Here is a 72,089-nt window from a genome sequence, read left to right as displayed (position 1 = left end):
GGCAAACAATGTCTTGATATCCTAAATGTCTTGCTTGTTGCTTCTTTAAAGAAATGAAAACTCAACTTTGCTCCCAAATGACTTGTATAAACATCAAATAACTTTCCCTTTTTATCCACTTACTACATGATGGTGCATGGATTCCAGCCCAGTTCTTCAGATGACCACACACTCTGAGTTAGCCATATGATAATAGGAAATCGATATTTATTTAGTGTCTATTAGGTGCTAAGCATTGTGTTACATATTTTACATAGGTTATTGATATCTATTTAAAAAAACAAAACCTTGGGAAAGTTATCATAAGTCACATTTTACAGAAAAGGAAGTTGAAGCTTAGAAGTTTAAAAAGTTAAGAGATTTTTCAGAGAAATTAAGAAAATTTTCAAGGTCACACAGCTAAAATAAGGAAGCCATATTATGAAGACATCACATAGGACAAAACAGACTACTGTCTAGTTACCTGAAACTTTGGCTTTGCTCAACAACTCTCCAACTCTTGGCACAATACTTACAGAATAAAAAACAAAATGAAAATTCATACCAACTAAGGCTAAAATAGCAGTAGAGTCTCAAAAGAATGAAACATTCAAGGGTATAGAAGTAAAAATAACAAATTAAGAATAATCAAAACAATCTTTGAGAATGTCTCAATAAGAAAATTCAGGAGAATATAATACAAGATATCAAACAATTGATAACATTATGATTAATATGTCTCTTCAAAACTCTCAGTCAGGAAAAACATTGAAGACTTAAATTTGGAACTTAGTTTTATCTACATTTAAGACTCTTGCACTGAGAGGAAAGAATGAGCTAGAGAATCAGTCTGGGTCATTACACAAACAGGCACATAGAGCAGATGTGTGCAAAAATGTATATATTCATCAGTTATACTTTACTTAAATATTTACTTGAAACATCTCAATTTATGGATCAGTGAATAATTTACTTTCAGAATCAATACCATGGAGGACAAATTTACTGTTCACCAAGTAGCCATGTGCTTTCTAAGATTTCTAGTCCTCTAGCAATTATATGGACTCATGACCAGATTTAGCCAATAAGCTATGAGCAGAAAGGATGAGTGTCACTCCTAAGTCAAAGCATGGAAGAGCAGGTGTTAGTTTCCAACATATTCTCTCCTTCTGCCATAGCCACGGTAGAGTTCCAGATGGCAGAATCTCTTCAATCAATCTGGGTTTCCCAGTGGAACCATATGGAACAAAGTCCCTTCCACCAAGCTGCATTAAATATGTAGAATGAGTGAGAAATAAACTTTTTAGTGTTAGGTGATTGACATTCTGGGGTGAATTTGTTATTGCAGCATAACTTAGTGTATTCTGATTCATGCAAGAACTTTCACATTTACAGACCTCAGAGAATCAAGAGCCATCACTGCACTAGAAATATCTTCTTAATTATACCGATGCCAAATAAATTCCCAAAATGTCTGGCTAAAATGTTTAAATGAACTGTGTGCCACAACTAAAGCTTTTCTTTATTGGCAAGTTCTGAATTGCCAAAATCATCTAATAGGTACTTACTATTTGGGAACTTAAGGACAGATAATATTGATTCTGCTTAAGACATGTTGAGTGAGATATAGGACTTCTCTGAAGAGACTCATTTATGCAACAAATACTGATTGAATACCTATGTGGGAAGCACTCATTTCAGTATTATGAATACAATGGTCATCAAAACCAGACATCTCCTCTATCCTCAGTCTAATGGTTGAGATACATAAAATAAATAACACAAACAAGTCTAGAGTCAAAACTGATAAAGGTGGTGGTGGTGAAGGCCATAGTGAAATTAACATGCATGGAATCATTAGAGTTCTCCTGAAGAACTGAGTATTAAGCAGAAATAAGAATATAGTAAAAGACGTACTTCACCAGGGTAGAGCAGTTTATTTAAGTCAGAGGACTCATAACATGTAAAGGATTGAGTTGGGAAGAAGCATGTTTGAGAAACTGAAAGGAAAGGAACCTCGGGCAGAAAGAACTAGAAGACAATTTATGGAAGACAAAAGGCAGGTAGAGGCGTGATCTTACACATCCTTGTAAAACGCTTAAGAATTTTGTTCATTATCTTCAGAGCGATGGAAAAAAAAACTGAAAGGCTTTAACTTGAAGGAGGACACTATCATCAGAAGTGATTTTGTATAATAAAAAATTACTGATTATGGATTGAAAGAGGCAGGAGTAGATACAAAAAGGAGCAGTTGGGACAGGACTGTTTCTGTGGATAAGAGGCAACATTCGCCTTGTATTTAATGTTTTCTTTACTGGTTGCTCTGCATTACCTACCTACCAGCAATGTATAATGGTTGCAGTTTCACCATATCCTTGCCAACACTTATTTTTTGTCTTTCTAATTAAAGCCATTCTAGTGTGCAAAAAAATGATATGTCTTCATAGTTTTGATTTGCATTTCCCTACTGAATAATTATGTTGAATATCTCTTTTTGTGCTTATTGGTCTTTTGCATATTTTCTTTGGTGAAATAACTATTTAAATCTCTTTCCCACTTTTATATGAGGTTGTTTTCTTATTAAGTTGTAAGAGTTTTTGAATTTATTCTGGGTACAAGTTCTTTATCAGATATATGATTTACAAATATTTTCTCCCAATTTATGGCATGGTCTTTTCATTTTCTTGATAGTCTCTGGAAGTATAAAGATTTTTAATTTTGATGAAGTCCAATTTATCAATTTTACCATTCACTACATATGCTTTTGGTATTATATTTAAGAAATCATCCCTTAGCCCAAGTTCATGAAAAGTTACCCCTAAATTTTCTTCTAAGTGTTGACAGTTTTAGTTTTTACATTTTTGTCTGTGATTCGAGTTAGGTCTTTTTGTTTGTCTGGTGTGAATCAGTGGTCCAAATTCATCTTTTACATGCAGATATCTAATTGTCCCAGCACTATTTGTTGACTGTTTGTTTTAAAAAGCCAAATAAACTCCAAGTCCAACTGATTGACACTATCTCATAGTTGCATTCAAAAAGTCAATGCAGCACCCAAAAAAATCTAGTTATCTACTCTTCCCTGGCTGAATGTGAGGCTTAGTGCACAGTAAAGACACACAAAAGTCTGGAATAAAGTGAAAGCCAAAACTAAAGGAATCACATTTAAAGAATTAAAGGAAAATACAACAAAGACAATTATTTCTCCAATAGAAAATATCAATAAAGAGACAGAAATTAAAAAGAACCAAATGTCAGTTCCACAGTTGAAGGTACAATAATTCAAATAAAAAATTTACTAAAGGGGCTGGCTTAACAGAAGATTTAAGCTGGCAAAAAAAGAATCGGAGAATTTTAAGATAGATAAACAGAAATTATCCACTCTGAAGAAGAAAAAGTAAAAAGAATGAAGAGAAATGGACAGAACCCCAGAGACCTATGAATACCACTAAGTATGTGAATATGTGTATGATAGTGGCCTTAAAGAGAAGAAAGAGAAAGAGACAGATAAAATATTCAAAAAATATTTTTATATTTGGTTTAAAACACCAATTTATACATCCAAAGCTTAATGATCCCCAGGGAAGATAAACATAAAAGATGACACCTGGCAAAACCTAGTCAAAGCATTAAAAGTCCCAGATAAAGATAAAATCTGAAAGCAACAAGAGAAAAATAAGTCAGCATAGAGGGAAACCAAAATAGGATTAAAAACTGACTTATCTTTAGAAGCAATGGAGGCTAGTAGGCAGTAGAAAGACAATATACAAAGTGTGTATAAGAACAAAAGCCAAAACCTGTCAACCAAGATATCTCTATTGGCAAAACCACACTTCAAAAATGAAGGTGAAACAGAGAAATTCCCAAAGAAAGAAAGACTGAGGTAATATGTTGCTTTCAGACCTGCCTTTCCAAAAATACTAAAAATTTACTCTGGGCTGAAAGACAATGAGATCAGATGGTTACTTCAGTCCACATAAGGAAACAGAGAGCATCTGAATATGTAATTATATAGGAAGGTAAATGTAAAATACTGCATAGATATACCTTTTTTTCTTTTCTTCTCTTAGTTACTTAAAAGTCAATAGCATTAAAAATTAGAAATCTGTATTTTGGGGCTTATACTGTGTTAAATATAATATGTATGACAACAATATCACAATGAAAGGAGAAGAAATAGAGCTATACTGGATCAAACTTTCTGTGTTTTACTTGATTAAATTAGTTTTCATCACAAGACATTATAAGAAATAAAGATGCATATTATAATTCCTAGGCAAATTATTAAGACACACTTTGGATTCAAATACACAAATAAGTTGAACGTCAAATGATGAAAACATTTATACTATGCAAACAGTAAACACAGATAAATGAAATGGCCACATAAATATCAGAAAAAGTAAACTGAGGCAAAAATATTACTAGAGACAAAGAGGGTCACTTTAGAGTAATGAAAATATTAATGAGGAAGTTATAACAATTATAAATATGTGTACTTAAAATAGTGAACAGAATATATGCACACACAAACACATTCACAAACTGAATTTAAGAGAGAAACAGATAATGCAAAATAATAGTTGAATTCACCATTCCATCTCGGTAATTGAGAGTACTGAAGAAAATCAGCAAGAAAATAGAAGACTTATATCAATCAATTTCACCTAACTGACATTTACAGAACACTACAAGGAGCAATAGCAGAATATACATTCTTTTATGTGCACATGATTTAGTCTCAATCAATTTAAAAGAGATGAAATGCAAAATACTTTAACTTCAGTAGAATTTTTAAAGGTAGAAACTATATGAAGTGTATTCTCAGGCCACAGTCAAATTAAATTAGAAATAAACAAGAAAGTTATTTGGAAAAATTCCTAATATGTGAAAATTCTTCCACACACTTAATAACCAATGGATCCAAGAGCTATCTCAAGAGAATTTATAAAATTGTAAACTGAATGAAAATACAACCTCTCAAAATTTTGGAATACAGCTAAAACATCGATTAGAGGACAATTTATAGCATTGAATGTTTACGTTTGAAAAGAAAAGTATCTCAAACCAATAATCAAAACTTGCGTCGTAGGAATCCAAGAAAAGAATAGCAAACTAAACTCAAAGGTAGGAGAAGGAAGCATATAGAAGACTACTATTAGGTAAGCCTAGAGAAATTAGTTTGGACTTAGATCCTAATAGAAAATGCAAGCTTTGCTTTGAAAACCACAAAATTCTTCCTACTGTTTTCGCCATCTATTTGCTGGGAGTGCCTAGTTGACTATAAAGTATTTTTATCTAGGCACTCATTTTTCCCCAACAGTAACCAGTATTAGCTATCAGAATTAACTACTTTAAAAGAGAGACAATTGGACTGACTTAACACTTGGTGAATTAGCGATGCCACAGGAAGAGCAGGGTTATGATTCTGCACTCAGGGAGAAGAAAATATAATCCTAACACACTATTTGGCTATACCATGAGCAGAATTTATATTGATAGAGCAATGTAAATACTGTTTTGTTTTTTTTTTTAACTTTTACAGCATATAGCCAAAGCACATAAGACACAATTACAGTCACAGATTAAAATGCAAATATTTATCACTTTGATAATGTAGAAGTTGGCAGGTTATATGTGGGACGAGAGGTAGAAGGGGGTAATATACTCATTTTACAATGAGAGGAATGAAGAAGTATCAGAATTTATTCAGCAAGAAGTAGAGTACACTACATGAAAGTATAAATGTGATCATTAAAAAACTAAACAGAAAATGTAGCATCTATCACAATAGGGTGGGTGGAGACTCAGAGTGCTTTAAAGGAGTAAAATTATCCCATTTTATACTGGAGAGTTATTTTTTAAACTAACAAATCCGTGTTTGTATTTTATTTAAAATTATTGAGGTAACCCGAGGAACACACAAAAAAACAGAAGATAGACCATTTACGGGAAATAGACTAGAGACGGGACGGAGCAGGACAGGAATTGTTATATTTCATTCACAGTCCTATTGTTTAATTTTACTTTTATCACGTGCAGCCTGTATTATTTAAATTAAATAACAAATAAAACCAACAAGTATAGACTCCACCAATGGCTCTGAAGCTCACCTCCCGGGTAAGGTATGTCTCACAGCTCAATGGGAGAAAAAATCAACCATTGTGCAGCTGATATGGGTAGATTAAACTATGTTTCATGGGCTACACTTGTGTCATTGTTCCTTAAGAGCTGTGAATCTATTTCTCCCTCTCTCTCGTGTTATACCTAAAGAAACTATAGCCCAGATCAAGCAATGCTAATAGTCACTGAGGACTAGAGCATCCGTCTCCTAACCCCCCAGATTGTCCTCATGCTATGTACAAATACACTTAAATCTCACAAATTCTTACTGTACATATTAAGGAAAGGAACTCTCTTACTGGTGATTGCTTTGGTTTGGGTTTCCCAAAAAGCAGAGCTCGAGAAAAGTAATGTATTTGTGGCTGAGCCCTAAAGCAGAAGGGAAGGAGAAGAGTGCAGAAACGTGGAAAAGCCACCAATAACGTGTGACATTGAGATTGCCTGGTAGGGAATGAGGACTCAGTTTCAGCAGTTCTTCCCAGGAAGTGAACTGACTTTCTGGGATTGTCAGCCCAGGGAAGAGGAGGCTGGAGCATTTGTACCAGCTGACCTCACCAGTGGTTAAGGACGACTGTCACAAGGGCACTAACTTTCTCAAGCTTCCAGGCTGGGCTTACACACTCCTGCAACTATAGAAAAGTCTCTGGGTCAGAATCCAGAAGGTTAGATGTTGAATGCTTAGTAGAACTTTGTTGGGGCACTTAAAACTCCATCATACCTCTTAGCTGAAATCGGAGGCTCAGAAAGGAATGTCACATGACATGGGGCAACAGAGGCATCTGCTAGGATCTCAGTAAATAAAGACTGTTACTTTTGGCATGATTTAGAATGATTTATAGCCAATTCTGCTACATCTCTATTCCAGCATATATTTTACAAAATAAATTGTCAGACATTTAGGCTGTTTTTATATATAAGTACTTCATTACCATGAAGAAGGCATCAGTCTTCTGTTTGTCTACTGGTTATTTGAAATCCTCTTGAGATGTTATTTTTCAATATACATTGTAAACTGAATTTCCCTTGAATGCTCTTTACTGACATATGACTATCCTGAAGACAAGCACAAAAATTTCACAAACCCATATTTCTTTTTTGACACTCTACTCTTCCCACAGGCTATGTTAGTCTAGTAATAAAGCAAATAATGCTTTACTAAATGCTATTTATGCTGATTATACAGTTATTCACTAAGTGGCCTTTGACATACAATTCTCATACATTTTAGATTCATTGCATATAATGTCATATACACACACATGTCACATATTTTATGGGAGAGTTTAATATGCTCACTTAAACATGTTTGCATGGAAGTCAAGCCTCTTTGCAAATAGGTCATATAAAGATATATCATACTTTCATGCAGTACCACATTTTTTAAATCTTTCAGAAATTTTTCATCATGTTTGGGAGTTAATATGCTCTTCTTGGTTAAAAGTTAATTCCTATCAAAGATAATATTATTTTGATAAATATTTCTATTTTAAACGAAGACTGTTTCATGTCCTGGAGGCAGGAGGGAGGCTGGTAATTACTGCACTTTAGAAATTTAGTTAACAAATAATGAAAGCCTGCTCTCGTGTCTATGTGAAGATGCTGGTGCTGTCAGACCATCAATCGTCACAGGCTTTGTCATGTTTTTTTTTTTTCTTCCTCACTAGTGCTGACAGACAGACCCACATTTATCCAAATTCAGCTTTCTTTCCTATGACCAATGGCAAAGCATTGTCAGATGTGTTGAACCCTAAGGTCCTTTCCAGCTCTAACATCCTACCCTTCCATCTTAGATTTATGAGGTGGTTGGCTAGAGTCAGAGGCATAATCTATCCTTACTGAGTAGAGAAAAATTTGTAGACTAGACAGGAACTGCATCCATTGCCTCACTAGTATCATATCCCCAAACACAGAATATTAGTACAAGTTCTCAGTGGCTTTCCTGATTAAAATAACCTACCATGTCCAAAAGAGAAAAAGTGCACAGCGTATTGACAGATGACTTGTTCTGCACAAAGCCAGCAAGACTCTTTATAGCCAATATGTTTGGGGTAAATACAAGTTTCAAGTACAGCAATATCTATGCTCATTTATTCTTCTTTATTATTTCCTCTAGTTTTGACTACAGAATTTTGTCTTAGTTCTATAGTTTAAAATTATAATTTATATTTTTGTAATGAGTGTAGTCTAATTCTAAGTTGCCAAAGATCATGTGTGGACTGATACAAAATTTTAAAACAAAAGAAAGAAGGGGAAAAGGAAGGGAATGGAAGGAAAGGGAAGGGGAAGGGGAAGGGGAGGGAGGGGAGGAAAGAAAAGAAAAGAAATGAGAGGGAAGGAAGGAGAAAGAAAGGACACATCAACAATTCTTACTGCAAATTGCCCTAGTGCTTAGAGAACATTACAATTTCCTATTAATGTCAAGAAAGATAAAGATAGTCAGGGGAAGAGACGGATAAAAACCCAGGGAAGACAGATACCAAGTACAGTTTTTAGAACTATGAAAAGGTAACTCCTGCTCTTGTAGATGGAAATCGTATTCTTTCTCAGAGAATAAGTATAATAAACAAATTGCACTTTAACATCATTACTCTGTAAAGGCAATCACAGATTGACAAGTGTCACCAAAACTGACTTCAAAAATGATGACTTCAAAATTTAATTTCAGCTGTTAGAAGGGGAACAAAGAAGATATAAAAAATAGACGGGTGGAGACTCTTCTTTTCCTTGGGAAATGGTTCCAAGGCCACTACAATCTCCCTAACAACTCAGGAAGGTTTCCTACAACCTGCATTTTGGAAGATCGTCTATCATTTCAGGGAACACACTCCCCACAGCCTGTTCAGCACTCGCCTGGTCACTTGCAACCAGAGCTGCTTGAAGCACAATAAGAGAGCACTGGCCCACCCTCCCCCCACTGCATCATGTCTGGGAGTGTGTGGCTGCAATTACAGGTGTCCACACAGCTGCATACTCTTTTAAAACTACTTTTCTATCTGCTGCCAGTGACTGTAAATTTAATGAGAGCACCTGCTGCCCTCTTACTTAGTTAATTCATAGTGATCTGCCTGAACTAAAGGAAATTTCAGAAAAGCCTCTGTTCTTCAATAACAAATTACCAGTCTCTACTTTGGCCTGAAGGGTCTTTGATTCATGTCATATTACACTTACACTAAGCACTGATGACAGTGGACACATTTAGTTTTTCTAAGTAGTATTGGGGCTAGGGAACAGGAAATGACTACTAAGATTAAATAAAATGAGAAGATCAATTGTCTGCCTGAATATTGACAGCTGGGGAACTAGTCATCCTTGACCTCAGACATGAGGTATTTTTTCGCTGAGGGGTAAAAGCACTAGCTAATAATATTTTGCCATAGTGATTGGCAGAGTGCAATAAAATGTAGTATCATTTACTTTTGAAAATAATTTAAAGCAATACAATAGAACAAAGATAGCCTTTCAACAAATGACTCTGGAACAACTGGACTGTCATATGCAAAAATAAATAAATAAATAAATCTAATGACAAATCTTACACCCTTCAAAAAATTTAACTTAAAATGGATCATACACTGAATGTAAAACACAAAACCACTACAATCCTAGAAGATAACATAGGAGAATATCTAGATGAACTTGGGTTTAACAATGACTTTTTAGGTGTAACATGAAAGGCACAATCCATGAATGAAAGAACTGATAACCTGAACTTCAAAATTAAAATTTTAAATGTCTTCTCTGTGAAAGACTCTCTCAAGAATATGAAAAAACAATCCATAGATGGTGAGAAAGTACTTGCAGAAAATATAGGTGATAAGGCACTGTTATCCAAAATGTACAGAGAACCCTTAAAATTCAACATAAACAGCCCAATTGAATACTGGGCCAAAGATCTTAACAAACACCTCATCAAAGAAGATATACAAGTGGCAAATAAACATGAAAAAATGTGGCACATTATATCTCATCAGGAAGTACAAATTAAAACGGCAACGAGCAACTGCTACAAACCTATTAGAATAGTCAAAATCTAGAACACTGACTTGAGAGATTTGACACTCAAGTAAAATCTACCAAAACCTAAAAATAGAATATTTCCTTGCCCTCAAAACTGGGCAAGGAATTTCCCAGCTAATTTCCCTTAATTTCCCAACTCCCGGCACCTGGTTCCAGGCAACCACTAATCTTCTGTCACTATAGTTTCATTTTCTCTTTCCTAGAATTTTATTGAAATGGAAACATACAATATATATTCTTTTGTGTCTGGCTTCTTTTCCTCAGCCTGTTTTTGAGATTATTCTATGCCATTCCTTATATTATTAGTTTATTGTGTTTCTTCTCAAGGTAGAGTAATATGCTATTGAATAAATATACATTATATTTATCCAGCCACTTGCTGATGGATATTTGGGTTGTTTCCTGTTTTTTGCTATTATGAGTAAAGCTGATATGAATGTTTCTCTTCAGTAAATTCCTAGGAGTGAAAATGTTGACTTGTGTATGTGTGTGTGTGTGTGCGTGTGTGTGTGCGCGTGCGCGTATTTTATTTTTACTTATTAAGAAACTGGTGTTTTTCCAAAGTTATTTTTACCTCCAGCAGTGTATGACAGCTCCTGTTACTACATAAAGTCTCCAACATTTAGTCTTGTCATTTTTTAAAAAACTTTTAGGCATTCTAGTTTATTTATAGCACTGTTTCATTTTGGTTTTAATTTCTATTTGATTACCAATAAAGTTGAACATATATTTGTGTGTTTCTTAGCCATCCTTATATCTACTTTTGTGAATTATCTGCTCAAATCTGTTGCCCATTTTAAAACTTGATTGTTTATCTTCTTATGATATATTGTAATCGTTTTTAAAAATCTATTCTAAATTCAAGTACTTTGTTAGATACATATTTTGAGAACATATTCTCCCATTCTATGGCTTATCTATGTATTTCTTTTATAGCATATTATGAAAAACATTTTGAATTTTCTTGAAGTCCTGCTTATCTACATTTTGTAATGATTTGTGCATCTTGCATCCTTTCTAAGACATCTTTGCCTTCTCTAATGCCACAAAGATTTTATTCTAGATATTCTCAAGAATTTGTATAGTATTGGCTTTTGAGATTAGGTCTATTAATCCATTTTGAGTTTCCTTTTTTTCATATAGGAATCAAGTTGCTCAGCACAATTTGTTGAAAAGACCATCCTTTTTTATTTGAATTACCTTGGCAACTGTATTAAAAATTAATTGACCAGGTGGTGACATCAGCCACATGGTGGAAAACGAAACTCCTGATGCTCCCTCCACATATGGATGCACCAAATAAACATCTAGTTATGGATCAATTCCCTATGAGAGAGTCATAGATCAGTTAAGAGACTAACCACTGGGCAACTGAGAAAACATCCACATCAAACAGGTAGGGAAAGCAGAGGCACACTTGGGCGCAGACCCTGCTCTAGTCATTAACTCATAAAATAGGAAAAAGAATCCCTAATGCCCAGCTTCTCTCTGTGGAGAAGCTTATGTATGTGTGGGTTTGGACCTCACATATAGAGCCCTAATTCTAAGGTTCCCTATGGATTTGTTCTTAAGTTTCTAACTCTGAGAATGGAGGATAGGAGACACATGTGAGTCTTTCTAGACCACAGGGAAAAAGCAGTGGTTTTATGCAGGTACATAAGCACTTCCACAAGCTTTATTCTCTAGTTGCAGTGCAGATAGGAGGTTTAAAAAACATAGTCCACTGTCTCTCCCAGGAAGGGACTTAAGACATACTCTTCCAGTGGCTACTTGGTGGCCTGGCTTCTAATTAAGTTACATTAGGGAGTTAAGGGGGCAAGCAACTATTAGCTTACTGGCAGCCTTAGAAGCAGATCAGCACCTCTCAAGCCTTCAACATCCCCTCTGCCCAACCCTCGCCTGGCTCACTTCAAGGGATCATTCCAGGCCTGAAAGGAGATTGGCCATACTTTAAGTGCCCCAGCTTTCACAGCTTTCACAGCTTTCACCTGAAGAACTGCCTCCTAAACCTCCTAGCTCTGGAAGCAGAGGGGACTGGGCATATGCATGTCTCTCTAGAATACAGGGGGAAAAAGGTGATGCTTATGCATGGACACAAAGGCGCTTCCAAGGCTTTATATCCTGGGAACAGTGCAGAGAAGGGGCTTTAAAATTGCAACTCCCTGTTTCTTCCCAGAAAGGGTATATGATAGACTCTTCCAGTGGCTACTTGGTGGCCAAGCTTCTAACTCGCCTCAGCGACTTAAAGGGGCAGACAAGTATTAGCCCACTGACAGCCTGAAAAGCAGATTGGTACTTGCCAAGCCTTTTCATTGGCTCACCTAGTGATAACTCCAGGTTTATTAATCCTCCTGAAAGACATTTGTCTATACATCAACACCCCAACTTTTTATATGTTTACTAGAAGGACTGCCTGCCAAACCTCCTAGCTCTAGGAGCAGAGAAGACTAAGTATATGTGAGACTCTCTAGACCATCAAAAGAGTGACAGTTTCATATAGGCAAGCGAGCACTTGCAGGGAATTTATCTCTCAGGAGCAGCATAGAGAAGAAGCTTTGAAAACACAGCTCTCAGTTTCTCACTGGAAGGGGATTATACCATGTATTGAGCACCCCAACTCTTATAGCTACCTACCAAAGGATTCCATACCAAATCTCTTAGCCCTAGAGCAGAATGAACTAGGCATATGCAAGCCTCTCAGATCACAAAACAAAGAAGTGGTTTCAAACAGGTATGCAAATACTTTCAGGGGCTATACCCCCTTGGAATAGTGCAGAAAGGGGACAGGAACAGGCATTTCCCATTTTCTCTCCAGAGGGACTTATAGCACATACTTCCAGTGGCTACTTGATAACCTGGCTTCTAACAAATTTGCATCAAGGAGCTAACAGTGCAAACAAACAACAGCTCTCTGGCAGCCTGAGCTAGAGCTTGGCACAAAATGAGCCTTTCTCCTGACTCACCCCAGTGATAAATCGAAGTCTACTCGATCTTACTGAAAGAGTTTTGGTCATACACTGAGTGTTACAACTTTCACAGCTCACACTCAAGGGACTGTCACCGTAATGACCTAGCTTTGGGATTGATGGGGCTTTGCATTTCTAATTGGCGTAGACCACAGAAAATAAAGAGGCCCACTTTCGGCATCTGTCTCCCCAAGATCAGAGGGTGCAGCCTGAATGTGAGTATAGGCATTTACCACAAATTCTTTCTCTGGCTTAGTGCAGAGAGAGTGGGAGATAGCACCTGTTCTCAGCCTCATCATGAAGATAGGAGAAACTGGAACACACATTCAACACACCAACACACCAGTTGTAGGCTAGACAGTCTGGCTCCTGCCTTACTGGTTTTGGGATACTGACAGTATGTGGCACATCCTAACCTTCAGGGGGCCATCAAAAACAGCAGTCTAGACAAATGCAAAGATTCAAGAGGCACCTTAAAATCTTTGGCTGGACAGATTAGCGAGCTCTTTCTTCTATACGAGTCTAGTTTGACAAGACTGGAAGAGGTAGTTGTCATACCTAATATGCAAAAGCCAACACAGAGAGTCAGGATAAATGAAGAAATGGGGATATATTTCAGATAAAAGAAGAAGATAAGTTTTCAATAAACAACCCAAGTAAAGTGGGGATATGTGGTTTACCTTACAGAGAACTCAAAATAATAATCGTGAAGATGCTCACCATGGTCAAGAGAGCAAAGAAAGAACAAGTCGAGAAATTTAACAAAGAACAGAAATTATATAGCTGAAAAATACAAAATAAACTAAATAATTCAATAGAGGGATTTATTTGCAGGCTAGATCAAGGAGAAGAAAGGATTACTAAACTCAAAACAGTTAACTGGAAATCATAAGGTCTGAAAAGCCAAAAGAAAAAAAGAATGAAAAGAAGTGAGCATAGTTTAAGAGACTTATGGAACATCATCAAGCATAACAATGTACACATTATTGGTGTCTCAGAAGAAGGGAGAGACAGAGACAGATAATGTATTCAAAGAGATTGGCCAGGTGTGGTGGCTCATGCCTGTAATTTTAGCACTTTGGGAGGCCAAGGCAGGTGGATCACTTGAGGTCAGGAGTTCAAAACCATCCTGGCCAATATAATGAAACCCTATCTCTACTAGAAATACAAAAATTAGCTGGGCATGGTGGCATATGCCTGTAATCCCAGCTACTCAGGAGGCTGAGGCAGGAGAATAGCTTGAACCCAGGAGACAGAGGTTGCAGTGAGCCAAGATTGTGCCAATGCACTCCAGCCTGGGTGACAGAGAAAGACCCCATCTTAAAAAAAAAAAAAAAAAAGAAAAAAGAAATAATGGCAGAACATTTTCTAAGCTTGAGGAAGACAATAGAAATACAAATCCAGAAAGCCCAAAGTACACCAAACAAGATGAATTTGAGGAGACTTACATTCAGACACATCATAATCAAATTGTCAAAATTAAAGATAAAGACAGTTGTGAAAGCAGCAAAGGAAAAGAAAATCATTACATACAAAAGAACCCCCATAAAATTATGACTGGAGTTTTCTGCAGAAATCTTGTAAAACAGAAGGGAATGAGATGATATATTCACAATTCTACAAGAAAATATTTTCAGCCAAGAATACTATATCCAGCCACTCAGTCTTTCAAAAATAAAAGCATGATAAAAACTCGTGCAGAGAAAGAAAAGGTGAGAGAGTTTGTCACTGCCAAGTCTGCCTTAGAAATGCTATAGGGAGACAGAATGAGATTCCATCTCAAAAAAAAAAAAAAAAAAAAAAAAAGAGATGCTATATGGGGGTTCTTCAAACTAAAAGAAGATATTAATCAGTAACATGAAAGCATATGAAAATATAAAGCTCACTCATTGTTAAAACAAAACACACTAATACTATAATGGAGGTAGGTAAATCAATTATATCTGTAGTATAAAAGTAAAAGGGCAAAACTATTAAAAACAACTAAAGCTACAATAATTTATTAAGGGATACAATATTTTTAAACAATGTAAATTGTGACATTAAAACCATAAAACATGGGAGGAAGGGGTGTAAAACTGTAGTTTGTATATTGATCAAAATAAGTTGTTACAGCATATAATAGCCAGTTATACTTAAGATATTTTATGTAAGCCATGGGGTAACCAACAAACAAATGCCTATAATGGATACATAAAAGATAAAAAGAAAAGATCTAACGCATACCACTACAGAAAGCCATTAAACCACAAAGGAAGAAAACAATGGAAGAAGAAAGGAAAACAAAATGACCAGAAAACTACTAACCAAATGGCACCAGTAAGTACTTACCTAACAATAATTACTTGGAATGTGAATGGATTAAATTCTTAGATCAAAAGGCAAGGAGTGGCTGAATGGATTAAAAAAAAAAAAAAAAAAAAGACCCAATTACATTCTTTTTATAAGAGAATAAATTCACCTAAAGGACAGTCAAAGACTGAAAGTGAGGGAATGGAAAAAGATATTCTATGCAAATGGCAACCAAATGAGAGCAGGGACAGCTATATCCATGTCAGACAAAATAGACATTAGATCAAAAGCTTTAAAAGAGACAAAGAAGATAATTATTAACTTCACCAAGAAGATACAGGCAGCAGATGGTGGATAGGAGACAGGACTGCCATGCAGCTCCCACTTGAACTGACAGAACAGCATGTGGAGACACACCACTCCTACAGGAACCACCTGAAGTGTACCAGAAAAACCAAATGAAAGAAGAATCCTTTGAAAGAAGTGGCAGGCCACCGCAGATTCTGTGAAACAGGTGAAAAACTCTGATCACAAAAGACATAAACCCTTGAGAGCTTTATAACCCTGCCCATTGCCTATGAAACCCAAATACTTATCCTGGCCAACTTAAGGCAAGCTTATATTCACCTTCTATTATGGAGTCTGGTGCTGTCTTGAAAGCACCACCTCCTGGCTTGAGGGCAGCCAATTTAGGACACTACAGCAACTCAGGACAGAACAACTCAGCTCCAAGGAAGCAGAAAACAACAGCTAATTCCACTATCTGCAACATCCTGGCTAACCAGTGGTCTTGAATCTATCCACATGACAATTTCATTGCTAGTATGACCAGCATTCGAGAAAACCAGCACTCAAAATATATCTACAACTAAGGAATCTCAGAGAGTCTACTTCCCTCCCCTGCCATCTCCTCCAGAGCAGGTGCTGGGAGACCTGAAGATGGATAACACCACAGAACTCTTCAGACATTCCCTAGCACCAGCTCAGAGCCTGGTAGCCGCACTGAGTGACTAAACCCAGAAGAGCAATAACAATCACTGCAGTCTGGCTCACAGGAAGCCCCATCCCCAGGGGAAGAGGGAGTGCACCACATCAAGTGATCACCCCATGGGACAAAAGAATCTGAACAACAGCGCTTGAGTTCCGGATTTTTCCACTAAAATAGTCTATCCAAATAAGAAGAAATCAGAAAAGCAATTCTGGTAATATGATGAAACAAGGTTCTATAACACCCCCAGAAGACATTAGCTCTCTAGCAATGGATCCAAACCAAGAAGAAACCTCTGAATTGCCAGAAAAGAAATTCAGAAGGTTACTAAGCTACTCAAAGAAATACCAGAGAAAAGTGAAAACCAACTTAAAGAATTTTTAAAAAAATACAGGATATGAATGAAAATGCTCCACAGAAATTGATTTCATAAAGAAAAGACAATCACAATTTCTGGAAACGAAAGACACACTTGGAGGAAAACAAAATGCACTAGAAAGCCTCAGTAATAGAATCAAACAAGTAGAATAAAGAAATTCAGGGAATGAAGACAAGGTTTTCTAATTAACACAATCAGACAAAGACAAAAAAATGTAAAAACTGAACAAAACCTCCAATAAATTTGAGATTATGTTAAATACCTAAACCTAAAAAAAATTGGTGTTCCTGAGGAGGAAGAGAAATCTAAAAGTTTGGAAAACATATTTGAGGGAATAATCCAGGAAAACATCCCCGGCCTCACTAGAGTTCTAAACATCCAGATACAAGAAGCTCAGAGAACACCTGGGAAATAAATCTCAAAAAAGTCATCATCCAGGCACACAGTAATCATGCTATCTAAAGTCAAAACAAAGGAAATAATCTTAAGAGCTGTAAGGCAAAAGCATTGATAACCTATAAAGGAAAACTTATCAGATTAACAGATTTCTCAGCAGAAACCCTATAAGCCAGAAGGGATTGGGGTCCTATCTTTAGCCTCCTCAAATAAAATAACTGTCAGCCAAGAATTTTGTATCCAGAAAATAAGCTTCATATATAGAGAGAAAAAATATTTTCAGACAAATGCTGAGAGAATTGCCACTTCCAAGTCAGCACTACAAGAAATGCTAAAAGTTCAAAATATTGAAACAAAACCTTGAAATATGACAAAATAGAACGTCCTTGAAGCATAAATCTCACAGGACCAATAAAATATAGGTATTCAAGAAACAAGTAGCATGAATAAAACAGTACCTCGTAACTCAATACTAACATTGAATATAAATGGCCTAAATGCTCCACTTCAAAGATACAGAATGGCAGAACGAATTAGAATTGACTAAGCAAGTACTTGCTGTTTTCAGGAGACTCACCTAACACATAAGGACTCACATGAATTCAAGGTAAAAGGGTGAAAAAAGATATTCCATACAAATGAACACCAAAAGCAAGCAGGAGTAGCTATTCTTATATCAGACAAAACGAACTTTAAAACAACATCAGTTAAAAAAGACAAAGAGGGATGTTATATAATGATAAAAGGATCAGTCCAATAGGAAAATATCACAGTTCTAAATATATGTGTACCTAATGTGGGAGCTCCCAAATTTATAAAACAACTACTACTAGAAACAAAAAATGAGACAGATGGCAACACAATAATAGTGGGGGACTTTAACACTCCGCTGACAGCACTAGACAGGCCATCAAGACAGAAAGTCTAAAAAGAAACAACGAATTTAAACTATACCCTAGAACAAATGGACTTAATGTGTATTTTCATAACATTCTACCCAACAACTGCAGAATATACATTCTTTTCATCAGCACATGGAACATCCTCCAAGATAGACCATATGATAGGCCACAAAACAAGTCTCAATAAATTTAAGAAAACTGAAATTATATCAAACACCCTCTGAGACCACAGTGGAATAAAATTGAAAATTCCAAAAGGAACACTACACTCAAAACTATACAAATACATAGAAATTAAATAATCTGTTCTTGAATGACCACTGGGTCAACAATGAAATCAAGAAGGGAATTTAAAAATTCTTTGAACGGAGCAATATTGATACAACTTATCAAAACCTCTGGGATACAGCAAAAACAGTACCAAGAAGAAAGTTCATAGTATTAAATGCCTACATCAAAAAGTCTGAACGAGCATAAATAGACAATCTAAGGTCACATCTCAAGGAACTAGAGAAATAAGAACAAACTAAACCTACACCCAACAGAAGAAAAGAAATAACAAAGATCAGAGCAAAACTAAATTAAATTGAACCAAAAATACCTGCAAAAGATAAATGAAACAAAAAGCTGGTTCTTTGAAGAGATAAAAAAAACTTGATAGACAATTGGTGAGATCAACCAAGAAAATGAGAGAGAAAATCCAAACAAACTCAATTAGAAACAAAATGGCAGAGATACCACAGAAAGACAAAAGATCATTCAAGGCTATTATGAATGATCCATTACACACACATACATACTAGAAAATCTAGAGGAGACGAATAAATTTCTGGAAATATACAACCCTCCTAGATTAAATCAGGAGAAAATAGACACTCTGAACACATCAATAACAAGCAGCAAGATTGAAACAGTAATAAAAATATTGCCAAAAAAAAAAAAAAGTCCAGGACCAGATGGATACACAACTAAATTCTGTCAGGTATTGTAAGAAGAATTGGTACCAATCTTACTAAATCCTCCCTAAATCATTATATGAAGCCAATATCATCTAATACCAAAACCAGGGAAGGACATAACAAAAAGAGAAAATTACAGACCAATATCCCTGATGACCATAGCTGCAAAAATTCTCAACAAAATACTAGCTAGCTGAATCAACAGTATATAAAAAAGATAATGCACCATAATCAACTGGTTTATCATACGAGGGATGCAGGGATGGTTTAACATATGCAAGTGAATAGATGTGACACATCACATAAAGAGAATTAAAAACAAAAATCATATGATCATCTCAATAGACACAGGAAAAGCGTTTGACAAAATCCAGCATCTCTTTATGATTAAAATTATCAACAAAATCAACATAGAAGGGACATATCTCAAGGTAAGAAAAGCCATTTATGACAAACTCACAGCCAATATTATGCTGCATGAGGAAAAGTTGAAAGCATTCCCTCTGAATACTGGAACACTACAAGGATGCCCACTTTCATCACTTCTATTCAACATAGTACTGGAAGTCCTAGCCAGAGTAATAAGACAGCAGAAAGAAATAAAGAGCATCCAACCTGGTAAAGAGGAAGTCAAACTGTCACTGTTTGCCAAGATTGTGATCATATACCTAAAAATCCCTAAAACCTGATCCAAAAAGCTTCTGGATCTGATCAATGATCAGGATACAAACTCAATGTACAAAATCAGTAGCACTGCTGTACACCACCAACAACCGAGTGGAGGATCAAATCAAAATGTAACCCCTTTTACCACAGCCACAAACAAACAAAACAAAACAAAACAAAACTTAGGAATATACCTAATTAAAGAGGTGAAAAATCTCTGCAAGGAAAACTACAAAACACTGCTGAAAGAAATCATAGACAACAAACACAAACAAACGGGAATGCTCATGAATAGGTAGAATCAATATTGTGAAAATGACCATACTGCCAAAAACAATGTATAAATTCAATGCAGTTCCCATCACACCACAACGTATTCTTCACAGAACTAGACAAAACAATCCTAAAATTCATATAGAACCAAAAAAGAGCCCACATAGCCAAAGTAAGACTAACCAAAAAGAAAAAATTTGGAGGTATAACATTGCCCAATTTCAAACTATAATACAAGGCTATAGTTACCAAAACAGCATGATACTGGTATAAAAATTGGCACATAGACCAATGGAACAGAATACAGAACCCAGAAATGAAGCCAAATATTTACAGCCAACTGATCTTGAACAAAGCAAACAAAAACGAAATGGAAAAGAACATGCTGCTCAACAAATAATGGTAGGATAAGTGGCAACCACATGCAGAAGAATGAAGCTGAATCCTCATCTCTCCCCTTATACATAAAATCAACTCAAGATGGATGAAAGACTTAAATCTATGACCTGCAACTTAAAAATTATAAAAGACAACACCAGAAAAATCTTTCTAGACTTTGCTTAGGCAAAGACTTCATGACCAAGAACCCAAAAACAAATGCAACAAATACAAAGATAAATAGATGGGACTTAATTAAACGAAAATGCTTCTGCACAACAAAAGAAATGGCAGAGTAAACAGACAACACAAGAGTGGGAGAAAATCTTTGCAAACTGTGCATTTGACCAAGGGCTAATATCCAAAATCTACAAGCAACTCAAACAAATCAGCAAGAAAGAAAAACCAAAAACAAGCAATCCCATCAAAAAGTAAGCAAAGGACATGAATAGCTAATTCTCAAAAGAAGATACACAAATGGCCAACAAACATATGAAAAAAAAATACTCAAAATCGAATGCAAATCAAAACCACAATGAGATACCACCTTACTCCTGCAAAAATGGCCATAATTTAAAAAATCAAGAAATGATAGATGTTGGTGAGGATGTAGTGAAAAGGGAACACTTTTACACTGTTGGTGGGAATGTAAACTTGTACAACCACTATGGAAAACAGTGTGGAGATTCCTTAAAGTACAAAAAGTAAAACTGGTGTTTGATCCAGCAATCCCACTATGGGTATCTACTCAGAGAAAAAAAGTCATTATATGAAAAAGACACTTGCGCATTCATGTTTACAGCAGCACAATTCACAACTGTGAAAAAATGAGGCCAACTTAAATGCCTGTCAACCAATGAGTTGATAAAGAAAATGAAATGCTATTCAGCCTTAAAAAGGAATGAAATTATGACATTCACAGCAACCTGGAGTTGGAGACCATTATTCTAAGTGAAGAAACTTAGGAATGGAAAACCAAACATCATATCTTCTCACTTATAAGCATGAGGATGCTAAGGCATAAGAATGATACAATGGACTTTGGGAACTTGGGAAGAATAATGGGAAGGGGGTGAGAGAGAAAACACTATAGAATGGGTGCAGGGTACACTGCTTGGGTGGGGTGATAGGTGTACCAAAATCTCAGAAATCATCACTAAAGAACTTTCCCATACAACCAAACACTGCCTGTTTTCCCAAAACTATTGAAATTTTTGTTAAAAAACGAGAATGCAGAAATTGTAAGTATATATGTACCCAACATTGGAGCACCTAAATATATAAAGCATACATTAAAATATCTGAAGAGAGACATGGATGGCAACACCTTAATAGGAGATGATTTCAATATTCCATTTTCAACACAAGATATTCAGACAGAAAAGCAATGAGGAAACATTGGACTAATCTACACTCTAGACTAAATGGACCCAACAGATATATAAGAACATTCCACCCAACAGCAACAGGATACACTTTCTTCTCAGGGCACACAGAATATTCTTCAGGATAGATCATATGTTAAGCCACAAAACAAGTCTTAACAAATTTAAGACAACTGAAATCATAGCAAGTGTCTTTTCTCAACACAATGGTATTAAACCAGAAATCAGTAACAGGAGGAATCATGGAAAATTAATAAATATGCATAAATTAATATGCTCCTGAACAACTATTGAATCAAAAAGTTAAAGGAGGATTTAAAATATATATCTTGAGACAGACAAAAGCGGAAACACAGAATACCAAAACTTATGGGATACAGCAGAAGCAGTTCTAAGAGGAAAGTTTATAACAATAACTATCTAATCAAAAAAGAAGAAAGATCTCTGAAAAACAACCTAATGTTAAACCTAAAGGAACTAAAACAAATAGAATGAACTAAGCTCAAAGTTAGCAAAAGGAAAAATGTAGCGAAGATCAGAGCAGAAAAAAATGAAATAGAGACTAGAAAAATTATAGGATTAACAGAGCTAAGAGTTATTTTTTAAAAGATAAACAAAATGACAAATCCTTAGCTAGAACAATTGAGAAAAAAGGGAAGACTCGAGTAAACTAGACATGAAAGGAGAGTCATTACAATTGATAGCAGAAATACAAAAGATCATAAAAGACTACTATGAACAATTATACTCCAACAAATTGGACAATCTAGAAGAAAATGGATAAATGGATAACCTATCAAAACTGAATCACGAAGAAATTGAAAATCTGAAAAGACCAATAATAAGTAAAAAGACTAAACCAGTAATTTGAAGTTTTCCATCAAAGAGAAGCCTATGGCCGAATGGCTTTATGGCTGAATTCTACTAAACATGTAAAGAACACCTACTACCAATCCTTCTTAAATTTTTCCAAAAAACTGAGGGGAAGGGAATACTTTCAATGTCATTTTGTGAGACTGGAAATGCCCTAATACCAAAGCCAGACCAAGACACTACAAAAACAGAAAACCACAGGTCAGTATCACTAATACACATAGATGCAAACATTTTCAACAAAATACTAGCAATTCTGTTCAACATAGTACTAGAAGTCTTAGAGAAAATAGGCAAGAGAAAGGAACAAAATGTATCTAAGTAAGAAAAAAAATTGACATTGTCTTTGCTGATAATATGATCTCACATATAGAAAACCCTAAAGATTTCACCAATAAACATTTATAGCTGAAGAACAAATTCAGCAAAGTTTCAGATACAAAATCAACTTACAAAAGTGAGTAATCTTTCAGTATACCAACAAAGAAATTAAGAAAAAATTCTACTTATAGTATCATACAGGGCTGGGCGCGGTGGCTCACATCTGTAATCCCAGCATTTTGGGAGGCCAAGGAGGGTGAATCACCAGGCCAAGAGATTAAGACCATCCTGACCAACATGGTGACACCTCGTCTCTACTAAAAATACAAAAATTAGCTGGGCATGGTGGTGTGTGCCTGTAGTCCCAGCTACTCAGGAGGCTGAGGCAAGAGAAGAGCTTGAACCCAGAAGGCGGAGGTTACAGTAAACCAAGATGGTGCCACTGAACTCCAGCCGACAGAGCAAGACTCCATCTCAAAAAAACAAAACAAAAAAAAACATACAAAATATAAAATACTTGGGAATAAATTTAACTACGAAAGTGAAACCTATGTCTACTGAAAAGTTATATAAAACACAAATGAAAGAAGACACAAATAAATGGAAATATATCTTGTGTTCACAGATTGGAGGGATTAACATTTTTTAAATGTCTACACAGCCCAAAGTGAGATACAGATTTAATGCAATCCCTGTCAAAATTTGCATTATATTCTTCATAGAAATAGCAAAAGCATTACTCAAATTCTTATGGAACCCCAAAAGAAGCCAAATAGCCAAAGCAATCTTGAGCAAAAAGAACCTTGAGCAAAAGAACAAGCTGAAAGCATCATACTACCAGATTTCAAGATATACTATTTTGTATAGTATAACAACAGCATGATACTGTCATTAAAAGCAAATATATCAACTATTGGAATAGGATAGCCCGGAAATAAACCCACACAGCTACAGTCAATTGATTTTCAATGAAAGTGCCAGGAACTCACAATGGGGAAAGAACAATCTACCTAACAAATGAGAGCTTGGAAAAGTGGATATCCATATGCCCAAGAGCAAAAATGGACACTTACCTTATCCTTTACACAAGTTTCAACTCGAAATGGATAAAAGACTTAAATGTAAAACCTGAGACTGTAAAACTAATAAAAGAAAACAGAGGAAAAGCTGCATGGCATTGGTCTGCACAGTGATTTCTTGGATATGACCTCAAAATCACAGACAACAAAAACAAAAATAGACAATGGGATTGTATCAAACTACAAAGCTTCTGCATGGCAAAGGAAGCAATTACTATAAAGAGACAACCTACAGGCTGAGAGAAAATACTTGTAAATTATACATTAGATAAGGGGCTACTATCCAAAATATACCAGAAACTCAAACTATTGAACAATAAAGATCAAATAACCCTATTTTAAAATGGACAAAACTTGAATAGATATTTCTCAAAAAAAGACATACAAATGGGCAACAGATATATTTTAAAAATACTCAGATTCTGTAATCAGAGAAATGCAAATAAAAGTAACAAGGAGATATCACATCACAACTGTTAGATTGGATATTATCAAAAGGATGAAAGATTACAAATGTTGGCAAGGATGTGGAGAAAGGGAATCCTTGTACACTGTTGTGGTATTGTAAATTAGTTCAGTCATTTTGAAAAACATTATGGAGGTTCCTAAGAAACTAAAAATACAACTACCAAATGATCCAGCAATCCCACTTCTGTGTGTAAACCTAGAGAAACTGAAGTTAGTATGTCAAAGAGATGTCTGCACTGTCATGTTTATTGAAGCATTATTCACAATAGCTAAGATATGGAAATAACCAAGATGTTCATCAGTAGATGAATGGATTTTTAAAACTCTAATATATATACAAATGGAATAATATTCAATCTTAAGAAAAGAAAACCTGGAAATTCTGTCATTTGTGACAACATGGATGAAACTAGAGGACATTATGTTAAGAGAAATACTGCAGACACAGAAAGATAAATACTGAACAATCTCACTTATATGTGGAATCTATAAAAGTAAACTCAGAAGTAGTGAATAGAATGGTGCTTGCCAGAGGCTGGGAGTTCAAGGTGGATAGGGAAAGAGAAGATGACATTGGTCAATGGGTACATAGTTTCAGTTAGGCAGGATAAAAAAGTTCTGGAATTCTATTGTATACCACGATGACTATAGTTCATAATGATGTATTATATATTTCAAAATAGCTAAAAAGATTTTAAAGTTCTTACCACAAGGAAATAAGTAGTTTAGGTGATAGAATTATACTAATTATCCTGATTTGATCATTTCATAATGTAAACAGGTATTGAAAAGTAACATACAGTGTATATATGTAATTATTGTCAATTAATTTTTAAAAATGTAAAAACATTAAAATTGCTATAAACTTTCAGAAAATTAACTGACCATATTGTTGTGGTGAATTTCTTATACAGTTGAGAATTCATTTTTATACCCAGTCAGATTATCTCTGCCTTTTACAGTGTTTACACTCCTGTGATTTTGATGTATTTAAATGTTCAAACTCATGTGATTTTAATGTGATTTTAATGTAATTAATATGCTTCTGTTTGAATTAACCATTTTGCTATTTGTAAAGAATATTTTTCCTACTAGTTCTTTATTTTATTCCTTTTTTACATTTTATTTTGGAAGGTCTGTGTACTTCTTTTTTATTGCATCTACGCTATTTGTCTGTATGATATATCTCCATGCTTCATCTACTAAGTGCTTGTTCTATAGTTCATAACATGCATCATTAACTTAGCATAGTATACTTTTCATTAATAGTATACTAATTCCAGTATCATCTAAGAATATTTTTCTTTCCTTTGTACTATGCAGTCATGCAATTAGCATATGCAGATGTAAGTCAACAACATTTTGCTCACAGAGATTTAGAATCTCTCAAAATAGTCATTGTATCCATCAGTATAAATTAGCCTTTGTCTCGAAAAGTTAAGAAACGGAATAAAAATATGAAAGGGTACATTAGTTAAGACTACATATGACTATCATGTATCTAATTTATATTGAAAAAATAATTCTTATTTACATTTCTGATCAATAACTTATTTTTTAGTTTATGTATATTAAATATGACCAAAATATGATGGAAAATACAGGATAAATTAAATATAAACCCTGTCTCCAAATAATTTTTATTCTTTTATGAGCAGGAAAATATGACTTTTAGGAGGCTATCCTGCACTGTAGCATTTATAATAATGTACTCAGAGAGAGGTGCAAATGCTGTGGTAATTCAAGTCGAAAAGGACAACTAGGAGATAAGTTTAGAAGGAACCATTGAGTTGCTTTTAGGGAAACCACTAATAATTTTAATTACATAAGTGGTATGATTAGAGTTTTGTTTAAAATCTAAAACTGATAAATGCATCAGATGACTTGGAGAGATAAATTAGGGGACTTTAGTAGTCCACAGGAGAGTCAATGAAAAGTCAAACTGAGACGGCAAAGAAAACAGGACAAAACATTTAGGTAAGTAAACAACTGCTTTGGTGAGGAAAATAAGAACAAAAATTCTGCACGATGCTAGTATCTTAATATGAATTAAACTAATAAGAAAGAATAAAATTTTCCTATATGGTGACAGTGGGAATTATGGAAATTATGAGTTTAAAGTGTCACTGAGGCATTCATATGAACATTACTTAGAAGTCAGGTGAACATACAAGACTGAATTTGGGGGAAAGTAGGGATTTTCTACATAATTTTACCTAGAGATTTGTACCGGCATGCCAACTGAAGATGTTGGATGGGTGAGATATTTAACAGAGAGAATGCAGCAAGAGAGCAAAAGTGGACCAAGACAAAATTCAGAAATAACAACTTTAGGACACAATAACAGAAAGAGCAGCTTAAGAAGAAAACATGTAAGAATTAGTAACGATATGAGATGATATCCCAGGTAGTGATTTTAAGGGGATCAAAAATTGAGGTGAAAGAATGAAAGGTCACCAGCAGTAACTGACATTGAATTAAATGAATGAGAATTAAAAGAAATCCTTATTTAGAGACTTTAGAGGTCATTTGTGACATATGAGAGAGAAACTTCAGTTAGACTATTTGACAAAGTCAAATTTCACAATGTTAGAAAAATGAAACCATCTACAAACATAGAATGATCTTTTAAGTTTAGTAAGTAAAAAAATAAACAAAAAGATAAGACTGTAAACATAGTCTGAATATATAATTAGACAAAGAAAAAGAGATTGATAAGTGAAGGACAGGGTTAATTGATAGCCAAGGTGTCCAAAGGAACAGAATAGAACCAGAAGACGGAGTTTCAGAAAGGAAGCATATCATTTATTCTGAATAGGAGGGGAGAAAATAAGGATGAATAAAGACAAAAGACCATTAAGTGTGAAGAGAGTGAAAACTCAAGGAGTTCTTGTCTGTTGTTCCTTGTCTATTCTGTGAAGCAGGAATGTGAAGAGTAGGCATGAAATAAATGACTCAAGAGTGGGAAAGAGTGGCTTTCACAGCTGTGAGGACAGGAACCCGCAAGTGTCAAGCAGCAATGAGAACACCTGAGGTCAGACAGCATAAAAAAATCAAAGGAATTCCATTCGGAGTTAAAGATTGTTTAGATATTTTCTGCGTATTTATCTACCTGTTTGAAATTTTGCCAAATATGATGCTAATTCATGCCATGAAAATAAAGATTCTTGAAAATTCTTTACCAGAGAAATCTGGATGCCAAAGTGCTCATTTTGCTGAAATAATTTCCAAATTTGCTCTCTTATCCAAAATGTTTAAATCCCTACCTCATTCAAAATATACATTTTCTTGTATTTTAAATATAATTTTCCTTCATGCAAATAATCTTGAATATAAAATAAATTGCTACAATGAAAAGTTGAATTTATGTAGATTATTTTTTCTGTTTGTAAGAAAATCTTAATTTCATGGATCATACAAAATCTCTGTTCTATAAAATCTTAAAATTTACTTTTTAGTAAAATGTATATTTTACAAGAAATAAAAAATATATATATGTGTTAAGCCTCCTGAAAGAATGCTTACCAGAAATAGTTAACCTACTGAACCTGTGAATAAACATTTCTTTGGTAGCACATGGTCGTATTCACACAACAATTGGATTCCAAAATATGTTTTTCCAATGTTATATAAAAACATTCAGTTTGTGTAATGAACAACAATAGTGCCAGTAATCAAAGAAATCACGATTGTCAACAATGAGAAAAAATGTCTCCTAGCAACCAAGTTTCAATTACTCTTTGTTTGCTAACAAGTGCTTAGATATTTCATGCTGGTAGCTTTATTCCAGAGAGTAATGCATTATCAAGACCATGAGAAAGAGCTCCTGTTTTAACTGGCTTTGGTTTCCAGTCAAACATCTTTGCAATTAATTTTATTAGTGTTTTAGACCTAATTTACTTTGAATAAGCCATAATTATGATTTGTTATTGTCATGTTCTAAAAGGAATTGTAATGTGGAATAATTATTTGTTTAAATAATGGAATCATGGGCATACAGATGATACTCCAACAAAGTAAAAATTTATTATCATTAATAATAAGATTAAACAAAATCATATCCCAGAATAGATCTCAGGAGGACCCTTTAGCTATGTTAGTTGAACTAGAAATAATACTGCTAATTAAGATATAACACTGACTGTCATAGCAGTAGTCACAAAGACCATTTACTAGTGCCTAATAAAAACTCTCTACTGACAATAAGGATACAATGTAAAAGTACACTCTTAGTTGAAATCTATCCAAATTATGAATATTATATATCAAAGTTTGGGAACATTCTCATTCAAAGCATAAGTACTAATTACTTTTTACCATTTAAATTGGGTTAATGATTGTTGAAACTACACTATTTGAGCTGAACTTCTTCTGCATGTAGTGGGTGGAGCCTATACCTCTTACTTCTTTTTTATATAAAGATAATCCAGAGGATTGAATTTACCAGGAGCTCAGTGTTTGAGTAGAACCACCCTGGCAGTTGTTGATACAACAATTATTTCTCTCACTATTGGATTTTAGCAATCCATCTCATCTGGACCTACTAAAGAGAAAAGGTTCATGGAAAATAGCCACAAAAAGATATTCAATAATATTGCAGCATTATTTTTATGTAATCACACACACATACATACACACATACACACAAACAGAGGTCAGCATGATAAATAGCTGAAGGCTATACCAAAGTAGCCAAAGCTATAGTTGTGTAGCCACTCAAAACATGTTTTCAAACTGGTCATTTGGACATAGATTTCTGTTTAATAGATATTTCATTTTTTACTTAACGATATTGGCATTATGTAGAAACTGACATTCCATGTTCCAGTTAGATTCCACAGAAATTTAGAGGTATTAAAATTGGCATCTATATATTCTTAGATAATCTATTATTTGTATTATTCTTAGCTAAAGGTGAAAGATGGATGATCTGATTTAAATTTACTTCAATCGAATAAAATTATCAAACTAAATGAAATAATCTAAGATGTTTCTTCACTTTCTTATAATTACCTAATTAACATATTAAAAACCTTCAAGACTTTTTGATACCTTCAGTAGCTAAAATGTCGAAATCTCTACTTTGTATGTAGAATTGTGACTATAAGCATATTTATCCACATTTTAACAATGTCTCTGGTTTTTTGGCTCTTTCATATTACTCCTCAAAGAGAAGGAATAAATTACAGACCTTATGATGGTATTTAAACCTACTTTTAGCATTAAGTTGTGTATTTTACCTTTCCAGGACAGACTCATTGCTTATAAGTTATATAAGCACAGAAATAAGTGGTGTCAAATACAGAAAATGATAAAATTGTCTAAGTACTAGGAATCACTTTTTTTTTTAAAAATTATTATGAAATATAATAGTACAATATAAAATATATGATTTAAAACAGACATTTTCTCAAAACAATTTTTTTTTATCTTCAAGAAAGAAGAGTTAATTGAAAACAAGGATTTCAGTAAAGTGCTATTTTCAGAAGAAATAATTTTACCATGTTTGCAAAATGCTGTTGTTACAGGGCATACTGGAAAAAGATTAGCTACAGTCTGCTTTTGAGCAATGAGTTAGAGTGAGATTCTGAGCATGCAAATGTATTTTTTAGGGGCAATTCCATAACCACCATTTTTACAGTTTTAATATGAAGCTTTGCACTACAAAGTGTTCTGCCTTCCCATCCTCAAGACAGTAGACAAAAGTGAAAAGAAATTTTAAAAAACACTAACACAACACAGAGAAACACTAGTCAAAGAACAAGACTCAAGAGACTTATCTTCTAAACTCAGTAGAACTGGCTCTCTGCCAAATTATGTAAGTTCTTTGAGTCTTATTTTTCACATCAGTAAAGTGCATGTGTCTATTCTGATTTAAAAGATATTCTTTGAAAACTAATCTATTTCCTCAAAAACATGGAAACATTCTGTGAGTACAGGAAGGGATGGGGGGCAACATTGTGACAGTGAATTCTGTGTATCCCATTGGCAGAACTAGGATTTTTATAAATGTTTCAGCCGGGAGACAGAAATGCCATCATTGTCAATCTCTTCTTTCCACTGGGAATTCTGGTAAATCTGGACATCAATGATACAGGTACTTTGTTGGTCTGAATTTTTTTTAACTCATTTATCTATGAAAAAATAAATAAAGGCAAATTAACACATTCCAGGACAAACAAAAACTGAGAGAATTTGGTGCTAACAGACATATATTACAGGGAATGTCTGTAAGCTTTTTAAGGCTGAGATTAAGTGATCCTGACAGATAATTTGAATTAACATAAAAGTTTCTAGTTTCACTTGCTTATACGTACGTGTGTGCATAGGTCAGAGGATAAAATGCATTGCTGCTGGGGAACAACTCATATAGTGGAGGCTTGAGCACACTCTGCTTATTTCCAGAATTCTACTGCTCTGCTTTTGAACCATTACCATGCCTTTCAGCAGCACTGTCAACAGAGCTCAGAGAAGGTCTTGAACTCCAGAGAATGAATGAGATATGCCAAATGAAGCATAATTACTTTATTGACGTCATTCAGCTTTCAACTCACATTTAATGGGAAAGCTTCTACTGCTTGAACAGTGGGCCGTTTGTAGCATATTATGCAAATGATAAGACTAATCTTTTGCATTATACATAAGAGCTGCTTATTGTGCATTAACTAATTTATCTGACTAGGAAGGGGCTATGAATGCTGATTTTTATTAAGCTCTTCATTAAGTGAAAATGTAGGCATGGCAAGTGCATATATTAGCATGTGCCTGTCTTGCATGGATGAATAAATACATATACACATCTAGTTACCAAGTGACATTCTTTTGGTGGTAGAAATCATCAACTTTAATTTTTTTTTTTTAGTCACATCAGTAAGATAAGAAAGTGAAAATTCAACAATCAATGGAAAAGACTCCTGTATCATTAAAAATCACCACACTTATTTTTTTATCATGGTCCTAAAAGTGTTTTTTAAAAGAACAGAATGTGTAGCCCAAAGTCAATAGTTTAAATCTTATGTAAATATCCTTCAGTATCCAGTGACTATTTTTTTATGGTCATAAAAAGTCAACAATGAATAATTGAACACCAAGTCAAATTAATCACCTCAATTTTTATGCATGCTGAGTGGAAGAAAATAATATTATATTAAATATACAATAATGAATTTGGTCTAAATCTAGGCAGAGGAATGTCTAGATGAACATGTGAATAATGTAATCCTCACTTAATTGGCACATTTCATTAAGGCACACATTTGAAACCAACCCAGCCTCTACATAGACAGGCTCATCTCAGCAAGTTGTGTAAAATTTGACCAACTTTCACAAGAGAAGAAATACCAAAAATATCACACTTTATTTGCTTGATGAAATTGATATAAATCTATCTTAGCCAATGTATATTGGGAACTCTCTATATGCAAATTGTTGAGTATTTTAAGCTTGTTACTTAAAAAAAATATATATTTTAACAATCCTGTTAACAGCTCCCCAATAGGAGATAAGTGATTACTTCTGTAACTGGTTTTCAAGGTGAAAAGGCTAAAGGAAATGAAATTAGCTTATTTCTTTGAAGATACTATATAGTAGCAATGACTAGGCAACAGATGGGGGAGGGGCAGAGATGCCAAATGTACCTTCTGACTGCAAATATGAGTTCTCAGTTGTAGTTCATTAAAATTAATGACCAGTCACTACGTGTCGTGCATGAGGAACAGCTCATTCCTTTATCAGTCAGGTAAACTAAAACACACACTACTTTACATGACACAAAACCAGCCCTGGGATTTGGCCATGGGCCCAACTTAACTGCAGAATGTTTATAAAATTATTAAAATGTATGGGTTGATAGCACTCTCAAGCAATTTATTATAGCTGTAAACCATTTTTAACTTTTGAAAACACAATAAAGTTGATTTAATAATCCCCCTAATCTTATACACAACTTCCTCCAGAATTTTCTTCAATTACGCCTCATAAATTACAATTTATTATATATTAGAGAAACACTAAAAATCAAATACTTCATGAGAATTTCATCAGATTCATTTATTCTGAAACATTTGCCAGAGAGCATAACAAACTCACATGTGACCCCTGTACTCTGAAGAGCTGAAGTTCAAACCAAAGCCACAGTGGAGAGTTCCTTTGCCAAGGATAATAACTAAAATCTTCCCTTTACTTGAGCCAGGACCTCAGCTTTAATGAATGTCGGGTCAAGAAGTCATGAAGAAAGAGGGAGGCAGTTCTAGGGAAATTCTGTCTATTCAAAAAACAGCTTGAATTGCAAAGCACAGATAGTCACCATCACCTCTTTGTAAGACTTTGTTAGAGAACAAGCAACTGGAAAGAGGGATCACAAAGAGGCAGTAATTGTAAACATACACTGTGTTTTCCTGAGGAGCAGCAAGTCATCAGTATAAACACATTTACTTAGATTTAACAACTTTTAAGCAAAAATTTCCTACTTTTAAAAAATAGAATTTACGTTTAGGATCCAGAACCCTGCTTGAAGTATAATCCCCAATTGTGAATAATCTGCCTTGATTAAAGTAGAATTATTTCCTGGACCCAGTGGGTCTTGTGACTTACAGAACTTTATTTTCACAATTGAAATAGAAGGTTTTGAAAGTATGAGAAATTCATCGAATGTAACAAAAAGAAAATATATTTATAATAGATATGTTTCCTGGTTCAATGGGGAAGGAAGGATGGACATATTTCCTGAGGAATGTCTATGTGCAGTCAGAGGAAATATTGTATTGACATTCCTTAAATATTTCAGGTTTGTGCCTTCATGCTCCCTTTAGGAGGCTGGAGGCTAAAAGCCCTAGTCAAGCAAATTTACCACTGACTTTACTATGCTAAAATTGCAACTGGTGATTTCCTGGGCTTGCAGAACCAGACTTTAGAGTGAAGCTGGTTCTGGGAGAAGCTTTCAGGAGCAGAGAATTCCTTCAAAAATGAGATTTGTTTTTACTTGGGATATCCATAGGATCTGTCTTCTTAACATGAGCAAGATCTCCTCATGATATTCAAGAGTAATCAGAAAACAGGAGATGACGTTATCATGGACTTAGTCATGCCAAAGATGCTTTAACAGTCCTAAGACCATAGTGGGCCTAGTGGTGTCAGTTTAAAGTCAGAACCCCATAGAAAACTTACCTGGGCTCTTGTTTCTTTCTTTTCTCCTTGTTTACTCTGCCCCTAGTGCTTGTTGCCCTAAATGCTTGACTATGATACATGCTATTCAAAGAACAGGTCTATGTGCTCCCCTTTCCTTGTTCATGTGGTTGGCTGTCTATATCTGTACCAATGATTCTTCTACCATCTTGGCCACCGTAGTATCAAGTAAACACCTGGCCTAAGTTGGGCCAAACAAATTCCTCTCCCTGAAATACTGAGCTAATTAAATGTATAAAGCTGAGGTAAAAGATCCTGAAGACCAAGTATTGAGGGCACTATTTTGTGGTGACCATGAAGACTATGAGCAGAAGAGACCCATCTACAGAGGAAAAAGCATAGAAAGCAGTAATAGAGAGAAATGGGAATAAGTGAATATGAGACCATAGGGAGAGCTAGAGAAAATAGTTGTCCTCTCTTTTCCCTATGATTTATCAGTTCCTGTGAGGTCTACATGTATTTCTAACTCTTGGATCCTTTATATTCTACTGTTCTATAAAGCCCATTTTAATTTGCTCTAGTATGCCTACACTTCAGTAAATAAGCCATTTTATATACAAGCCATCTTATATACAAGCCGTCTTATATACAAGAAATGAAAGTATTTTGAACTATATTAAAATGAAAACTTCATTATTTTGTTTTGAATTTTTTTTATAATTTCTACTTTTATTTTAAATTCAGGGGGTTCATGTGTGAGTATGTTACATGGGTATATTGCATAATGCTGAGGTTTGAGCTATGGATCCCATTACACAGGTAGTCAGCATAGTACTCAATAGGTGGTTTTTCAACCCATTCCCCTCTTTCTCCCTCCCTGTTCTCATAGTCTGCACTGTCTATTGTTTGCATCTTTATGTCTATGTACACTCAAAGTTTAGCTCCCACTTATAAGGGAGATCATGTGGTATTTGTTTTTCTGTTCCTGCATTAATTTGCTTAGGATTATGGCCTCCAGTTGGATCCATGTTACTGCAAAGGATATGACTTTTTTAATGACTGCATAGTATTCCACGGGATATATACACCAGAACTTCTTTATCTAGTCCACCATTGATGGGCACCCAGGTTGATTCCATGTCTTTGCTTTTGTGAATAGTGTTGCAAGAAACATACAAGTGCATTTGTCTTTTCGGTAGAATAATTTTTTTTTTCTTTTGGGAATATACCCAATAATGGGATCGTTGGGTTGAATGGTAGTTTTAAGTTATTTGAGAAATCTCCAAACTGCTTTCCACAGTGGTGGAAGTAATTTACATCCTCACCAACAGTGTATTAGGATTCCTTTTTCTCTGTAGCCTTGCAAACATCTGTTATTTTTTGAATTTTTAATAATAGCTATTCTGACTGGTGTGAGGTGTGACAGTGTATCTCATTGGGGTTTTTATTTGCCTTTCTCTGATTATTAGTGATGCTGAATATTTTTTCAAATGTTCATTGGTTATTTGTATATCTTCTTTTGAGAAGTATGTTTGTTCATGTCCCTTGCCCAGATTTTAATGAAGTTGTTTTTTGCTTGCTGATTTAAGTTCCTTATAGATTCTGGACATTAAACCTTCGTTGGATCATAGTTTGCAAATATTTTCTCCCATTCAGTAGATTGTCTGTTTATTCTGTTGCTGGTGTCTTTTGCTGTACAGAAGCTCTTTAGTTTAATGAAGTCCTCTTTGTTAATTTTTGTTTTTATTGCAGTTGCTTTTGGTATCTTTGTCATGAAATCTATGTCAGGTGCTATGTCCAGAATGGCATTTCCTGGGTTATCTTTCAAAGGTTTTATAGTTATAGGTTTTACAGCTAAGTCTTTAATCCACCTTGAGTTGATTTTTGTATACAGTATAAAGAAGGGGTCCAGTTTCGATTTTCTGCATATGGCTAGCCAGCTATCCCAGCACCATTTATTGAATAAGGAGTTCTTTGCCTATTGCTTTTGTCAGCTTTGTCAAAGATCAGATGATTGTAGGTGTGCAGCTTTATTTCTGGGTTCTCTCTTCTGTTCCATTGGTCTATGTGCCTGTGTTTGTACCATTACCGTGCCATTTGATTACTGTAGTCTTAAAATATTGTTTGAAGTCAGGTAATGTGATGCCTCCAGCCTTGTTCTTTTTGCTTAGGATTGTTTTGACTATTTGGGCTTCTTTTATTCCATGTGAATTTAGAATAGTTTTTTCAAATTCTGTGTAAAATTACCTTTCATTTTCATTTTCTGATTACCTTAGGTTACATAACCCATTCCTTCAACCCTTCTCTATATATTGTCTACATCTTTGCTTATGTCCTTTTATCCACACACCCATAACAGAGCCAACACAGAATATCAGTTTTCAAAGCCTGTACCAGGCTGATGCATTAATGCTGCTAGAGTAAAACTACAACTGTGGTGACTACTCTCAATATGTCCTGTAAAATTGCCCAGCAATTTGTTTTTGTTTGTAACAACTAATTCTGCTTGTTGGGAGGATGTGCCCAAAGGCGAGGCAAGGGAGCAGCCTCTACAACTCTTCTAGGTGGGAAAGAGTGGGTATCATCATGATATCCCTCAATGATGGCATATCCTGCTTGGAAAGGAGGGATTTTTTTTTGATGCACTGCCATCTATAAACCAATCTGGGGCTCCATTTATGTGAGTGGAAGGTGGTGAAACATGGTGAGAGAACTTTCAGTGAGATCAGCATGAGTGTTGGTTGGGGTTCAAAACTGGTGTTGAAGGTAAAAGAGTGATGGGATTATGAGAGGAGTATCTATGAAGAGAGACAGAGTGTTGAAGGAGAGTTGAATGTAGGGCTTGCATGCAAGACGAGGAGATGGAGGTGAGTGCCTTATAGCTGAGCATATCTTGTAGACTGTGGGAAGAAAATACCTGAAGGGGTTCATAGAATGTGAGTTTTTGTGCCTCAGGGATAGTTAGAGAGGTTGTGGCCAAAATTTTTGAAGCAAAGGGGCCAGGTTTTGTAAATGGGATCTAGTTGTTTTGAAAAATATGCCATTGGTTGGAGAGAATCTCCCATGGGTTAGGTTAGTATCCCAAGGGCTTGATTATGAGAATTGTGTAAATATACATAAAAAGATCTTAGGGGGTTTGGAAGGCCTACAGTGGGGGCCTGTAATAAAGCATGTTTTAGGTGAGAGAAAGCATGATAAACATCTGGGGTGGGAGTGAGTGTTTGGTCAATATTTCCTTTTGTGTGTTTATAAAGGAGTTTACTGAAAATGGAAAAATTTGTTATCCATAATCAGAAATATCCCACTAATCCAAGGAAAGTAAGTCCCTTTTTGTTTTAGGAAATGGGATGTGTTGAATGCCTTGATTTCATGCAGGTGGAATTTCTTGAGTATTTGGAGTTATGATTAATTCTAGGCATAAAGCTTTTGGAGATGTTAATTGGGCTTTTTTTTGATAACTGGCACTCATATTCAGTGAAAATTTTTAAAAGCCTGGTGGCATGTTAAATACAATGTTTTAGAGTGGGGCTGAAAAGAAGTAAGTCATCCACATATTGAAGCAAAATGCTAGGTTGTAGAGGTAGATGGAAAAAGTCCAACTGAAGTGCATGAACAAAATATTGAGGGCTGTCTCTGAACCCCTGGGGGAGGACAGTCCAGGTGAGTTGTTGTGCCAGGGTTGTGGCAAGTGAACCCAAAATGTTTTGAGAGGAAGGATATAGAGAGATAGTAAAAAGGGCACCTTTGAGGTCAAATACAAAGAAATAGCTAGCGTTGGAAAGAATTCATGATAGGAGGTTGCAGAGGTTTTGATGTAGGGGTTTCGGACAACAGGACAAATAAACAGGAACCATAACAGAGTTGATTTGTCGCAAATTCTGAACCAGTCTATAGGATTTTTCTGATTTTTTAATCAGGAGAATAGGAGTATTATGGGGAGAATGGGTGGGGATTAAAATATTGACAGCTGGAAGCTGGGAGATGAGCTTGAGTCTCTGTAATTCATTAGAGTTGAGGGGAAATCATGGGCCCACCATAGAGCGCATAGGATCCTTCAGTGAAATTTGAATCTGAATGGTGGGTAGCTATTATGGGGGAGTCAGTGTTCCATACTACAGGATTTGTATGGCTGAAGAATTTGGAATTTAAGCCTATTTGATGTGGAGTGTCTGAGGAGGGGCTCTGTTCTCAACATAACAATAAATATGGGGTTTCTTGTATGCCCTTCATACTAACAACAGAAACAGATGAATGTTCTAATGGGACTTGATATTCAGTTAATACCTATAGGCTCTCCCCAGTATCCGAAAGAAAGGAAATAATCTTACTGGATACGGTCCCAATTATCCTGGGTTCCTCACTAGATATGGGGGCAAAGGATCCCAGCCATCCTCAGTCTTCCATTGTCAGTGCCAGCAGTGAAGAGATTTCCTCCTGTGATGGTCAGGGGCCTTCATTATGAGCAACACCCTAACAGGCAAGGTGTCCCCATTGGGGGCAGTCTATTTTCCAGTATCCCCAAAGACCACAAGTTGGGCATGGTTTGATGGGGGCTGAGGGGTTAAGACAAGTCTTTGCCCAGTGTCCAGGGTTGCCACATTGGAAACAGACTCCTGGAGAGGTAGAGGAGTTTCCTTTTGGGTTATTGACTTTTGGACAGCAGAGGCAAACATCTGGTATTTTAAATGGAGATATTTGTCTTTTTGAATTTTTTGTTCATCTTTGTTGTTAAAGACACAGAATGCTACATTTAGGAGGTCCTGCCAAGATGTCTGGAAACCCTCCTCTAATTTTCATATTTTTTTCTGGATGTCTGAGACAGATTGAGAACTTAGAGGTGAAGAAAAGTCTAGATTCTGGGTCCAAATTGGCATATTTTAGCGTAACTTCAGTGAGGCATGATAAGAAAAGGGCAGGATTTTCCTGGGGCTCTTTTGTAATTTCTGTAAGTTTTTCATAATTAACTGCCTTATGGGCATTTTTGTCCATGCCCACAGGGAGACAGGTAATCATGTGGTCTCTTCACCTGATGCTACAGTCTCCCTGTTGGTAAGTCCAATCTGGGTCTCTATGAGGGACTGCATCATTGGCCACTGAATTTTGTATAGGGGCTTGATTGTGGAGTTCATCTGCCTGTGTTTCTGCTGAACCCCAGATGTGTTCTTTTTCATCAGGAGTGAGGGAGGAGGTTAGAATTATATAAATGTCATGCCAAGTTAAATTAACGGATTGGGTTATGTGGAGGAATTCCCTGTGATAATGAGAGGGATTCTCAGAGAAAGATCCCAGATGCTGTTTGATCTGTGACAAATCAGACATGGAGGAAGATACATGAACGTGAGCAATGCCTTCAACCCCAGTTACTTCCCTGAGAGGGAGAATGGCAGAGGTGGTCTGACTGGCTGGAGGAGTTTTTAAATGGGTAATGGGTGGAGAAGGAAGAGGGGTGGGGTTTAGGGTTAAAAGCTTGAGGGCAGGAGGGGCCAATGGAGCAGAGGGTTTGGATGGGTGAGGAGCAGATGCAGGGGTTTGAGAATATGGAGGGGGTTCACTTTGAGGGTCAAAAGAGGTTTCAGAGGAAGAAGAAACCCAGGGAGGGTTTTCATTAAGAAGGATTTCATGAAGCATGCAAACTTGACATAGGGAGGGTTGGGATTTAAGGTAGAAGAAAGCTTGAATATAGGGAACCTTTTGCCATTTGCCATTGCTGGTTATAAAGTTGGCAAGGTCCCTGAGAATTTGAAAGTCAAAGGTGCCAGTTTTGAGCCATCAGCTGTCATTATCTAATTTGTAATAGGGCCAGGCTGTGTTGCAATAAAAAATGAAATGCTTTGACTTCAGGCTCCCCCATAAGCCAAGTTTGGTGAGGTTGTGAAGAAGACAGCCCAGTGGGGAATATGTAGGAATGTGGGATTGTTTGGCACCCACGTGGACTAGTAAGAAAAGACCAAGGGTATCTGGTTTTGTTCTTTCTAGGCATCCCCAGAATAAAAGACTCAGAATCCTCTTTCTGAAGAGGATGGTTAAGCTGAGAAGAAACTGGATTTTTACTAGCTTAGCCCCATTGGTCCTCCGAGGACCAATACAGCTGATCCAACTTTCCCGAGTACTGCTAGAAAACCAGGGGAAGGCAAATCTTACCAACGTGTTGGATTAGGGTCCAGTGTTGGATTTTCTTGTTGGAATCAGCAAAGGGCCTCCCGAACTGGAGCCATGCAAGGTAGAGAGAGAAAGAAAGAGAGGAGGGAAGAGGGGACAAGAGATAGAGTGAAATGCCCATTGTGGGTGGTCGGTGGTGGATTCCTGAGACCTGAGGGTTTTGAGAGCCCACTGAAGAGCAGCCCCAGCCCAAGTCTCACAGTTCACTTCAGATTAATTGTCCTCCTCATGCAAATCACTCAAAAAGTGAAATGAGAGAAAAGATGGGGCAGGTGGCCAGAGACTCAGGATCCAGGAGTTAACCCAGGATGAGCTGCCACTGCCCACCACTTCCTGGGTTGCAAGAGATCCTTTACCTTCCACACCTGTCCTGGGTTTTCACACCAAATGCAAGAGTTGAAGAAAGAAGACAGAAACACAAAAAACAGCTCAACAGTCAAAGACAGACTTACTTTGGAGAATAAACCTGAGAGCAGCTTGTGGCCAATTTTGATTAGGAGCATTCTCTTTTACAGACTAAGGGTATTTAAAGGTTTAGGGAAGAAGAGCTTATTGTAGGCTCAGGATGTTCTGTGTGGGGGAGCATTTTATTGTGGGGTCTCTGGTTGGAGGGGAGGTTATCTTGGGGCTGGCATGACTTTGGTCATAGGGGTGTTTATCTCAGGGTTGGAATGTTTCTGGTTGGAGATGTTATTTGTGGTTTATGGTCATGCTGACATTAGCCATTAGGCTGATGTTTCTTTGGATTGCATTTAGGCAGTTTTTAATGAAAGGGAACTTAAAATGAGGGTGTTTGTTCAAGATGGTGATGCTCCTGCTCTGTCAATGTCAAAAGCTTGAAATTGGCCATTGTGAGAGTATTGACACTACAAAAATGAGCAAATGTTACAGATCAGAGCTTATTTTCCTCTCAAAGAGCTGGTTTTAATTCTTAACAAGCACACTGCCTTCCTCCAGTGACACCTAGAGAACATGGTCAGGAGAGGTGAAAATTGTGGAAGGAAAATGAATGGGACAGTAACTTTGTATTTTACTCTGGTGATTACAGAATGACCCCCTGCAAAGAAAGGGACGATGCTTAGTAAACATTTGGTTTGTACATATAAGATGGGAAAATTTGTTTTGAACTGAAAGCTGTAGTCCAAGTATATATTGTTGCTAGATTACATAGTGCATGCTTCATTTATACAATCTCTTAATTGATTTTACATCAACAAATGGGAGGCATATGACATTACAGATATTTTAATTACATAACTACAGATATTTTACTTATATAAATACATCTTGATCTGTAGCAAGCACATGCAGTAATTAGATCCAGTTAGATTTTTTCTTTCCCATCTTATTGCCTGAGATAAATGACCCGTTGTTAATTTTGAGGCTTTAATATAAATAGCAACACTTTTTAAAAGTTTTTGAGTATCTGGGTCTGCAGAAATTTTAAAAGTACATTAATTATATTATTGAAAAAGATTTTAATAATCACAAGATCTATTTGTGTACCTTGGAAAGGAATCAAAATTTTAAAAATGGGTATTAAATATGTCACTCCATCAGTTACTAACATTGATAAAAGTAGCCTACCTATTTATATTTTCTAATCCTCATTTTCCTCATCTGTAAAATGGGGTTAATTATGGTACCTCCCTTTTGATTGTTGTAGGGATTAAATGAAATGACCTCTGATAAAAAGTACTATATAGTGCCTGGCACTTAATAAATGTTTGCAATTTATATATTTTGCTGTCAGAATATAAATAGGTAATCATAATATTTACTGTGGGAACTCCTGGCAGATTTCGTTTCAGAAGTGCATGCCATCTTTATTCCATAAGATTCATTATATTAGTTTTCCCTGTGTAATTCCTTTGCATGTCTTATGCATGTAGGCAGTATATTCAGACACAAGACCCTTGCATAACAACGGGGTTATTTGCACTTTAAGGCTTTCTGAAAGAAATCTGTCCCATGAGGTTCATTTCCTCAAACACTGTAAAATTGCAAAGGAAGCAGCTCTTCCTCTCACAGTGCTCACGTCCTGAAGCAGTACTGCCTTTTATCTTTAAGTCCTCAGAACTCTTGGGGGATAATCGCAACGTAATGCTTTACAGCTGCTTGCTAGGTCATTTACTCAGCTGCCACCACCTGGGGAGATTAGCAGGAATTTCCCCTCCTGACATTGGGCCCCTAGAATTTAGTTTTTTCCCTTTGTCTTCTGTGGTGGTATCGCTCCTCTCCCTCAGGGTTCACTAGGGAGTCAGCCATTTTAAAGTACACAAGTCATTTGCCTGCTTGAGGAAATATCAGGGAACAAATCCTAGGCAGGCTAGGTAGGCTTCAGGGCATAGTCTCTCATGGGTTAGCCAACCCAGCTAAACCTGAAGCATTATCAGGTTCCCTTGTGTCCATGTGGCCTTAAAGCAAGGCTCTTAACCTTTTCGTATGCGTGGACCCATTTGGAAGTGTTACAGGCCGAACTGTGTTTCCAATAAAAAGATAGACTGAAGTCCTAACACCACCACCCCCTTACATTAGAATGTGATCTTATAAACTCTTCACAGAGGTAAGCAAGTTAAGACAAGGTCATTAGGGTGTGCCCTAATCCAGTGTAACTAGCATTCTTATTTAAAAGGAGGAAATTTGAATGTCAAATGAACATAAAGGCAGATATCTGAGTACCTGCAAGCCAAGGAATGCTAAAGATTGCCAGCAGAACATTGTAAACCATTGTAAACCGGGAAAGAGGCATGGAACAGATTCTCCCTAAAAGCCCTCAGATGAAACCAACCCTGTCAACAACTTAATCTCACACTTCTAGTGTCCAGAAGTGTGGGACAATGAATTTCCCTTCCTTAAGCTATGCAGTTTATAATACTTGGTTATGACAGCCCTGGATAACTAATAGAGGAAATGTGTGAAGCCTCTGAATCCCTTCTCAAAACAATTATTTTTAAATGCATGAAATAACATGCATAAGATAACAAGAGAAGTCAAATATATTAAATTATTATCTTTTTTTCAAAAACAACATTTTGATTCAGTCATATATGTACTCCTATATTAGTATATTAAATAACAAGATCTAGTGGTGGGTCAAAGAATGTATTAGTCTGTTCTCATTCTGCTAATAAAGACATACCTGAGACTGGGTAATTTATAAAGAAAAGAGGTTTCATGGACTCACAGTTTCACATGGCTGGGGAGGCCTCACAATCATGGCAGAAGATGAAAGAAGAGCAAAGGGACTTCTTACATGGTGGGAGGCAAGAGAACTCGTTCAGGGGAACTCTCCTTTATAAAACCATCAGATCTCGTGAAACTTATTCACTACCGCAGGAACAGTGTGGGGGAAACCACCTCTTGATTCAAGTATCTCCACCTGGCCCTGCCCTTGACATGTGGGGATTATTACAATTCAAGGTGAGATTTGGGTGGGGACATAGCCAAACGATATAAAATAAGTACCTTAATTTCAAAATATGGAGGAGTATAAAGGAGATTTTGAGATCTGCAGCAACTTCAGTGTCATATGGAAATAGCCATGACTTCTATTTGTCATGGGTACTGCTATTATTACTATTGCTGTTGCCAATACTCATAATTGAAGGAAATTCTAAGTTCCAGTTAGAGATTAGTGGAAATTAGGGTGTAACTTATTTCTCATGCAAATTCATTGACTACCTAAGTTCCCTTCACAGGCATCTTGGGGGTCTATAGAGTCTAGGCTAAGAAACTCAGCTTTCAAGTCTTCAGTTCACAGAATCTTCTCTACTAAAACCTCTGATCACTTTGTTTATTCATACATACACATTTATAACTTGATCTCCAGTCCCAGACTGTATCTTTCAGCATATTTTAGTGGTAAGATTCTTTTCTCTTTGATTTGTAGCTTATTCCTCAACACCACCAAGAGGTTATTTTCCTGGGCCTGACATTGACCTGGAAATTAGTTTTGGAGATTCCTAGAATTTAATATTTCCTTTGTTGTGGATTTAGAGCTTCCCACTGAAATTTGCCAAACTAAGCCTCTGCTTCTCCTCTTTGTTTCCAAATCTCCCCTTCTCACCTGGAAACTGTCATAAATGCTGGAATGCTTGAAGTTCAGTTGTTACTGGTACATGTTAGGCTTAGAAATATTCATGTTCACTCATTACATCCCACTTGTAAAAATCTGTTCTTTTCTCCGTTCTTCCCATTCCCACATCCTTTCATGTAAACTCAATCCACTGCTCTCACCAGTATGAAACGAGTCTCCTATGCCTTGGCAAACGCCTACTCCAGCAAGCACTATAATATGAAGTCTCCAAGCTGAAGCAGATCTTGGTTTCACTATCAAGGTCTCTGGGAACACCTTGACTAGGTCCTTGACATATGTCTACCCAGTAATACAACTTCACTGCTTTCACTTCCTGGGTATGTTCCACTTATTTACCGGCCTTTGTCCACATTTTTTTGATGTTCTCCTCTCAGCACCCTCCTACAGCCTGCATGCTGGCCTTGCTGGCTTAACACATTGGCTTGCCTTAAATTTCACTGTTTCAGAGAATCCTCTGATTCTCGACTGTGTCTCCAACATAACACTCAGATACTATATGGTAATTTGTTTAAGATAATGTCCTTGGCTGTATCTCAGGATTTGCTGAATTACTAATTTCAGGATACTTTTGTTTCTATATCTACTGTCTCAGATTCTATTTATTCCTTCTAGTTGCGCCTCAGGCTCTTTGAGCCCAGGTACTGCCTAAGTAATTCATGTACAACATGTACATAATAAAAACCTCACCTTTGTATTCTATCCACACTCATATCACTAATGGATTAAAAAGTTTTAAAACCTTACTTATACATAGTCTTAGTCTGTTTTATGATACAATAGCAGAATACCTGAGACTGGGTACTTTATAAAGAACAGAAATTTATTTCTCACAGTTCTGGAACTGGAAGTCCAAGACCAAGGCACCAGCATTTGGTCAGCTGAGGGCCATCTTATTGATCCTCACATGGCAGAAGAGCAAGATAGCATGCTAGCCAAATACTGCGTGAAGCCGCTTTTACAAGGGCCTTAATCTTCCTAATAAGGGAGCAACCCTCATGGCCAATAACCTCTTAAATGCCATCTCATTGGCAACACCTGAGTTTTGAATGGGCACAATCTACAGTGCATATGATATATACATGTAAAGAAAAGCAATTTGATGTCAGCATTTGCAAACATTGTGTGTGAGATTTACTATTCATTTTGATTTATATTTTCTCCTGTGCTATCCAGAATCCTTAAGTACTTTTTAGTCATTCCCTAAAGAGTATGTTTTAAGTTTCCTGGTTTTGAACGTTTTATGTTTTTTCCTGCCCGTATTTTTTTCATGAGAATCAGGAGAATATAATTTTGATCTGTCATCTGTGTCACAGTAGGGGCGCTCTTACTTAAGTGTGCCCAATATACTAGATCCATGGCTGCACTGGAACCTTTCATTTTCTTTCTGCCAGGTTTCATGCAGTCTTCTTTTCATTTTCATTTTCTGATTACCTTAGATTACATAATCTATTCCTTCAATCCTTCTCTATATATTGTTTACATCTTTGTTTTTGTCCTTTTATCCACATAGCCATAAAAGAGCCAGCACAGAATATTTGTTTTCAAAGCCTATACCAGCCTGATGCATTAATGTTGCTAGAGTAAAACTACAACTGTGGTGACTACTCTCAATTTGTCCTGTAAAATTGCCCAGCAATTCCAGTTTATTTCTATTACTTTGGCAGCTCTTTATCTTCTTTTTAGCAACTTTAAAAAATAGTCCAATCTCCTAAAATCTTAGACATTCTAACTTCTCATGTCCTGAGCATATTACATGAACACCTATTTCAAAGAGAAATTGGAAACATCAGCTGATAACCTGACAACAAACCTATAAATTTATTTGCCTCTGCATCAGGACTGTCCTACTCAACTTTTGTAAACAGTGAAATAAATGAATATCCCATTCATTATTCAAAGATAATCCACATATCCGTGTTTTGAAAGACATTTCTCTTAACTCTTCAGGATTCTTGCTTCACTGATACTTGCATGTGGAGCACACACTGTCAGAATCCTATGCATATCCCACTGCCATTACTATTCCCACATAAGTCAGTAAAATCTCACTGCAAGCACCTGGGATTCTCTGCCTAATTACTTTATCTGGTTGCAAAAATATGCTCAACCTGCCTGTGAAATAGGTAGGCAATGGACAATTCTGGGGAGTTGTTCTTAACCCAACAATAGCCCTTACCAATGACGATATAAATTAGTGCATAAATACCCCATGCTTCTCACCCTTAGGGTAAGATAACTTTAAGACATGTTCTACACTGGACCCTACAAACTGCAGTGTAATTGAGTCTCACTTGCCCACAGTGACAGCACACTTGTATTAGTCCATTTTCATACTGCTATAAAGAACTGCCTGAGACTGGGTAATTTGTAAAGGAAAGAGGTTTAATTTATTCACAGTTCAGCATGGCTGGGAAGACTTCGGGAAATTTATAATCATGGCAGAAAGGGAAGGGGAAGCAAGAGAGCTTCTTAACAAGGTGGCAGGAAGGAGAAGTGCTGAGCAAAGTGGGGAAGAGCCCCTCATAAAACCTTCAGATCTCGTGAGTACTCTCTCACTATCACAAGAACAGCATGGGAAAAGCGCTCCTATTATTCAACTACCTCCACCTGCTCTCTCCCTTGACACGTGGGGATTATGGGGATTAAAACTCAAGATGAGATTTGGGTAGAGACACAAAGCCTAACTATATCAATGGTTAATAGCACTCTAACTAGCTTTGTTTCCTTACTTGTCTCACTTTTCTATTCCCCCAGTGGCGGGTTCCCAGATAAACTACTTTCACTCAGCTCCTTGGCTCAGGTTCTGTCTCTGGGGGAACCCAACCTAAGAGAGTTGGCTCTAGAAATTCATCCCTAAGTAGCCTTTCTGGAATTGGATTAATTGTAAGCCAAATCATTGCTAGTAATAAATAGTATTGTGAGACATCATGCCATTCTATAGCATTATAAGCTCTAAGATTCTCACCTGTGGCTGTGTGGGATCGATCATAAGGGGTAGGGGGTACACTGATTTATGCGGTAGCTCTAGGTTCTGATCCCTGGCAATATGGAGTTAGTTGGTTATCACTGGTGGAAGAAAATAACGGACATAGATCAGCCAACTAAAAACTCAGGTAACAGTATAAAAAATTAAAGTCATTGTGGCAGTGTTTAAAGAGGCCCTCATCCACTATAGCTGGAGGGAAGGTTCTGCTGAAAAAAAGGAACCAGATTTGATTGAGAATTCCGAAATTTAAAAACATGCTGATATCACAGCCTGGAAAATATCTGTGTAAAGTTAGGACCCTGATAAGAAAGGATTAAGACCCCAAGACTCTAATTGGAGACATCTAAGTGCAAAACATGGGAACTCCAGGTTTCCTCAAACCCTCCGTACTGGTAAAACTGGTCCCTGTTTCCCTTGATAAAAGAGAGCTGTTGCTCATTGCCTAGAGATTTTGCAAAGTTTTCACCTAAATCAAGATCACCTTCTTAAGATCTATCTCCATCTTTTATCTTTACTTTTAGAGCAATAAGAACAGTCATGTCTTGACATTTTTCAAGCAATGTTGCAAATACAGATTGAACATCTCTTATCCAAAATGCCTGGGACCAGAAGTGTTTTGTATTACAGTTTTTTTACATATTTTTGAATATGTGCAGATAAACTATGGTTGAGCATCTTTAGTCTGAAAATCTGAAACCCAAAATACTCCATTGAGCATTTCTTTTGAGTATCATGTAGGTGCTCAAATAGTTTTGGATTTTGAAGCATTTAGGATTTACGATTTTTGTATTAAGGATGCTCAACTTATACTCAATGAAAGCAATTACTCACCATGAGACAGCTATAGTACCTGCATAATATGTAAGGGCAGAACCAGCCAAAAGTGCCTGAGGAGAATCTTGAGGGGTCTGGGGTAGGGAAGGTGGAATACAAGACTGGATGGGATAGCTTATTGATATAGCAACATTATTTTGATCTAAAACTATAACAAGTGTTATTGGAGTTAGTCCTAATATAATGCTGGAGGACTCTTTGAAGGTTAAAATCCTGAGAGCCTACAGTAGATGGGGCAGAATTGCTAGAACCTCTTGGCATAGTATTAAGAAAGAGCCTAAAATGATGAGAGAGCTGGGCATATAAGATTGGGCTTACTACATAAGTTCAGTGACTTGCCAGAAAACACTACTTTCCATAAATTGATAAAGAATTGACTGGTAAATAGGCACCAGACTGATTGAGAAGCTCAGTGGTTACTGGCTAGTTGATTGTAGGAGATGCTGTTATGAAAGGAGCTTCCCTAATGTCAATATGAAAGGATGCTGGAATAGCAGAGGCCAACTAATGGTATTTAATCAGTAGAGGCAAGTTGTACGCAATTACCATAATAGACAGCAAGGCCAAAATGGCTACTAGAAGGCTTTGACCTGCAAGAGATCCACAGCAGTGGGTAATGAACCATCATGTTTCTAGAGTGGAGATCAATGAGCATCAACAAGAGTGTGGCTTGACTTTGGTGCCCCGAAAACATCAAGAAAGGGTGAGAAGAAGGCTGACAGTGGCTATAATGAAAAAATTACATTAAGCCAGCTCTTGAACACAGAACCCACCAATTGGATGGGAAACCAGGTACTTTTAAGGAAGAAGCCTAGAATGCAATTGCAAGCATGTATAGTGCCCATATCACCGTCCTTCTAAGTAGGGACTGTGGGCATTTGCTAGAACAAATGTACATTGGTAAAAAAGGAATATCTAGATTTTGAGGGGGCTATTAGATACATCTTGACATTCCACAAAACACTATGGTGGCCCACTATTTTAATATCATGGAAACCAGATCTGATGATCAGAAGTATCAAGTACACACAGTCCCTGAAGAAATTGAAGGAAAAAAGCCTTACAAGAATTTACAGTCCTGTTATGCATGAAGTTTTGAGTAATCTGTTACTGTGATACCTCCTCTAGAGTAAAGGTAAGTCACTACAACTTGCACCTGCTACTAGTCTATGCTAAGTAAGAGGCATAGACCTTGTTAGGCTTTTTGGCTTTTACAATTAGGACTTATACTTGAAGCTACTACTCACATCCATTTATCAGGTGACTCAAGGTTTCCACTTTGAGTGAAGTCAAGACCAAGGGAGGGATTAGCAGCAGGTTCAGGCTGTACTATGTGTCCCTATTGTTTGATGCACAGAACCTAGCAGATCCACTAATGTTAGAGATAACTGGTAGATAAGGATAGTGTGTGATGTTCCTGACAAGCCCTGATATGAGAACCCTGAAGTAAAAAATCATAGTGCAGATACCTAGGTTTCAAAAACAAGGCCATGTTGCCCAAAACAGAGAAATCTTGACCATCCCCAAACAGCTCCTAGCATGTTTTCTTGGGCCTGGTAGAGGGTATGGTTTCAGCCATGGCATTCTAGGGGAGGCAAAAATCTTTTTTCTCTACTCATCTCAAATTTTTCAGCCACGGCCCTGTAAATTACTGTCAAAAGACAGGTTAACAGGAGAAAATCATACAAATTTTATTTAGTAAATTTTACATGTGCATGGGAGTCTTCACAAGAAAAATGACAACACTAAGAAGCAGTTAGGGCTAAAAGTTTACATACTAGTTTGGATAATGTGTAGTAAATTGTGAACATATGACATTACAAAGGGGTTTGTGATAGGAGAAAGTATAGAAAGATAAGTTTAAGCTAACCCAGTTTAACAAGCTTTGTTTGTACAGATTTTTCTTGGCTTCAACTACTCACGTCTGGTGATAAGAATGTCTTCCTTCTGGTATACGAAGAATACCTTTCACATGGGCGTTTATTTTCTGCTTTCAGAAAGACAAAAAGAAGCTCAGATTACCCTTCTTTCATCTGCTGCTTTTTAAGTGTGTTTAACTTAAAATAATCCTATGCTAAAGTGGCATATTTTAGGGTTGCATATTCTGTTACCCTACAGTATCAATGTCAGAAACACCAAACCAAGACGGTGAGTGGGTATAACAGCAGCCCAACATATATGATGGAAATTGGTACCAGGCAGGTCCAGAGGGGTACAGGTAAGGTAAATGAACAGTTAGCCCATACCCCCATGAAATCTACCCCTGTTATATAAATACCTCTGCCTCAACTCTTATTATGGCCTAATAAGGGATTGGTCTGGGTTATGCATTGATCAGCTAGATTTGTTTATGCAGCCTGAAACTGCACAGTTGCCACACAACCAGAGCAGTTTCTGAAAGAAGAGGAGAGGAAATCTTCACAATAGACAGAGCTTTGAGCAATATACCTGTTCATTAACTTGGTGTGGAGTGGAAATGGTCTGTGGTAAATATATCCAGATTCATAGGCAATGGCAAATGACTCGGTTAGGGTCCTACAAGGAATGAGAATTGAAAGTTAAAGACAAGGATTATGGGAAAGAAGCAAGCAGGAGGATCCATGAGAGTGGGAGCTAAGTTTGTTGATACTTGGGTGTCATGTCAATTCCCATCAGAGATCCAAAAGAAGGCTCTGTACTACAGATGACTCATCCAATAGATACCAGCTAGCCTCTGACTTTGGTCACTCCAGTATTTGCATAAGGAAGCCTTGGCAGGGAAGGGGGTATCCCCATGCCCAGAATCATGTGCCCTCTTTACCGATGCTGATCTAGCTGCTGCCACAGCTGAATATCCTGCATATTTACAGTGGAGACCAACACTGAGCCCTGCTTATGGGTGGATCTTGAGGAAGAACGACTAGCCACTTAGTGGCAAGTTGTTTGACACAAACAAACACCCTCCACCAGGAAGAGGCAAAGAAATAATATGTGTTCCAGGTATAGATTTTTCTTCCTAACCCACAGTGCCTCAGCCAGCAGCTCTATTCGAGAGCTCACAGAGTTTATTAAGTGTATAAGTCAGGGTTCTCTAGAGCGACAGAACTAATATATATATGTACATATACATACACATACACATATACATATACATATACACATACATATACATATACATGGAGTATATTAAGTACTAACTGAAATGATCACGAGGTCCCACAATAGGTTGTCTGCAAGCCTGAGGAGCAAGGAGAGTCAGTCTGAGACTCAAAACTGAAGAACTTGGGGTCCAAGATTTGAAGGCAGGAAGCATCCAGCATGGGAGAAAGGGGTAGGATGGGAGACTAGGCCTGTCTCTCCTTTTCACGTTTTGCTGCCTGCTTTATATTCGCTGGCAGCTGATCAGTTGGTACCCACCCAATTAAGGGTGGGTCTGCCTTTCCCAGCCCACTGACTCAAATGTTAATCTCTTTTGGCAACACCCTCACAGACACACCCAAGACCAATATTTGGTATCCTTCAATCCAATCAAGTTGACACTCAGTATTAACCATCACACAGAGTATCTCATTTAACTATATAGGATCCCATCTAAAATTAACTCGGACCTCCCAGATTATAGACAGTAAGAAAGGGATCAGGTCTATCGTGGACACGTTGTACCTTCTGTGCCTTTCAGAATTCCAGGCCCTACGTAGGTACAAAATTGATATTTGTTAAAAGAAAAAGGAAGGAATTTTAAAAACAAACATATTAAGGGCATTTAGAATTGTATTTCATGCCCTTCTCTATGAACATTGCCTCTAGTGACAAACCCACCAAATCTATTAGATGCTGTTTTTCAAGAATAAAAAAGATGAGGCCGGGTGTGGTGGCTCCCGCCTGTAATCCCAGCACTTTGGGAGGATGAGGCAGGCGAATCATGAGGTCAGGGGTTCAAGACCAGCCTAGCCAACATAGTGAAACCCCATCTCTACTAAAAATATAAAAAATTACCCGGGCATGGTGGTGGGCATCTGTAATCCCAGCTACTCAGGAGCCTGAGGCAGGAGAATCACTTTAGCCCGGGAGGCGGAGGTTGCAATGAGCCGAGATCATGCCATTGCACTCCAGCCCTGGTGACAGTGTGAGACTCCGTATAAAAAAATAATAATAATAATTTTAGTGAATTTACTTAAATAATAATATACAAGTTATAGTAATAAGATTTTAATACAATGGAGAAATAAAAATATGACTGTGAAATTATTTATTTCTGAAAAGAGAAAACAAAATGGTCTTTAATTTTACCATCTTGATTATACTATTCTCAGCCAGATAATTCACAGAAGTATGATTTGATTCTAAGTTTGAGCAAGAAGTCAAGCTTAGGTATGTCATAATGGATCATATTGTGAGGTCTGTTAGTTTTAATTTTAGAAAAGTCATCAAGGAGTCTTTGGATAAAATACCTCACAGGAATTGTATTCCATTGAAGCAAAATATGTGTAACCTGAAATCATTTTGCTACACATAGATACTCAAAAAGTTCATGAGACACAGAATATTATAAACTATCTTTAATCAGAAAAAAAGTTCAGTTATGGCAATTTTTAAAGACAATGCTTGCCAATGGCCCTCAAAGAAATTTATGAAAATCTGGTCATATAAATTTATTAGAGCAATATAATCTCCATTCTTTAAAAATCTATAATAAAATGAATTAGCTTTCGTGGTATGGCTGTAACAAGCATTTTTCTTGTACATCTGACAATCTTTAATGGTCATATTTTTTACTCACCTCCACAGATCTGTATATTTGCATGTTGTGGTTTAATAGCTGGAAATGCAAACATATGCAGACAAAAGGGCAACAGAAATACTGACTTGTAAATTGGTAAGCTGATTAATTGCAATTTGGTATGGATATCTCTAAAAGAACAGCTTTATGAATATAGACAAGTGTGTAAATTATAATACATAAAAAGAATACTAAAAGCATTGCCAGAGATATGAGTACAACTAGATATGGTTATAAAACTGCCAGCTGGTTAGTGCACTAATTTCTCTAAATCTGTAAGTTCCTGCCTATCAGTCTTCTCTTCCTTCTTATCTAGCTTGGACCCCACAGACCATCAGTTCTTAGCTCCCTGTTCCTTGGCTGCACCCATCTAACAAAATAGCTACGTGGATGAATCCTTCTGGCTATATTCTCTGTTTCTACACCAAGGTTGCTGAATGTTGCTGGGAAAAAGATTTCAAGATCAGGAAGATTTGCTGATTACAATTTCATGTCCTTAACATGACATAAGGCCTTAAGGCTACCTGATTTCCTCCACTGTTTTAGCACACAGCTCTCTTTCTCTCTTCATAGTTACTCTGTTAAGTAATTTCTATTTTCCTTAAGTACATATACCTAATCCTTAATCCTCACTCTGAACAGGAAGATTTGTCTCCTACTTCACAGAGAAATTAGAAAATATAGTGAAAGGGGTGAGGGCAAGAGGGGAAATGAACAGGATAGTCGCTCAGCTTTCTTTGCCCACTCTGGAAAGCCAGCTCTTCATTTACAATCTCCTTTTATTTCTATCCATCTAATCAGTGGAAGAAATTCTCCCCACCTACTTGCCGACAATAGGAGTATGGATTAGTGCTATTTAGCAATGTGTTCTTTGGCCCAGCCATTATATTTTTGGCAATATTCCAAAAAATATTTTAAGAAAAAAAGATCAAAATATAAGTATAGCTATTCTGTTGGATTTTTTATGAAAAAAATTGAAAGCTTTCTACATGTTCATAAATAAGCAATTGGCAATTAGATAGGCAGAATAAGTTTTAGTGTTCTGGACTACTGTAGGATGACTAGAGTTAACAACAGTATGTCACACAGTTTCAGATAGCTAAAGGAGGATATGAAATGTTCCCAACACAGATAAATGATAGATGTTTGAGATAATGGATATGCTAATTACCCTGATCTGATCACTATACATTATTTATCAAAACATCCCTATGTACCCCATAAACATGTACAATTATCATATTTCAATTAAAAAATAAAATTTAAAAATGGAATTCATTAAATATATTCTACAATGGAATACTATGAAGACATTAAGAGCTTGAAATTGCTTTATATTAACATAGAAATATATCTATTCATGATATATTGTTTAAAGGTGAAAAATCTGCTTATATAACAATGTCTATATTATAATTCCATTTTATTAGTATATATTTGTTTACAGATTCATTTTTTAAAGTTTGAAAGACTAAACAATTTTCAAAAGCAGCCATCTTGAGATATGATTGAAATTACAGGGGTACATTCAGATTCTAATTTATATGTTTTGGTATTTAAAATTTCTAAAGAAGGCAGAATTATATTTATAATGAGAAAAATGAATATATTTTCAATTTTAAAAGTCTAAGGATGAAACTATTCCAAAGCTATGCTGGCTTCCCTCAACATTAGCTTACAAATACACTTTTTCTTTGTAAATTCACTGTCAGTTATTTACTCTTTCCAGTTAGCATCTAGACATACTCCAGTCTTCTCAGGTTATCTCTCCACCATACACTGTATCTAACAAGTGCCCTTCACCTCACCCTGCTTTCACAGCCTGACATCTTGAATTACTTGTTTCTATGTCCTAACTGCTCTTTCATTTAACAGCCCACAGTGAGGGCTTCAGTCTCCAGCACTCTGCAGACTTCACTTTCACCAAAGTCAGCAAAGACCACTTTGTGAATGAATACAATAGACAATTTTCTGTTCTCTTATTTAACCTTCTTGTGGTGTTTGCCACTGTTAACTCTTCCCTCCTTGAATTTCTCTTTTCTATTAAATTCCACAATACCACATTCTTTCAGTTTTTCTCTGCTAATATCACTGCTCCGTATCACAAACATCCAAGGATTCCATCTGCCTGCTCCTTAAATGAATTCCATTTTCAACCTACCTGCTTTTAGTTTTGAGAAGAGCAAAGTAGGAGGAGAATATATTCTAGAGTTGGGAAAAACCTAGGTTTGATTCTTGGCTCTATCACATGCTTATCAGTGAACACATGGAAAGCAACCTAATCCCTCAGCCCCTGGTTTTCCCTTTACTAAGGCAGAAAAGAGTTTTTGTATAAGGTGATTGTTGGTAACAAGTACTCACAACTATGAATGTCACATAATAAATAGTTAATAACTAGTAGTTATTATTACTCTGATTTTATAATCTCTCTTGAGAAATTTCTACTCTTCAACTATGACATATAAACTAATGGCCACTCTCTCTTTTATCTCCAGCCCCAATTCTTTCCTGAACTTCTAATCCAAAGAGACTATCAAACATTTCTACTAGATATCCTGTGGTTATCAAAATTAATGTCTAAATTTAATCTCAGTGCGTTGTCTGCCACTCCTCTCAAAAATGTTTCTCCTTCAGAATGGATGGCGTCACTGCACTCAGTTGTCCCCAAATCAAAACCTAGTAGTCACCTTCAGCATTCCTTTTTCATCTCTTTACATACCTATTTGCTAAATTGTTGTTTTCCCCCAACGTATTTGTAGAACTTATCTACTTTTGCCTTTTCATACTGTCATTATCACCTGGTTTTTGACAGAATTATCTTATACCTTGGTCACAGAAAATGGCTCTTAGTTCATCTCTCTCCTTCCATGTTTGTCTTTTTCTTTCTTCTCTTGTTTTCTATCACCTATTTATATACTGCAGCTAATAATCATTCTTATTTGCGTAAAATCTTTCCACTACTCTCTCACATTTTACCCTTATCTGTTACCATCACCATCATTACAGCCTCCTCACTATCACTCCAATCTGTGCTTCATCCACATTAAGCATCACTAAATTCCCCAGAGGAATTGTATATTTCAGGCCTGTACCATACTGTTCCCTCTCCTCAATCTACTCCCAGGACTTTTTCCATGGCCAAGTTGTACTTACCCTTCAGATGTTACCTTCTGAGATAATATTCTTCCCCACACATGTCCATTTCTCCTCTAAAGAAATCTTCTCAAACAATTACATAATGGAATCATCTAAGATGCTTGTTAATTATCCGTATTGCAGGGCCTCACTTCTAGTTAAATACTGTAAAGGGATCACACGTGTGTATATTTTCTTCTCCCACAAAACCCAATAAAAGGGAAATGTAATAATAAATGGCATTATTACATTATTGCCCCACAAGGAAAGAAGGACAACAGAGAAGACAAAGGGAGATACATTTATTTCAACCAAGTTTTGAAAGATGGGAAGCAAATAGTGGAGTGGTAGCTAGCTTAGCACAGTGGAAGAACTTAACATTTTAGTGCCAGAAAAAGGGGAAAAATCAACAATAAATGAATCAATTTGTTTTGAAGAACCGCCTGAGAAGCTCAGCACTGTGAACATTAGGCTGAGCTGAAAGTAAAGAGTATTTGCAAAGCTATGTACAAAGCAATGAATAACCCAGCCTTTCCACCACTCCATTTACACCCTGATAGACTAAATCTTTCTCTTCACTGTATATGCTTCTTTTGGATAAGATATTTCCATTGAAGGAATTGAAAACAAGAGGTCAAGAGTCAGGAACACAATGTACCTTTCCAAGAGGCTTTGAAATGTGGCTAAAAATAGGTATTAAATAAATGCATACGTACTATTTTAAAGAGAGGATTCTGAGAAGATGATGGAGTAGGAAGCACAAGGAATCTGTCTCCCTACCTAGGTAATCATTTCACTGGAAGAACCTATCTGATGTAACTATTTTTGAAAATCTGGAGCCTGTTGAAGCCTTACGACTTTAAAGGAAAGACTCAGTAAATTAGAGTTACTTTTGCTCAATTTTAGGTCTTAGCTCAACAGTAACTACCCATCTTCAAGCCTCCAGACCTGTGGCAGGGCAACTGTGTATGCATTCTTGGAATATCTTACACAGAGCTTTGGTATCCAGAGTGAGCAATAAGGACGCTGTTCTTCACATATTATAAGTCTATGTTTTGATGACTGAGTGCTGCTTTTGATCACAGAGGTGCTGCATTTCCGGTTTCCCCATTGTTGCAAGCCCCTCCCCCACAGATTGAAGCAAGTTCCACAGGATTTAAAGGGCTGGCACTATTTTACCCCCATCTCTTCATTTTGCTCTGTTCCCCTTTTGGGAACCAGGGTTTAAAGATTAAGACATTATAGAACATCTGTGTATATATAGGGAAAATTAGAAAGTCACTGTACGTGGACAAAGAAAAGCAGAGGCTCAGAAAAGACCTGAAAAGACCTTAAGTTTATACTTCAGACTGATCCTGGATATAAAACAGCCTACAACAATTAAAACAAAACAAAACAAAATCAGCACACTCTGGTGAAGAGGGAAGAATCTGATTACTAGAGTAATCACATTATTTAGTACAGAGTTTTAGTTAACAACAACAAACAAAATCACAAGGCATACAAATAAATGGGAAAATGTGGTTCATTCAAATAAAAATCAAACAAACAGAAACTCCCTAAAGAAGACCAAATGTCAGACCTACTAGACAATCATTTTAAAACAACTGTCTAAAAGATGTTCAAAGAACGAAATGAAGATTTGGAGAAAGTAATGACAATGATGGATGAATAAAATGGAAATATCAACAGAGAAAAAAATTCTGTAACAGAAAGGTACAATAACTGAAATGAAAAAGTCCCTAGAGGGATTCAAAGGCAAAAATGAACAAGCAGAGGGCAAAATCAGTGAACCTGAAGATGGAACAATTGAAATCATTTATTCTGAGAAATAGGGAACAAAAAGATTCAAGAAAAATGAATAGAGCTTAAGACACCTGAGCAGACCAATATGCTCATTATGGGAGCCTCACAAGGAGCAAAGAGAGAGAAATGGGGAAATATATCATTTGAAGAAATAATGATCAAAAACTTCCCAGGTTTGATGAAAGACATGAATGTAAACATCTAAAAGCTTAGGAAACTTCAAGGAGGATGAAATCAAAGAGATCCACACCAACATATGTTATAAGCAAACTGTCAAAAACCAAAGACAGAGAGAATCTGGAAAGCAGCAAGAAAGAAACAACTCATCACATACATATAAGAGCACCTCAGTGAGATTATTAGCAGATATCTCGTGATAAATTTTTGAAGCCAGGAGGCAGTGGGCTTGTGTAGTCAAGAGTTGACAGAGAAAAATTGTCAACCAACAATTCTATATCATGCAAAATCGTCCTTCAAAAGTGAGGGAAAAATCAAGGCATTCCCAGATAAACAAAAGTTGAGTGAGGAAGTTTATTATCACTACATTTTCTACACAACATAAACTAAAGAGAGTCCTGAAATTTTAAATAAAAGGATATTCTACTGTAACTTGAAGCTGTATGAGGAAATACAGATCTCATTTAAGGTAAAAATACCTGGGCAATTTAAAAAGCTAGCGTTATTTGTAACAATGATTTGGAACTCAAACTTCTTTTCTATATAATTTAAGAGATAACATATTAAAAATTATTAATGTATGCTTTTGAACACACCTGTATAAAGATTTAATTTTGTGACACTGGAACTGAAGGTAAGGAGCTGGAGCTACAAAAATACAGAGTTTTTGTATGTTATTCAAGATAAACTGGTATAAATCCAAATTAGAAGACTGTAACTGTACAATGTTAAAAAGTAATTCCCCTGGTAAGAGCAAAGAAAACAGTTACAGAATATGTACAAAAGGAAATGAGCAGGAAATTAAAATGTTTCACTACAAAAAAATCAACTAAACATAAAGGAAGATAATAATTCAGAAAATGAGGGACCAAAAGAAGTTATAGATCATATAGAAAAGAGATAGCAAAAGGACATAATTGTTTATCTTTTTGGTACAGTCATTCCTCATTGTCTATAAGAAGTTGGTTCCAGGACCCTTGGCAGATACCAAAATCCTCAAATGCTCAAGTCCCTTATATAAAATAGCATAGTATTTGCTTATAATCTATGCATATCCTGCTGTATATTTTAATCTCTAGATTACTCATAGTACTTAATACAATGCCTGTATAACACTACATTTGCATGGATTCAATATAGTATTTGGTCCAACAGCAACTTCTAGTTTGGCTTTTTGGAAAATTTTTGGACTTTTTTCTGAATATTTTTTATTTACAGTTGGTTGAATTCATGGATGTGGAACACATGGATATGGAAGACTCACTATGATTACTATAAATGTAAATGCATTAAACTTTCCAATCAAGATAGAGATCGGCAAAATGGATTAAAAAACATGACCCACTATATTCTGTCTACAAGAGACTCTCGTTAGATCTAAAGACACAAACAGGTTTAAGGTGAATAAATGAAAAAATGTCTCATGTGAACAGTAATCAAAAGAGGGGAGGGATGGCTATACTAACATTAGACAAAATAGACTGTAAGTCAAAAAAGGTCATGAGATAAGAACATTATATATTAATAAAAGTTTCAATACATCAAGAAGATATAACAATTATAAACATTTATGTACATAATAACAGACTATCAAAATATTTAAAATAAAAACTGACAGTTTAAGAGAGAAATAGTTCTACAATAATAGTTGGAGCTTCAATATCCCCTTCTCAACAATGGATAGAACAACCAGACATAAGTAAGAAAACAGATATCTAAACAATGGAATAAACCACTAAATCTAAAAGACATATACATATTATATTATAAAACCCTTGACCAGTTTCTATCACTGTGTTCTGAGAATATCTGATTCAAGGCATTTATCAGCTGCCTGCCTTTATCTCTTTCAAATCAGGGTATTGGAATATTTTTTTCCTGAGAAATAATTGAAAGGCCTCCTTTTCTTTCTGATACTTGAGTTACCACACACAAAAAGGATTGCTGCTTGATCACATTGGGAAGTTCACCAGTCAGTAGTTCCATCTGTAGCCCCAAAGTCTTCCATTTCTTTCTGGAGTATAAATAGAATGCCAAGGATCTACAAACAATATAAGTAAGACTTCAACAGAGCATGGAAAACACAGTAAGCAGGAGCAGGGAACACAGAGAACACAGAGACAATGCAGGGAAGAGGAGAAAACTTTAAGAAAAAAAAAAACCCTGTAATTAATATTCTTAGAGAGATAGAAGAAAAATTCATGTATAAAACAATAACAGCAAAAAATATAAAATACAAAGGAATGGGAATCATATTTTCAATGTTATCACAGAAGCTAGAAGGTAGTAGAACTGTGCTTTCCAAACTATGAGAAAAAGAATTTTTTCATCCTAGAATTCTATACCAAATCAAACTTTCAATCAAGTGTGAAGTCAGAATAAAGATGCATTTGTACAAACAAGGAATTCTTTCTCAGGAAGTCTGTGAAAAATATGCTTCAGTAAAGTAATTTTATAAACCAAGAAAGAGAAAATCCAGCCAACCAAGTGTCAGAGTATGATACAGGGATGTCTGAGAAAACATTCCATTCGACAACCCTATGTGCAGAATGGAGCAAAAAAACGAAGTGCTTGTGGGTAACAGCACCCCATGATAAACGATGAGATTGCTAATTTTTCTGAGAATTTGAAGTTATTTCCAGTATTTGATTAATTTGAAAGAGAATTTTAAAATGTGAGTGAGAACATGGAAGCTAAGCAAATTGAAGGAAAACACAAATTATTAACTACACAAAAATTATTGTACAAAAAGAAAACATACACATAATACACCACTTTGCTCAATATTTATGTAAGCATAAAATGTAAACAGTTATTTACTTAACTATAACTTCTTATATATTAACATTAGAAGTTGAGGAGAACAAATGAGACTATGGTGGTATAAAAGAGATTAAATTTTAACCCTTTAGGAGCAAACCAACAGATACTATCTAAGCCTGATAGATTAAGAAATAGTAGTATATAATATTTATTTAAGAATCTGAAGGCAAAATAAAAAATGAAAACAACAAAGGAGATGAAACTAACTAGTCCCAAGCACCAACAATGAAGGTTAGGGGAGGATGAGGCAGAGAATTGCTGTTATCCAACAGAGTAACATAGGTAAGATTTGATATTTTAAGTATATATATATATTTTAAATTAAAGATAAAAATTAACACATTATGGGTAACACATTATGGGTGTGGGTGTGAAAGTGATACACATATTTCAATCACATATATGATCAAAATATATATTTTTGATATATACCTATAAGACATGTATATATATCTCTCATTTTATTTTTTTAGAGACAGTGTTTCACTTGGTCACCCAGACTGGAGTACAGCAGTATAGTCATAGCTCACTGTATCCTCAAATTCCTAGGCTCAAGGGATCCTCCTGCCTCAGCCTCCTGAGAAGCTAGGACTACCAGCATGTGCCACCACACCTGGCTGATTTTTGTATATTTTTGTAGAAATAGGGTCTTCCTATGTTGCCCAGGTTGGTTTAAAATCTCCAGCCTGAAGCAATCCTCCTGTCTCAGCTTCCCAAAATGCCAGGATTACAGGTATGAGCCACTGTATCCTTCCTAGATTATATATTTTGAGGGTAAGGACTATGAATTTTCCTCTCTGTTGATATGGTTTGGCTGTGTCCCCATCAAAATCTCATCTTGAATTATAGTTCCCATAATCCCCAGTGTATCATGGGAGGGACCCAGTGTAAAATAATTGAATCATGGGAACAGGTTTTTCCCATGCTGTTCTCATGATAGTCAATAAGTCTCATGAGATCTGATGGTTACATAAAGGGCAGTTCCCCTGCACATGCTCTCTTCCCTGCCACTATGTAAGATGTACTTTTCCTCCTCCTTCACCTTCTGCCATGTGTACGAGGCCTCCCCAGCCATGCAGAACTGTGAGTCAATTAAATCTCTTTCTTTTATAAAGTACCCAGTGATGAGATTTGGCTGTGGCCCCACCTAAATCTTATCTTGAATTGTAACTCCCACAATTCCGAAGGGTTGTGAGAGGGACCTAGTGAGAGGTGGTTGATTATGGGGGCGGGTCTTTCCCATGTTGTTCTCGTGGTGGTGAGTGGGTCTCATGAGATCTCATGGTTTCAAAAATGGGAGTTTCCCTATATAAGCTCCCTTCTCTTGTCTGCTGCCACATGAGGCATGCTTTTTACCTTCCACCAAGATTGTGAGGCCTCCCTAGTCCCATGGAACTGTAAGTCCATTAAGCTTCTTTCTTTCGTAAATGGCCCAGTTTCAGGAATGTTTTTATCAGCAGCATGAAAATGAACTAATACAGTAACTTGGTGCCAGTACATTGGGCACTGCTGAAAGGATACCCAAAAATGTGGAAATGACTTTGGAACTGGGTATCAGGCCAGAGATGGAACAGTTTGGAGGGCTCAGAAGGAGACAGGAAAATGTGGGAAAGTTTGGAACTTCCTAGAGACCTGTTGAATGGCTTTGAACAAAATGCTGATAATAAAATGGACAATGAAATCTAGGCTGAGGTGGTCTCCAATAGAGATGAGGAACTGGTTGGAAACTAAAACAAAGGTAACTCTTGTTATGTTTCAGTAAAAAGACTGGCAGCATTTTACCCCTGCTCTAGAGATTTGTAACTTTGAACTTGAGAGAGATGATTTAGGGTATCTGATGGAAGAAATTTCTAAGCAGCAAAGCATTAAAGAGGTAACTTGGGTGCTGTTAAACTAATTCAGTTTTAAAAGGGAAACAGAATACAAAAGTTTGGAAAATTTGCAGCAGACAATGCAATAGAAAACTAAATCCCATTTTTTGAGAAGAAATTCAAACCAGCTGCAGAAATTTGCATAAGTAATGAGGACCCAAAAGTTAATTACCAAGACAATGGGTAAATTGTCTCCAGGACACATCAGAGCCCTTTGCAACAGACCCTACCATCAAAGACCCAGAGGTTTAGGAGGAAAAAGTGGTTTTGTGGGCCAGGTCCAGGGTCCCCATTCTGTGTGCAGCCTAGGGACTTGGTGCCCTGTGTCCCAGCTGCTCCAGCCATTGCTGAAAGGGACAAATGTAGAGCTCAGGTCATGGCTTCAGAGGGTGCAGGCCTCAAGTAATTGGCAGCTTCCATGTGTTGTTGAGCCTGCCAGTGCACAGAAGTCATGAATTGGGGTTTGGGAACCTCCACCTAGATTTCAGAGGATGTATGGAAATGCCTGGATGTTCCAGGCAGAAGTTTGCTACAGGGGTGGGGCTCTCGTGGGCAGCCTCTGCTAGGGCAATGCAGAAGGAAAATGTGGAGGTGGAGCCCCCACACAGCGTCCCCACTGGGGCACTGCCTAGTGGAGCTGTGAGTAGAGGGCCACCATCCTCCGAACCCCACAATGACAGACCCATCGACAGCTTGCACTGTTCACCTGGAAGGGCCACAGACACTCAATGTAAGCCCATGAAAGCAGCCAAGAGGGAGGCTATACCCTGCAAAACCACAGAGGCGGAGCTGCCCTAGACCATGGGAAGCCACCTCTTGCATCAGTGTGACCTGGATGTGAGACATGGAGATCATTTTGGAGCTTAAAGATTTGACTTCCCCACTGGATTTCAGACTTGCGTGGGGCCTTGTAGCCCGTTTGTTTTGGCCAATTTCTCCCTTTAGAATGACTGTATTTACCCAATGACTGTGCCTCCATTGCATCTAGAAAGTAACTAACTTGCTTTTGATTGTACAGGCTCATAGGCAGAAAGGACTTGCCTTGTCTCAGATGAGACTTTGGACTGTGGACTTTTGAGTTAATGCTGAAATGAGTTAAGACTTCGGGGGACTGTTGGGAAGGCATGATTGGTTTTGAAATGTGAGGACACAAGATATAGGAGGGGCCAGGGGTGGAATGATGTAGTTTGGCTGAGTCCCCACCCAAATATCATCTTGAATGTAACTCCCACAATTCCCATGTGGTTGTGGGAGAGACCTGGTGGGAGGTGGTTGGATCATGGGGCAGGTCTTTCCTGTGTTGTTCCCATGTGGTGAGTGGGTCTCATGAGATTTGATGGTTTTAAAAATGGGAGTCTCCCTGCACGCTTGTCTGCCACCATGTGAATGTGCCTTTCACCTTCCACCATGATTGTGAGGCCTCCCCTGCCATGTGGAACTGTAAATCCATTAAACCTCTTTCTTTTTTAAAATGCCCAGTCTCAGGTATATCTTTATCAGCAGCATGAAAACAGACTAATACACCCAGTCTCAGGTATGTCCTTAAACCAGCATGAGAACGGACTAATATCTGTATTCTTCACAGCCTATATAAGCAGTGTCTAATTGTCTTGGCAGGTAGCTTAAAGAACAGAAATTTATTTTCTCATAGTTTTGGAGGCTGCAGATCTAAAATTAGAATGACAGCATAGTTGGGTCCTGATAAGGGCTTTGGTTTTGGCTTGCCAGTTGCTGCCTTCTCACTGATTTGTCACATAGTAGAGAGAGAGAGCACATACAAGAGATTGCTCTCTGGTGCCTCATTTTATAAGGGCACTAATCCCAATATTAGGGCCCCACACTCACAAATTCACCTAACCCTAATACCTCCTCAATGTTCCATTTCCAAATAACATTTCATTGGGAGTTAGGGCTTTAACATATGAATGAGGGACACAAATATTCAGTCCATAACACTAAAAAACAATAGGAGTTCTATAAATGGATCTTTATGCATGCAGAAGTTCCTTCACTCAAGCATTGGCTTCCAAACTATATGTCGAGTAATTCCTGTTACCCTGGCTCCTGTCCTAATTTTGTGTCTGAATCTCCAGATTTTCTAATCATTTTTTGAGCTAATTGATATTCAGCTCAAAATCCTTATATAGCTCCAATAGTCAGTTTCTATTGCAACCCAGTACTCTGACTGATATATCTTATAAAGTACAAGTCAAATCAGAAAACGCCAATGTAACTTGCTGCTATTCAATAATCATTACATTTTAAGAGGTTTACTGAAGTTCAAATAACCAAATGTATGTGACAGTTACTTACTTTCCAACATCTTCCTTCAGCTCATCCCATCCCTCTACCGGGCGTATATTTGGCTTCCAAAGCTCCACATGCCCATATTCTCTCCTTCACAGATGAATTTAAAATGCTCATTTATCCACAAAGCTATTTCTGAATGTTTCTCTTTTTCTTTGAACTTTCATAAATCTTTGGCTAACATTTATATAGAACATTTCCCATGCTACTTTGTGGGGCAATTATTCATGCACATAATTCCTGAGGATAGGAATTATAAAGTATACACATGAATTTTAAAAATATACCTATGGGACACTTCATAAGTGTGAAAATAAAGTGATTGTGTTTTTAAAATTAATCTGCACATGAAAATCATCAGATTTACTGTAAATCCCAAAGCCATCCCCAAAAAACATTGCAAAATTCCAACACACAGATTGTATCATCAGTTCTTCGGTGCACAGGTTCTTTCAGGCCAGATGATAGAGCAAAAAGGGACTAAAGGGTTTAGAAGTGAATATGTGGGTTCCAATTTTAATTCATCACCTACTCAAGACTGCCACTGAGTATTAGCTTTTATCTCTGAAAATTAGACCATATGTAGTGTCACCATCATTTTGTTGGAAAGTGTAAAAAAAGAAGTGTAAATTGTCTAGAATATAGTAGAGAAAAAGTAAATGTTAGCTAATTCCCTTCGATATTTTCGAAAGTATAATAATATTTACAAAAGGCCAATTTGATCAAATAAAAGCACCAAGTTATAGCATTATAGTGGGACTTAGATATGATTTGGCCCAGTGCTGTATTAGTCAGAACTCGTTGCTTTGTTTCAACAGAACCGGATGAAGAAAATGTGTGAAAAGAAAAAAAAAAAGTAAGTGGAATCTATTTACTCATTTAACAGATATTCACAAAAAACCTCTGTAGGCCAGGGACTATATGAGACTTTGGAATACCACAGCAGTAAGACAAACACGTTCTTTGTGTTAAGGTAAGTCATGACCCAAGTCTCAAAGGAAATCAAAGTCAGGGGACAGGCAGGCCTCAGCAAATGCTTAGAATTCGATTTGAAAGACATTTTGGTCCTTGATGGCTGTCCTGTTTTTCATCTCTTCTTGTGCATTTCTTCATTCTTAAGTCTGCAGATTAAATTTTCCGTTTTCCAAACACACCGTAGTATTTATAATTCTACAGTTTATAAACTACTATCTACAGATTCCCTGTCTCAATCTCCCCTTGTAGCAGAATCTGGTTGGCTAAGCTGGAGTCAGGAATGTTTTGCTCCAATCACCCATGAAAATGGGAAGCAGAGTTATGGTACACAATTTAGAACAGACTCAGTCCTGTGGATTTTGGATTTAGAGCACAAAAAAGAAAGGAGTTCTTTGTGGTGTAAGCAGCTACAACCACATAACTTTTATGCAAAGTATTGAACTTGAAAATAGTAATTAACTTTATGAAGGTCATGTAATTTGGCAATGGTGAAGCCCAGGAAGAAACTCATATTGTTGAAATCCTAATTCAGTCCTCTTTCAACTTTCTTAGCATTGGAACAAGAAATGCCATCTCTGTTGGATATTTTCAGCTACCAATTAACACTAGCCTAACTTCATGATAGATGCTGAATGAGATACCAAAGAATTGTAAAACATAGTACACATTCCGATGTAACTAATGTTTGTCAGGCACTGTGGTTTGATTCCTTCACACATGTTTTATCTAGGAGCTTCCAATATCTTTGGTGGTATTCAGGGCCACACTATGTAAATGCAAGGGATAATGTAATTAAAAGTGAATATTTATAGTGCTTACTTTACTCTTGGAAGAAAATTATAAAAGGAATCACCAGGAACCAGAATAATTGCAATAAGCTTTGAGGAAAAGGTAAAATTTGACCCAGGTTTTGAAGAGTGACTAAGTTTAGTGTAGTGATAGAGGAGAATGAGGGGGTTATAGGCAGGGAATATTCCTGAGCAATGGTGCGGAGGTGAGACTGGGTGTATTTGGGGGGCTATGATGAAGGGAAATATGAAGGATTATAATTGAACAAAGCAGAAAGATTCTGCTGAAAACCTTTGACTTAAGAGTTCCAGAATTTAAAATTATAAAATAGATAACACGCACACACAAGTGCACACATGCATGCACACACACTCACTTGGTTTATAATTTTTGGTGTTTAGCTAGTTGAATGCAGTGTGTTTTTGCCAGCTCCTTGTGGTTTTCCAAAGTTTTGTATGTATTAAAAACTCCAAGTTTCTAAAAGCTCCAAGATGTTATTGGAAACATGTGGCAATATAAATGGCTGGAACTGCAAAGTATGCAGACTTTTCAACCTATGTATGGGTTAAAAATAGAGTAAACTGATTTTCAGACAAAACAATACTACTTACCATGAAAGTAAGGAGGAGCAAGCATATCCTTATATACCAGCTGTGTAAATTATAGCTAAGACAGAACTTCAGTCTTGGACAGGAGGGAAAAAAATCAATATTAATCCACTCATACTTGTAATGGAAGGATGTGGTCATATAAAGTATTACTGGCTAGCACAGGATCACAGTCTGAGTTTGGAGACAGATGCTATATGTTTGCTATGGAAACAATAGACCGTAACATTGTATTTGATATGGAAAAAATCAATCACAGTGTTAGCAGCTAGAAACTGCTCTACTTTGAAGCAAGAATACAAAATACCTCAAGCAGTTGTTAAACAGAAGAGGTTTCATGATTATTTAATAACTGGGTAACTGGAGAGACCAAACCAATTAAAATATCATCTGTCAATACTTTTCTAGGATTTGTTTTAGGAATAATAAATATTATCTCAAATCTATTATTCTGACCTAAATTACGACAATAGAGAAGTAAAATCCATCAGGACCAAATTTACATTTTCCAGCAGGAAGTGGTTTCAGATTTTATTTGGAGCTGGAAAAGGCCAAAGTTCCTTCAGGCATTTTTCTGGAATCTATCAGATAAAACTTCAGGCTTACAAAGGTTTGGCAGTGTGCATCTGAATCATCAAATAACAACCAGAGCATACAAAGCCTGCAGGCTTCAGGAATCTGTTATGAATTCATCTCTGGCTGTGACCACACACATGTGGTGAAATGGTACTCCACTGGAAGGATTCAGACATTTAATTCCCAATAGCTCATGCAGAAGCCATTGAGTATATTCAGTGCAACTGGAAAATAGGCAGCGTAAGCCAGGAAAAGTGAGAGCTTACGCTGGAAAGAGAGGTTAAAGCATTGAATACCTTCCTAAGGAGTTTAAACTTAAAATCTAACAAGGCAAAGAAGAATTTCCTCAGATTTTAAAATAAAGAAATTGTACAAGCAAAAGTATATTTTAGAAAAATAGCTATGGTAGCAATATGGACGATAAATATAGGGAGAAGAATCTGGAAACAGGAACCGTGTAGGAGTCTACAGCAATTTGCAATGTGTTTGATTTTAAGCAAGGACAGTTATTTTTGAAGAGGAGAAGGCAAAATTGGGGGTAGAAGACAGTAGATTAGAAAGGATTAATGTAGGCTAAAGAGGAAGCAATTGAAAATATTATAACATGGTAGTTTTTCCTTGTGAGCCTCATTAGCTATTAAGATCTCCAAAGGATTTGGTAAGACATAAGAATGAGAACCATTGCAAACAAATATTATTATTATAGAGATTCAACATTAACTCTAACAATGTACATTGATGAGAACTGAGGGGAGAAAGTATTAGATTTATTTGATTTTTGCTTTAAATTCATGCTCGCCTTTTTACTGGCCTTTAAATCTGGAAATATTGCTTGACATGACTAAACTTCATTCCTTTAGCAATTTTAAAAATTGGAAAATAATATCTGACATTGTGATTATGAAAACAAGGTGATATAATTAGTCACATGACCACCTTGTATTAAAGTAGATATTAAGTAAATAGAACTACTTAATAGTATTTTAAAACTTCTAATTTTAAAAAATAAATATTGAATGAAACTTTTTAAAAAACTATGTGATTTAAAAATTCTCTAAACATCAATAATTTATCTTAAAGATAATGATTTTGACACTTAAGAAAAAATGATTTTTTTTCTGTGTATGCTGTATAAATATCCAAAAAGTATACAAAGTAAATAAATTCACAGCAGCTATTTTCAGAGTACAGTTTGAAAATAGAACTATATTCTTATTGACAATATGTAATATGAGGTCCAACTGTTTAATCCCCTTTAAATGACTTCTATTGTCCAGATGCCAATGGAGTCTTATGGAAACAGGTCCTCAAATTCAAGAATGTCAAGAAATCTCAGAACAGTTTCAGATGTTGTCTCCCTTGTTTCATGTTTTTGGCTCACTATTTGCAGAAAATGAAACAAAAAAAGAAAAGATATTTTGTCTATTCATATACCTCCCTTACTTTTATGTCTATGACAAAGAAACTTTTGCCATTAGGAAGCAGTCTTTCTAATATTATCTATTGTTAAAAGAAGAGCTGTCAGTTCCTAAAGACAGCATAAGAAAATATACTTATCAACTATTCTTCATGCATTCTTTTTCTTCTCCTTTTCCTGCTTCTGATTTTTCTCCTAACTCAACTTGGATGAGAAGTACACTATACTCCAAAAAATAATTCAAGCTCTGTAGAAGATGTGAGAGGTATATAGGTTTATAACTACTTCCTTATTCTCCCCTCTAGCAAACATGTATAGACCTTAAACCTGACACTTGAAATCAGAGCTCATTCTAAAATAAATACTACTTGTCAGTTTTTTCTGGTAATACCTCTACTTCAACATTTTTATAAATACAGATTAATTTAAACTATTTCTTACCCTAGAATATAATAGGGAATTTCTGTGAGCACTTTAATGCTTTCTCTGCTAAACCTAATATATCTAATTGTACAGCATATGCAAAAATTTGTTTGGTAACCTTCAACCCTCCCAAATTCATCTAGAATTGTGCTAGCATATATTACAGAGTAATCAATTATAGTGTGTTGCCTATGCATAGTACTATGTCTTATGCAGAGCATTATGAAGACACTTCAAAAATGTTTTAATTATTAAAAGGAGAGTGAAGTATGATGTAGTTACATAATCTTCAGCAAATTACTATTCTTGACTAAATTTTCTTGTCTATAAAACAGGGGTAATAATAACACCTATCCTAATGGTAATTCTGAAATTAAATGAGATGATGCACATAAAGTACTTAGAATAGCATGTGTCACATAGTAAGTGCTTAATAAATATTAACTTTAACTATTATCTAGATCACTACTGTCTGATAGAAAGATAACATAACCCACATATATAATGTAAAATTTTCCAGTAGCTATATAAAAAATGTAAAAAAGAAAAGAAATCAGATAATTTTGGTAATATATTAACCTAATACATTAAAATATATTACTACATCAATATGTGATTAATATAAAATTGTTAATGAGATATGGTATATTCTCTTTTTCATACCAGACCTACACAATTTAGTGTATACTTTACACTTAAAGTACATCCCAATTCAAACTGGCCACATTTCAAGTGATCAATTACTACATGTGGCTAATGACTTCTACTTTAGATAAGACCAATCTAGATGCTTATTAAATTTAGACCTGAGGGACACGTAACTCTAATAGAGCCATTTCTTTATAAATGGGTGCACAAACCTCAAAAGAAGAAGAAAAGGAAAAGAAGACAAGCTGTAGGGAATGTATTAGTATCAGAGTCCTGATATTTTCTTATGAAATGATCTTAGTAAATACTGTGTTTCAAGTAAGTAAATAATACAAATATTATTTGAATTTAGAAAAGTAATTATCACTGCACTTTTGGAAAAGTATAAAGTTAAAGTCTGCCATTATTTTAGAAAATGTATACAATTAAACTGATAAACATACATAGAATTCTAGAATTAGCTTGGTTCTTAGAGAGTTAAAAAGACCCACATGTTGTCCAAAACATTCTTAAAATATTTTTAAGAAACTGTGTTTTTGTTCTCACTGTGCTAAAGCACCAAAGCTCTCCTGAGGCACACCCTGTGCTTACCAGCTCAAGGCACTCTCTTAGGCAGTTAAAAAGAAAACCCCTACCTTCTCCTCCTTGCTACATGAGCTGATTTCACAAGTTCTTTACAAGCTTTATTTACTATTCGTTTTCATCTTTGAGAGAGAAACTTGAAATATTTAATCACAGGATATTATTCTTTTAAAATGCTTGTTAAGCCAAGGATTTGGTAAATAGCAGGAAAAAAAAGTGGCTGCAACAGTCAATGTAATTATTATCCCTGAAATTGCATTTTAAAATAATTTAATAATTAAAGAAGTTTTTGGAAAACCGAGCAAAGAACTAAGAGAATAATGAGGCTCAAAAAATCCAAAGTAAGCCTGTCCAGCTGTGTGTGTACACACACTTAATTCTTACATAAAGCCCAATAACATTAATCATGTCTGTGAAATGATAACCACAATGACAGCTCTCGCTCTTCAGTCAGCCATACAAGGAAGCAGTTTCCAGCCATAATCCTCTACCATGAGCAAACAACTGACGAGCCCGGTCCTTTTGTCAGATACTGACAACTGAATCAATAAAAAGACACAGCAAAAGTTCAATCAGAACAGACACCACTAATACGACTGGCCTTTTGGGACCCACAGAAGCGTGGAACTGCTTTTCTATGTTAATTTCTTTTCACTATCCCTTGGGGTTATCACCTTCTCTGGCCCCTGTTAATTAAAAACTGCCTCCTACTAAAGTTCCTTGGCAGGCATTTCCCTCATGTCAGCCTATTCTGCTGACTGCTAAGAGAGGAAGAAATGAAGGAGGGAGTGTTATGAAACTGAGAATGTCACGATGCCAAAATCCTGCTCCTGTTCTCCCAGAAGACTGTATGTATAATCAAATTTTTTTATAGACTAACTTATAATAGTGGACTAACAAAAAATATCTAAGAACAATTAAAGATAATACTATATCAAAGTCAAACATACGGTGAAATTAGTTGATAGCTATGCAGGCAAATCAGTAAGCAGGTAGACAGTCTTGTCATACTATCTTTTGGTTTAGCCTTATTTTGGAATTGGCTGAATTTAAGAAATTTTAATTACACATGTATATTTCTATTTGATTACTGATGATAGCACTCACATTTTTGCACCCTTTCTCTTCCCATAACAGAGACAAACTTACTCCTACCTCTTTCCAATTCCCAATTAACATCAAGAATGACCTTAAGGACCAGGTTATTTTTTGTCTGTGCAAAAGTCTATAAGAAGAAATTTTTAGATTTAAAAAATTGCAGCTAGGTCCTTTTAGCTATGTCAAGGACAAACACGAATTATCTATATGGCTAGGTGGTCACATTATTCCAAACTGAATATTTGATTAAACATGCTTTTATTTTATACTAAAAATATAGTAATGCATTTAAACAATACAGAACTACATACAGTAAAAAATAAAAGTCTCCTGGTTCACCAAGATTCTCCCAATCCTCTTGCCATCATTAATCATTACCAGCTTTTACATTTTTTTTTACATTTATAAGCATACACAGATAAATATATAATATTGTCTCATTACATTTTTTAA

Source organism: Rhinopithecus bieti, unplaced genomic scaffold, assembly GCF_001698545.2.
Source record: "Rhinopithecus bieti isolate Rb0 unplaced genomic scaffold, ASM169854v2 scaffold_14215, whole genome shotgun sequence".
Lineage (NCBI taxonomy): Eukaryota > Metazoa > Chordata > Mammalia > Primates > Cercopithecidae > Rhinopithecus > Rhinopithecus bieti.
Note: the sequence above shows the minus strand (reverse complement) of the source record.